Source organism: Girardinichthys multiradiatus, chromosome 8 (assembly GCF_021462225.1).
Source record: "Girardinichthys multiradiatus isolate DD_20200921_A chromosome 8, DD_fGirMul_XY1, whole genome shotgun sequence".
Taxonomy (NCBI): domain Eukaryota; kingdom Metazoa; phylum Chordata; class Actinopteri; order Cyprinodontiformes; family Goodeidae; genus Girardinichthys; species Girardinichthys multiradiatus.
Window position 1 is genome coordinate 26,266,063 of NC_061801.1, and position 72,089 is coordinate 26,338,151.

General features: G+C 39.0%; 1 protein-coding gene and 1 long non-coding RNA gene across 2 annotated transcripts; one reads left to right on the forward strand and one right to left on the reverse strand.

Annotated features, from left to right (window-relative positions):
* The first annotated feature begins 5,170 nt into the window (after positions 1-5,170).
* On the forward strand, positions 5,171-54,007 carry gnaz (guanine nucleotide binding protein (G protein), alpha z polypeptide). The gene is made up of 3 exons (XM_047372842.1): positions 5,171-5,441; positions 35,385-36,681; positions 50,673-54,007. Exons 2-3 carry the CDS (start codon positions 35,959-35,961, stop codon positions 51,015-51,017), a joined length of 1,068 nt encoding a protein of 355 aa, XP_047228798.1. The 5' UTR covers positions 5,171-5,441; positions 35,385-35,958; the 3' UTR covers positions 51,018-54,007.
* Positions 54,008-64,416: 10,409 nt separating this feature from the next.
* On the reverse strand, positions 64,417-66,360 carry LOC124873109. The gene is made up of 2 exons (XR_007039444.1): positions 65,268-66,360; positions 64,417-64,803 (listed from the first exon to the last, which is right to left on the reverse strand). It is a non-coding gene; the product is annotated as an uncharacterized LOC124873109 (long non-coding RNA).
* Positions 66,361-72,089: the final 5,729 nt, after the last annotated feature.

Here is a 72,089-nt window from a genome sequence, read left to right on the forward strand (position 1 = left end):
CCTTGTATTTAATATGGCTCACAGAGAACATTGATTCAACAAAACTTAACTACAGGCTGTAAAAAGCTGCTTAACTAGCCAATGCTTCATGTGAATAATTCTCATTTTACTTTTTATAAGGGAAATCCAAACCAAAGTCAATTTTTTTCACTTTTTTAAATTTTAAACCTAATGTATTAGTGTTACATCATAAAAAACATTGCTACAAATAAATTATATTCTGTAATCAAGTTTTTCTTATACAAATCTAACATACTGTTTAATAAAAAAAAATATACACTGTGTGTTATATCAGTTTGGCCACTAGAGGCCACCATTTGCTATGCGTATTAACTTGCTGCACATAAAAAACTAAGAGGGCTGTGCCTGCAGATAATTGTATTCATTGAAAACTTTCACATTTATTCCCAGACAGACTTCTCATACGACTCCAGAATTCATCATAAGCTTTGCAGTTCCATTTGTGTGCCTTTTCCTATCGTAATAAAGAACAGTAAAAATAATTATTTACAAAAAAAGGATACAGATTTTTTTTCTGGTAGTTTCAGTTAAAGAGTGGAGTATACTGAAACATGTAGCCTACGTTTTAACAATGAGAAGTCACACTACATCCTGTACATGGTAGGGTCCTACAAACCGCTTCTTATGATTGGTTAATTTGAAGTACCTGTTTACACTTCTGAACTGATCAGACAGGAAATGAGACTACACTGTCAGCATTGTTGTGGACTTGCAGAGAGAGCTCCAACCCACAGGCCACAGGGTTTTGATAGGAGTACACTGGAACATTTTCACATTTGCTATGTCACAGCTACTTGTTCTGCACACTGAAATATGATCAAGCTGTGGGGATGTTTTTTTTCTTCAGTAGGGACTGAAAAGATAGTTAGAGTTGATGGGAAATGGATGGGCAATCCGGAAAGAAAACTTTTTAGAGGTTACACAACAGTTCAGACAGGGTTGGAAGTTCACTTTCTGACAGATAAACAATACCCAACAATGGTATGGCTTAGATCAAAGAATGTTTATATGCTTTGAATGACCCTGACCTAAATCAAACTGAAAATCGGTGGCAGAATTTAAAATAAATTATGTGCACTGTTGAACTTCATCCTATTTGACTGAGCTTTGCAAATATGAAGACTTTCAGCTTTAATTGCAATAAAAGGTAGCTTTACCCAAAGTGAATATGAATGCATGCTGTTTGTTTCAATGTTTTATTTCTAAAAAAATTGAAAAAAACTATGTACAATTTTTGTTCTACTTCCTAATAATAAAAAACTTTCTGTTGGTCTACCATAAAGCCTAAATAATACATTGCATTTTCTAGTTTTAACATTGCAAAATGCTGCTATTTCTGCAAACTCTGGAGAGAAGGAATAACTGCGTGTATGTTAAGACAGCAGGTTGGTTCAAGTTAATGAAATTTATTTCTAAAACATGTCCTTATAGATTAAATGCTTTGACTTTGACAAAAATAAGGACCTAGAGCTTGATCTTATGGGAACAAACAAAAGCCACTCTCACATCTCTATTCTCAGCTGCAGGTTGCTGATTTAATTTCCCACTTCTGGCGTCGTTCACCAAGAATGACAGGTGTCCACACTGCAAAATAGTGTTGAGTCATAAAAAGAACTGTTTGCTCAATTGAAAAAAAACAAAAAACAGGCAGACTTTCGCAAGAGCCTGTAGCTGTCAGTTGTGGCAAGATGTTGTGTTCAGCCTCTATTTTCCCCCTCGCTCTCAAGCAGAGTCCGGGGGAGGGGAACAACTGTTTGAAGCTCTTCCCCTGGGCTCCAGGGTTCTATCTGTGGGATCCGGGTGCGCTAACAATATTAGCACGCGTGATCTGAGAGACTGATCAAAGCTGGCTCATTCAGCCTGACCGATTTCTACAGGATTAAGGATTAGGGAGTTGGGAAGCTGTGAGAGACACAGAAGCAACGCTGAAGAGACAAAAAGGCATGGTGAAGGTTAGGGATGAGATAGAAAGGAATGGGGAAATGTTGAGGAGGACACAGGAGTCAAAAGAGACACACAAAGGGCATTTTAAGAAAGAGGCCGAGGCCAAAATAAATGCTACTTAGTTATATCCTTAGGTTATTGAGCAGACAAGGCCGTGTTGCTACTAAAGTCTGACACATAGCTAGAGGAAACCCCCTGCTGTGCTTTAACAATAAAATACATTCAGCAACTCATGGGTACTAATTTGAGGGAGCCTGTGTTTCCTTTGATATAAAATATTTTAGAAGTTTTGTAATTGTTAGTGGTTTTCATACTCTTTTCAGAGACTTAGAAGATGTTCACTGATTGGTGGATAGTGACCTTTAACATAAGGCGGCCAAAATAACAGTCAAAGGCCTATTTACCAAACATTAGAGCAGTTTTGAGAAACTTCAACTGTATTTATTTCCTTGTCTGAAATCAAGAAAAATGTAAAACTGTGTAAAAAAGAAATGATGCACAAGACAACCAAGATTGCAGCTGAACGTTATGAAGTTATGAGGAATTATGATATTTTGTATGGAACGCTAAACTCAGATTTCAGTGTATAACCCATTGGCCATCCAGGATGAAAGTAATGATAGCCAAGGCTTTAACTGCACTTCACTGACATAGCTGTCAAAATGTTACTCCAGGGACACCAACTATTATGTTATGTCAAGATGATGATACACATGTAGTTTGAAGGTAATTCAAATTTCAATCATTTGGCTCGGTAACTAAGGAAAAATTTGACTCACTGCTGCTGCTGATAACCTTGAGTAATATCCAGGGAGAGCAATGGTTATTGGGTTAATTTATTAAGGAGATCTGTGGACATCGGCAAACATTTTGTTTAACTAAAATAAGATACATAAAATGGGAAAATCACAGTTAAACAACCTGATACAAATTTATTAGGAAAAAAAAACAGCCGTTGCCTTGATGGTCTGGCTGCTGACTCTGCTAGTGCTTTCTGTCGTAGCTGTTGCATAAATTGTCTTGTGTTCTTGTCCCCCAGCCTCATGTTGTTTAGCACTTAGCTTAGTTTCCAATTATTTCATAACCCTGGGGCAAAAAGTGTTTCCAACAGAGAGACTGTATGTGCATTCTCATTTATAACTTATACAAAGTCCAGTCATGTTGCCAATAAGTAGCCATATATCCATTACATCCAGTCAGTCATTTTCTATACTGCTTCTTCCATATTGGATCGCGGGGAAGCTGGTGCCTATCTCCAGCAGTCTATGGGCAGTCAATCGCAGGGCAACACATAAACAACCAAGCATACACACATCTAAGGGCAATGCATGTAACATACATGTCTTTTGACTGTAGGAGGAAGTCGGAGTACCGTTTTAAAATCACTTATGTACTTTGAAAAACAACAGAAATGCTGAGTGAGGTTTATTTGTTTCAAGATTAGCTTTTAGTTCTAAAATCTGATGATATCTGCCCTTAAAAACAGAAACGTGGCATGTTGCCTTCACGTGTTCTTATGAAGTAACTCCTTTTTTCTTCATTATTTATCTACTTTTATTTTCTGCCATTTTCTGCTTTTATTTACAGCTCAACAGTTAGGGTTAAATTTAAAAGGTTTGTAACTGAATTCGAACACGTCCACATGACTGGATTGCATAGGCTATATATTTCTAAACATACTTTAAATTGGATCTCTTTGTCTTAAGTGCCTTGAGACAATGTTTGGCACTACATAAATAAACTGAATTGAATTGAAATACACCTAACTACCTAAAATTATATAAAATGGCAGCTCACACCCCACCCATTTGTAGTGATATATACACAAACATTTCAAGGCAACAAAAAATGTTGCCACAAATCACAAATTTTTCAGGAAGGAGAGGCTACATCTTGTTTTCACATGCAAATTCCCACCTAATGATTTCTTCTCTGGTCTTTGAAGCACCTTATCCAAGGTCGGATATTTCAAAGAGAAATGTCAACAACTAAAGATCCTAAGTTTACGAAACTAAGTTATATAGGGTCAAGGCTACTGCAAATGTTATCTAATTTGTGTGTTTGCTCTGTGCTTGATTAAAGTCAATATTTTTGCCACACTCTCAAATGTAATTTAGATGTCTAGGCTTGTTTAAAGTTTTGGGGATGTGTTAGGTTTGCATTTGTGACATAGAGTACTGTAATTTCAGTCATTCACTGTTTTTAGAGATGTTAGTGTTACATTCACATTTAAACTGAAAGGTGATCTGCATTATTAAAGCAGAAGTGAGTGGATTCTAACCAACTGAAAAGAAGAGAAAAGGAATAAACATGTAGCAGAGAGAAAATAATAGGCAAAATTCACCACCTGCTTGCCAAATATTTAAAGAAAGTGTCCAGATTAAAGGTCAGTGTGAGGCAAGTTGCTCACCCCCACCAGATGTGTACTTGCTCTGGCCTTTAGCCAATTAATTATCTCGTAGTTTATGACACCAGGGTTGGTGTTCAGGCAATTGCATTACACCACACTCTCTGAGCAATCTGGGAAATCGTTCCTGCTGGACAGTCTATGTTTGAGCATGTGTGTAAAATACATAAGGGAGGAGACTCTTTTCACACTTGTAGTATGTGAAGGGAAAGAGGAACTGTTTGTTATGTTCCCTCAGTTCTTTTATTTATGTACATTTATTTAATCTGGGATGAACTACAACGGTAAGGCACATTGGAGGGGGAACTACCTCGTGGCATGCTGCCCTATTTGCCCAAGCCTCTATCATTTCCTGGTTATAGCCAATAGCAATAAAGGAAGTGGTCCCACTGTCACAGAAACAGTTGGCACGGAAACAGCACATTACACCATCATCCAATCCCCCTCCCATTCCTTTGTCGTCATGCTTGCCCTCCCTCCCTGTGTTTTCCATCCTCTCCCTGTCCTGCATCTACCGAACCTGCTGCTGGCCCTACCATGAAGAATATTACATCCTCTAGAAACGAATGATTTGTTTTCAACCAAACTGTCAGGTTGCAAAAAATCCCCCACATCCAGAATCAGAATTGAAACAAAGATGCTGGAGCCATCAACGTGTGTTTTCTCCCCTTTCTCAGTCACTCTCATGATTTAATCCTGACCTCTTCTCTCTCCCTCTCTCTTTTTCTCTCTATCGCCACTAACTCCTCCCTCTGTTTCTGCCCTGCACTGCCTCTCTCTGCCTCTCCGTCTCTGACACACTCAAACACACACCCTCCACCCCCATCGCTGCAGTGTCTCAACTGCTTTGGAGCAAGCAAGAGAGGATACAGAACACAGAGGAAGAGGGCCGCTGAAAGACACACACAAACAGAGAGAGTAAGAGGTGTACTTTGTGTGTGCAGTGAATATAAGGACGACATAAAGATGAAGAAGGGGCACTGAAGGTGGATTGCACTGAGCTTTTTCTCTCCCTGCAAGTACTTGTCTGCAGTATCCTTTTGTAAACGGATGCTGGCTTGAGATCACGGTAAGCCACTCTCACTGTGCCTCTTTTCTAATATCTGCATGATGGGATTTCACTGTGGCCATTCTGTTGAAGCAGAATAATAAAATGGGGAAAGAGATGTTCAGAGATGGCACCAAGGCAGGCAGGCAGGCAGGCTGTCCAATCCCCTCCTCCACCCTTTTAGCTCAGTGCCAATGGACGCTGCTATCTTACGCTTGAATTTGACTCATCATCTCCCTGGAGCATCTTTGGTTCTTATAGAACGCTTTTATGTTAATACAGTGCTTAGTTTACATAATATTGTATGTAGGACAAGTAGAGGATGCAGCAAAGATGTGTGCATGTGTGTGTGGATGTGATCAGTCCAGGCCATAAGCTGTAGAAACAGGGGGGGAAAAGGAGGCTAAACCGCCATCAATCAGTCAGGTGCCCAGCATAACCAGGCTTTACCAGAAAGCGAATGTGCACAAATTTGCAGGAGTTTAGGATAAGACAACAAAATTGAGGGCCTGGAATCGCTCCAAGATTTTGCAAGTGGAGCTTGTCGTGTGCTTTTAAAGGAAGTAAAATTACATCAACAAATAATAATCTCCTTCTAAAACTGGAATCTGTTTGGTTTACTTGTGCCCAGCTGTTAATAGAGCTATTGTAAATTTTGATGTTGGGAAGCGGGGTGGGGGGCGTTGGAGAGGGACAGAGCGGTGCATGTTTGTTACCCCAGCTGGAGAGAAAAAAAACGGACGGTTGTGACATTTTGTGTCTCCACAGTCTTTCCGATTTACAAGAGCTTTACTGTATTTTATTTTCAGCGGGGGTTGGGATGCACCAGAAGAACATGTGTGTTTGTGTACACTCTGTGTGTGTGTGTGTGTGTTTGCGTTACACACTTGAGAGAAAGAGAGAGGGGGGGGGGGGGGAAGAGAGAGATTGTGCAAGGGAGCGGTTGAGGGGGTGGAGGGGAAGGGGGTTAACAGTAGGGAGGCAGATGGGGCAGAGGGGCGGAGGTCGATGCAGCAGAGAGCAAGAGGGAGAAAAGAAGGAAAGGGAAGATTTGGCACAGATTGGATGGATGAGCGGGCGGGGTTTAGAGGGTGTGGAGCGGGGATAAAGGTAGAGGGGGTAGGGTTGGTGGTGATAAATTTATGGTGGTGGAAAGACGTTGCTGAGCATGTGACACAAAAAAGAACACAGGATGAATTGGAGAGATCCATCCAACCAAGGCTCTGAGACATGCCTAAATCAAGACAAAGATGGAAGAAAACACAACCTCCTTCAACGAGTCTATCAAATTTTAAGGTTCAAGAATGTAAAGGTTACATAACTTCAAAAATTTTCTGTCATATTTTGTTAGCGATTTAAAGTGCTGTTATTGATGAGATGTAAAAGAAAGTGGCAGAGTGACCAGAGTTTTCTGCAGTTTTATAGGAAATAAATTAATGTAATACTGCCCCTCTCCCAACTATGGCTGCTCAATATATTGAAATGCAATAGTCATTGTAATATGATTGGATGCAATATTGCTACTGCAAAGGACTCTTTGAATACTATACTTGGTAGCATACTACAGTATAAGTGCAATGCATGCAAATTCTGTATGTCAATAATATTTTGAGATTAATTTTCACTGCCCTTGATGTGATATTGTCATAGCAATACTCAGCAACAGTATCAGTATGACACGTTTTCCTAATATGATTTAGCCCAACTAAGATATTATCGCCTACTACAGAAAAGTGAAATTTGGCTTTTTGGAAATATTTTTAGCCACCAAAACACAGAGAGTGGAGAGCTGGAAACTAAAAAAGCTCCACCTATCAATCTTATCAAGGTAACACTGATTTAAAACTACATTTGGTAACCTATGAGCTCGTTGGCAAGTTATATTTGATAAAAGCAATTAGAACAACTATCTAGCGTCTATACCTGCTTATTTCTTGTCAGGGTTGCAGAGGGGCTGGTGATGATATCCAGCAATCAGTGGGCAAGATGCAGGTACACCCTGGACAGGTCGCCAGTCCACATGGCAACACAGAGACACACAGGTCAAACAACCAGGCATGCACACAGTCACACCTAGGGGCAATTTGGAGACACAATTTAACTTAACATGCATGTTTTTAGACTGTGGGAGGAAACTGAGCTACAGGAAAGCATGTAGAAATCACCTGACCGAGATTTGAACCCAGGACTTTCATCCTGCAAGTCAACAGTGCAAACAACATAACCAGTGCAGCCCACAATAAGATCATGGTATACATTTTTGTTTTAATACTTTGTGTTATTACTGTGATACCGTGGTATTTTTACTCAAGGTTATCATACCATGAAAATATCATAGATAGAGGAAATGTGTCCTGACATTGTAAAGCTTTCAAGACCTAATATACTGCTTGATTAAGCTGGCCTTAACTATACAGTAAATATAGTAATGTAAATGCAAATTTCTTCTACAAATTACCCACTGAGGTCAAGTTTCATTAATGTTAGCACCTTCTTGGAATTATTTGTGTAATCAGTTCTGCAGATCCTTCCCAGTGCCATCATTTAAGAGATGTTGTGGGCACATCAGTTACTGGAATAAATGCAAAATCTGTGGGCTGAAACACAGCAGCCAGAATATAAACTGGCAGCACAACATTGACTGTTTAGCATGCAAACAACCTTTTGTGTCCTTGCTGTTCTTATCTGGTGGAGATTGTGCATTCAACTTCAACTACTGACTATCCCAAATGCTGTTTAGGAGATGGGTTTGTAATTATTCAAGGGTAAAAGAAGGCCACATCTTAAAGGGATAGATTGGATAAGTTAAAATGAATCTCTGTGAATTTATTATCTGTAATATTTTTTTTTCCCTGTTGAAAAGTTACATACTTGTGAGAGTTTGTAGAAAAGTAAAAAAACAAAAACAAAATCCTCTTAGGCCTGGTTCACACAACAGGATTTTTATGCTGATTTTTGACCCACTCTCCCCTTCCGACAGGCCCGATCATCGTAATGGGTCTTAAGATAATCTTATGAGATATTTCTGCTGAGTGTGGTGTGTTAAGAGTGTTCTAGTCTGCTCGGAAGAACATCGGGACCGCTCCGACCTCAAATCGGGGATATTCGACATGTTAGATTGTCTTGGCCCGATATCGTGTATTGTATCATGTTTGATCTTGAGAGGGTTTGCAAGAGTCTGACATCTGAATGTTTGTGAGTGAAATATGTTAGTGTGCAGTGTGTTGTGCTTGCCGTGTAGCTTTACATCACACACTGTAGGACCAAACCTGTTATATCTACGATTTTTTATCGTCGTGTGTGGGGTTCTCAGGTTTTTAAAAATCAACTGACAATTTTAAAATCTTGCCGTGTGAACCAGGCCTTAGCAGTCGAAGAGTAACTGTTGTTTAGAAGAATTCTTCTTTTTAGCTGATTTTAACAATTTCAAAAAGGACTCAAAATGAAAACATTTACATTCCTGGAAACTGTTGTGCTATTTTTCTTAGCCGAACAATGTCTGTGTTACTACACACAGTTATTCAGGTTGAGACTGCCACCAGTATCATTTGTCAGTCTGCTTTAATAGTGTGTCTAATTTGTCACACCAGTTGGGGCTCGGATTTGAGAATGACATCACATGGGTTGAATGCATCTTAGTAGCAAGTTGGAAAAACAAGGGGATTTGTTAATTACTTTGGTGCTAATTACGATCAGTGATCCTAGATGATAACACAGTTTGTCTCTCCATGTTATGCATTCAAACATTTGAAGGAACATGTTCACAAAGGGAGGTCTATGTGGGCTATTTGTTTAATGAGATACAAACTGTTAGAGATGCCAATAATGAGTTTATATCTCCAAGTTTGACTGTTTTGCATATGGTCCACAGTCATGTTGGATTCTGAATGTGGAGCTCTAACTTTCCCAGTTGAAATTCTCACTTCAACAGCCATTGCTGTTGTATTTCCGAGTTCTTACCCTACCCTACTTGTAACCTTTTAAATTGTTATATGGTGTCACTTGTACAACAGCATCAAATATGGTTATGTTCCTCTGCATTTACAGTCAGTTCTCATAAATATGTAGCTTTTATTGTTACGCTGGTACTAGACACTTTGTTGCAATTTAAGAAGTTACTGGTGTGGCGAAGTATATGTTTGGTTGTGATATGGTGATATGGTGTCACTTGTGCAACAGCATCGAAAATGGTACTTTTCTGGCATCACTCCGATGCAACATACTGTAATTTTGTGTAAATATTTCAGCAAAGAAAACATCTCTTGTGAAGTTTATGCACACTAATATAGTATTGTTTGTCACAACAATGGACATGTTCACTTCACAAGGGCTCTTAAAAACCTGTCACTACATCCTAATAGTTTCAATCTGAAGTTCTTGCAAGCAAAAGTGTTACACAAATTCAGCCACCCTAACCAGCTAGAAAAGAACACAGTGTAGATAGAGCACATAAATCAACCATTCCTCCAACACCATCAGGGAAATTTTGCTAATAGTGTTAAACTTGTACTAGACAGTTTGTTGCAATTTAAGGAGTGTTTGGTGTGGCAAACCATATGCTTAGTTGACCTCCTTCCATCTCTTTTGTTGCTTGCAACCTCTATTAAACTCTGTGACATAATCGCAAGAGACAGACGTGGGTTTTTAAAGTGGGAGTGGCTTTTTGAGGAAGTAATTCTTGCACCGAGGAGTTTAATGTGACAGACCTCTGCACTTTATACCTTTTTTGTTAACTTCGTAGGTGAGCACACCAACAGCTTGGACAATTAAACTTAGCTCTATTACAGTTAAGTGCCAAGGGGCCCAGGCTTAGTTCCCTCTGCAACCTACTTTATAAAATGATTAATCTGAGATGTCATTTATTTCCTCAAGAGGGAGTGGTAGAATTATCTAAGTCAATTCTGCAAAATTCTGCAAAGTTATGTTAAAGTTGATTTTTAAGATTCTAAAGAGTCAGTCCAACGTCAAACCACAGAGAAATGTGTTATTACTCAGAGTGCCATAACACCCCCTTGCTCGGATTCAGCTGGCTCAGCATCTGTGTTTGTTTTGGGTCTTTAATCCCAGCCAGGTACTGGGGCAAAGTGCCATTCCCACAAAGACATGTTTTGGCAGCCTTTACTTTTAGATAGACCAGGATACAGAGATAGAACTGTAAGTTACTCACAGCGCCTTACAAAAGTATTCATGCTACCTGAAGTTTCACATATCTTGTCAAATTACAAGAACAAACAAATATGAATTTCACTGGCATTTTATGTGATAGACCAGCAAAAAGTTGTATAAAACACTGACATCCTTCAATCAAATTTTCGGCAAGAAATTGGCTTCAGAAGTCACCTAAGTATTAAACAGGGTCAATCTGAGCATAATTTATTTCTTTATAAATACAGCTGTCCTGGGAAGGCCTGAAAGGTTTGTTGGACAACAGTAGTGAACAAACAGGTGTGAAGAAGTGATAATGTTGTGAATCAGTTTAAATCAGGCTTAGGTTATAAAACAATAACCCAAGCTTTAAACATTTTAATGTGAACTGTTCAATTCATCATCTGAAAATGGAAAGAGGATTTCACAACTGTAACCCTGCCAAGACATGGTTGTTCACCTCAACTGACAGGTCAAGGAGAAAACTCTGGAGGAGTGCCAGAGATCCACAGTTCAGGTGGGATAATCTGTTTACACAAATATTACTTGTTGTGTTCTCCATAATCTCACCGTTACAGAAAAGTGACACAAAGAAAGCCATTGCTGAAGGAATGTCATAAGAGGTCCTTTTTAGACTTTGCCACAAGCCATGTAAGGGACACAGAAAACAAGAGTGTGCTTAAGTCAAATATGATCAATACTGTACTTTTTGTCCTAAATGCAAAATGCTGTCTAGGAGAAAACATAATCATCCCGAAAACAACATCCTTATGAGGAAATGTGGAGGCAGCATCATGATGGCAATGGTATTTTTTTGCAGGGACAGGCAAGCTGGTCAAAGTCAATGGGAAGATCAGTTACAGCCTGCAAAATACTTTAGACTAAAACGGATGTTAAACGTCCCACATGACAAGAACCCTAAACATACAATCATAGCTGCAGTAGAACAATTTGGATCATAGGTTATTTATGTGTTGCTAATGGTCTAGACCTTATAATTTTTGGTTTGGGAATTGATGTTCACAGATAGTCTCTATGCAATCTGACTTAGTTTAAGCTATTTTGCAAAATAGAACAATCAATTTTATTTCAGTTTCTAGGTAAAAGCCTGGTAGAGATGCACCTCAAAAGACTAATTACAATGATAGAAGGTCCTACAAAGTGTTGGCTTGTGGAATATAAATGCAAGCCAAACATTTTTGATTTTTATTTGAAAAATGCTGAAACTCGTGTGTGATGAAAACTGAAAAGTTCAAGAGGCATGAAAACTTTTAAAAGGCAGTAAACAGCTAAGCATCCACAAGGAGGGACTGTCTGTTGAATTGAACAAAATCTTAGGAAGGGCGATGGGCGGGGACTGTGTAAACGAGTGAGGATTAGGTTATCTTTTGGTGTTACATAAAAACAACACGGACTCAATTCATCCCTCTTTGCCCTCTTTTCTAATCGTTGCTGGTAGTTGCAGACAGGGGCCTGTCTGTTTTCCTGTGGATGGAGAGTGAGAGGGCCTTATTTCCAGCTCTCAATTCTGAGTGATGAGAGGGCAAAGCAGAAGGGACTAACAGAGAAACTTTGTATTCCATTGCACACACATAACAGCAGTCATATGACAACAAGGAGGTGGGGGACAGGGAAGATGAGGGTGAGCTGCCTTCCACGCTGGCAAGGGTAGATGTGCAAAAAAAAAAAGAAACAATTCCAAGAAAGTATGGGTACATCTTTGTGCATGGATTCACACCTGTGGCTACTCTAGGCAATTTGTAGTACATTTTTAATATTACTTTACAATAAAAAAAAAATAGTGTATACTATAGAAAAATACCTATTTCTAAGAGATATGCAAGTGTGATCTTTTCTATGAAAACACCTGAGAACAGCACAAGGTTGCTTTTGTCCATCGTTGACCTAAGCAGTCTATTGGGATCCTTCCAGTTGAGATTATTCACAAAATTCTTAATAAAAATAACAAAACTTCAGTTTATAACAGAGAAGTCATTTTCAATGCTGCCCATCAGCATGTTTTCATATCTCCTCCTCATCCTTTCAACTTTAACCCTGAAAAGCTAAATTTTTAACAGTTCAGCTGTTCTTGCACAATTATAAGTTATGCATGTTCAGGGCTGTGAAAAGTATTTTCCTCCTATATAGCAACAATAAATTTTTCAGATAATCACACTAGTTTTAATATCAGATGAATATAACAAGACTAAATACAAAAATAATTTTCCAATAAATTCATATATTAAGGGAAAAAAACCAATATGGCCCTATGTGAAAAGTTTACCTCCTACACTTTGCAGCCTAAACCTAACAACTTCCATTAAGTGTTTGTGACAACTTGAAATCAGTCTTTTATATCATTGTAGAATTTTGGCCTGCTCTCTTTGGTAAAATTGTTTTAATTCAGCCTCAAATGAGAGTTTTTTGAGTATGAAGGGCCTCTTTAAGGTCATGTCGCACAATCTCAATCAGATTTAGAACCAGACTTTAAGTAGGCCACTCTAAAACCTTCTGTTATGGGAGCCATTTGAATTGGATTTGCTGAAAATCAGGAACTGATGGCCAAACATTTTCATGTTTGTCTGTATGACAAATAGACAAACATAAAACAATTCCTTAGACAGAAAAACTTTTTAACCACTTTGAATAATAAACTGAATCTTACTGCACTGTTGGGTAGTTAGGATTAATTGAAATGTATGTACCTGACTTTAAATTTGTATGATTCAATTGAATTGACTTTGTGAAGTGCCTTGAGACGACATGTGTTGTGAATTGGCGGTATATAAATAAAACTGAATTGAATTGAATGACTTTCATTTGCTTAAATGCTACCTTTTTATACCAGAAGGAATGCACGTCTTCCAAAAACATCCACTTTCAGTCCACACAACATTATCTTCATCAACATGTTAGTTTTTGGAACATATAAGATGGGTCTTAGTGTTTTTCTTTTGCAGCAGTGATTTTGGCCCTGGAATTATCCCATGGATGTCATTTGCTCCCAGTTTCTGTTTAATAGTTGGATATTGAAAACGTAGCTTAACTGTGACAAATGAAAACTGCAGCGCTTTAGATATTGTTCTGGTGTTCCTTTTGGCTTTCTGGGTAAGTTGTCTATGTACTCTTGGAGTAATTTTGGCAGTCCATTCACTCCTGGGAATGTTCCCTGCTGTTACATGATTTCTGAATTTCTGGGTAATGACTCTCATGGTAGTTCACTAAAGTCTCAAAACTTTCAAAATTGCTATTAACCCTTTCAACACTGACAGATGTCAATGACTTTGTTTCTCCCTTTTTCTTATATTTCTTTAGATCTGGGCATGGTGTGTTACTATTTGAAATATTTTAACCAACATGTTGTCAGACATCCTTTTATTCTGGCAGTAATCAGGCCTGGGGGTTTCCTGTGAAGTTGATGTGCATAAATCTGGTACAAAAAACATTATTTATGATTTAACAAGATGGGACCATGATGGGTCTGCAGAGATGTTAGCTCCCTTTTTCCTGTTCCTAGACCTGTAGAAGTTCTGGATGGAGGAAGTCACCCTTGATAAACCTCTCTGTAGACAGAACTGTTTGTTGTAGATTTGATCTGTCCTGTTGTGTGGGTGAGCCAAACCACACAGTGATGTAGGAACACAGGACAGACTGAATGATGGCAGTGTAGAAGATGATCAGCAACCCCTGTGGAAGGTTGTACTTCTTGAATTGCCACAGGAGTAACAGTCTCTGCAGGGACTTCTTCTGAACAGCGTCTACATGTGAGGACCATCTCCGGTCCTAAGAAAGGGTGGTTCCTAGGAACCGGAAATGATCCACAGTAGACACAGTGTTGTTTGATGATGGTGAGGGGAGGCAGTGTGGGGGGTGTTCTCTGGAAGTCCACCATCATCTTCACAGTCTTAAGTGGGTTAAGCTCAAGGTGGTTCAGACCGCACCAGCGGATTGGCTAATCCACCTTCTGTCTGTATGCAGACTCATCATTGTCCTGGATCAGACCAATAACAGTGGTGTCATCTACGTACATCAGGAGTTTTACAGATGTGTCACTGAGGTTCAGTCATTTGTGTACAGGGACAAGAGGAGTGGGGAGAGAACACAGCCCTTGGGGGGTGCCGTGCTGATGGTTCTTGTGTGGGAGAAGATGCTCACCAGTCTCACCTGATGCTGCCGACCAGTCAGGAAGCTGGTGATCCACTGCCTTCATGGTGTTGAAGGCAGAACATAAGTCTATAAACAGGATCCTGGTGTACGTCCCTGGGTGGTCGAGGTGGTGCAGGATGAAGTGTAATCCCAGGCTGGCTGCATTATATGCTGACTTGTTTGCTCATTAAACAAACTGCAGGGGTTGAGCAAGGGGCCTGTGAAGACCTTCAGATGCTTTAGCTTGTAGTCATTTGACCCTGTAATGACGTGTTTCTTGGAGGCCAGGCTGATGGTTGAACACTTGAAGCAGGAGCTGAACCTGACACAGCTACAGTGACTTGTTGAAGATCTGAGTAAAGATGGGAACCAATTTGTCAGAGCAGGCTCTCATTGTGAGGTCCTGGAGCTTTTTTGGTCTTCTGATGCTGAAAGATCTTATTTACATTTTCCTCAGAGATCTTAAGTCCAGGCAGGGGTCAGAGGTAAGGAGAGAGGTGGAGAGGAAGAACCTTTTGTGTCAGAGTGAGATGTGGACGAGTTGGTGGGAGGTGTGAACGGTTGCTTTAAAAACCTGCAGTGGAGGATGTTAAGAATGTCTGCCAGATGAGGATTTCACTCATGATGGGGGGATGGGCTCCTGGAGTTAGTAATATTTATCAGACCAATCCAAACTGATGTCAGGTCATCTGCTGAGAAGTTGTTTATTAGCTACTCGCTGTAGCTTGTCTTAGCTGCCCTGATCTCCTTGGTCAGTTTGTTCCTGGCCTGTTTATACAGGCCTTGTCCTCACTGTGCCCCTCTTCTTTGGTCCTACGCAGCTTCCTCAGATGTGAAATGAACCATAGTTTATTGTTGTGGTGGGCAACTCTTGGTCAGCACACACACATCCTCACAAAAGCAATAGAAGTGACCGTTTCTGCAAGCTCATTCAAGTCTGTGGCTGAAGCTTCAAAAACACTCCAATCTGTGCAGTCAAAGCAGGCCTGTAGCATCTGCTTTGACTGTCCTGTCCACTTCCTAACAGTCCAAACCATTGGCTTAGAGGTTTTTAGTTTGTGCCTATAGGTTAAAATCCCCAAGTATAATGATGAAAGAGTCTGGGTGTTTTTCCTCTACGTTTGTATTCAGGTCAGCAAGCTGATCATAATAAAATCATCAACTGTTTAGTTTACACTTAGGTTATCTTTGTCAGATCATTAAATGTGTTTAACAATCTAAAACATCTAGCTGTGACAGAAAAGCAAAAACAAAAGTAACCTGTAAAAGAAGATGCTTTTTATTACTTCATGAGGCTTTTTACAGAAATACCTACTGTTATAATTTAAACAGTTTTTTTCATTTTGTCATCAGAGCCCTAATCTAATGGAGGTCCCTGGATCACTGGTCCTTTTTTCTGTTCCATGTATCATAAAATGAAAACAGATAATGTTTGTGGTTCGTAGAAATCTGCAAATGTCTGGGAACCACAGTTTTCCTGCATTTATCTTATCTGTAAAGAACACAAATTAAAAATAGTGGGGTTGACTCAAGATAAGGAACAGGTAACCTAAGCTGTTTTGAACTACATGATGCAGTTTGCAGTAGGAATACAGAGATGTGTATTCACATGTCTACCATGAGCCATCTCATGTCCTCACATCAGACGGGCTGCCCACAGCTCAGCTTGCACACAAGCATGCCGTTGTCATCGCTGGTCGGCCTTGTGACTCAGTATGACCCACTGGATTGTAGAAAAGGGAACACAGCGATTGAGATCAGGAGCGTTAAACGGAGCATTATCACGAAAACCATCTAGCAAACAGAGACCCCCCCAACGCATCCCCACCCTGTAAACAGCCCACTGTTTTTATGGGGGAGTAGAGGGAACAGAACACAGCCTGTCATTGTTTGGCACAGTGAACAAGTGGGTCCTCGCATGTGTACAGTATATGGCAATCTTCCCCTGTCCCCACACAGCAGCATGTAAGAAAACATTCACAAAAATTGTTGCACAAACTATTGATGCAACATTACATGCAGCACTCAAGATGAGACAATACACGATATCGGGTTAACAAGAAAGAGACGAGACAAACTTTTAGTAACATTGTTGGGATAAATTGGAACCTTAAATGTTTTGCTTTCACAAATAAAGTAAAGGTTTAAAAAAAATCTATATTTCAGTTCAATTTCGGCTTGTCTATACACTCACTGGCCATTAGATTAGGTACACCTGCCTGTCTCCACCCCTGGAGGGAAGGGAACCACCTCCTGGCTCCTGGGTCCAGGGGCTGGTTGCCCCTATGGGGTGTTGGCACCTGGACCTGGGAGTATAGAGTATGTATGGGGAGTTGAGTGAGTGTACGACGTCTGTTGTTGTTTGTCTTTACGTTGGGTGCGTGGGTGTGGGTGTTTTTATGTGTACACACGAGGGAGGGTGGAAATGTGTGATTCTTTGCGCCAGTTTTTTGTGTCAGGTCAGGTCTTGGACTGGTCTCTCTTCTGGATCAGTTTAGGCCTCCCATCAAATGCCAGTGACTGGTGTCTCTGCTTACTGGGGTACTTGTGGTTCTCGGTGTCCAGGGCTGGGTGCTTTGGTATGTGCCGGCTCACTTTCAGTGGCTGCTTGCTGAGGCCTGGACCCCTGGGCTGTGTCGGGCCTCTGCTTGGGGAGTGATATGTCCCGGGGGTCCATGGCTGCATCTGCTCTGGTGTAGACGGCTGCCGGCAGGGCCTGTGGGCTCGTCGCTGCAGCTCCCTGGGGCTTCTGCACTTTGGCTGCTGGGTGGTTCCCCTGGGACTCTCCCCTGCTCTTCTCTGGGGGGGTTGCAGTAGTCCTGGCGATGGTTCTCCTGGGGTTCCTGTGCTTTGGGGGGCCTTTGGATGTCTATGGGTCGGATCTCCTCCTTATCTGTCCCAGGTCCAGGGGGGCAGGTCTGTGGCTCCTCACACTCGCTATTGCATATTTTTATGGAGAAACCTTGTGTACACAAGCGCGCTCACACTCAGACCCACAGCTGTCTAGATTCAGATGTTAAGAGATACAAAAATGTTTTATATTGAGCTGCATTTACCACTAATTACATCTTGCATTCATAAATACTGTGCACTTTTCAGTAGAAAAAAAACTGTTATTATGTGTTTCTGCAGGTTCAGAAGCAAGCAGGGTGTTATCTTGTCTTCTCTTCACCCTTCTTTCTCTCCTCCATTCTTTTCATTCCATTCGTGCATCTTATTTTTTTCTTTTCGTTTGCATCTCCGTAACAATTGAAATAATCCCAAAACCTTCCAACAAACTTTCTTTTATAAATATTAAGCTGAGCATTAAAACATTAGCTATAATGCTCCACTTGTGAACGTAAATCTGATATGCTTTTTCTTGGCACTCAGACAACAATTCGGAGCGCTGCTCTGCCAGACAGGAAAAGCAAAAAAAAAAAAAAATAGATTAGGTACAACTTGCTATCACCAGGTCAGACACACATTTGTCCTCAGAACTGCCCCAGTTCTTCATGGCATTGATTCAACAAGGTGTCTGAAACACTACCCAGAGATATTGCTCCTTATTGACATGATAGCATTATGTTGTTGGAGTAGGTTTGTCGAACGCACATCCATGAGGTTAATCTCCTGCTCAATCACATCCCAATGTGTCTTTATTGGATCGAGATCTGGTGACTTTGGAGGCTATTGGAGTACAATAAACTAGTTTGAGAGGATTTGACTTTTGTGACATGGTGAGTTATCCTGCTGGAATCAGCCACTGGAAGATGGGTAAACTGTAGCTATGAAGGGATGAACATGGTCAGCAACAATACTCATGTAGGCTGTGGCATTTAAATGATTCTCAAGTGTTAGTAATGGGCCCAAAGTTTGCCAAGAAAATATTCTCTACACCACCACACATCCATCACCAGCCAGAACTGTTAATTGTATCTAAAAAGTGGCCAGTGAGTGTAAATTGTGTTTTTATGCTTATTTGAAGGTGCATTTTGACCATGTTGTCCAGAACTTAAGTTCCCAGCATATTTTTACCTACCTGGGCTGTTTTCTGTGTGCGTTTACGTAGATTACATGCACTGTCTCTGACCAGCTTATCCTCCTGCTGGAGTGCTGCTGCAATCTGGGGACACAGATCGCCACCCAACACAGAGTTCAATTAAAAACAGTGAAATCAGACCAACACAGCACTAATCTCAGAATGTTTAATGATGGTTATGCTTTCCAATTCCGACTCTCTACTGTGAGAGATAAGAAGGGACAGCCCTGATGGGGACTACAATCAGCTATCTGAAGTCATAATTTATAATAATTTCATGGTGGTTAAGCTCTACAATGTAACTGGTAACTAGTTAAGAGTTACCATTTGTATCTCAAACTTAAAATCAGCAAATGATCAACAATTCTGAACAGTTTTGACCGCTCTAATTTGTGTCTCAGAACATAAAAACTTTAAAATGTTCTAACTTACCATTTACAATCTCCATGGAGGCGCTGAAAGGAGATCTGCGCTTCCGTTAAATTAATATTTCCACTGAGGTTGGTAGATTTTATCAATGTGAAAATAAAACACTGATATTCATCATGAGTAGCTGGGTTTAAATGTTGTGTTTTTAAACATAAATACAGAACTGCTGTCTCTTTACTTAAAGTTAAAAGAAAATATGAGTTGTGTCACAATTTATGAGTACAGATGACTGAAATAAAATGAGGGGAATATTCAAACACTAAAAAATGTTTAACGTCCTCCCACTTCAAAGCTCCACCTTCAGTTTAGGGTCCATCTAAAAAGACCTACCTCCTAGGGTCTTTGGGGTAGTTTTCTACTTACTTTTTTTTCTGATTTGGCCCTGGTTCCTGCATTGGTTCCACAGGGAGGAGAAAGCTTTCTTGGTTCCTGAAAAGATTGCTGCAGCGGAGATGTCCAAAATGGTAAGGTGGTACATTGAGTTTACAAATACAAGAAAACTCAGTTTTTAAAGAATCACTGTTGAGTGTAGAAATATCAGTTTGAGGTTTAATCAATAGAGGTCAGATTTTTAACTATAGGTAATCATTTCAAATTCCAGATTCCTTAATACTGTAGTAAAAAAAAAAAATAATTAAAAAGGAGAAATTATGTTTTATAGTTGCTCAGTCCAACTTCCATTAGTTCAGCGTTGATTGGGAGCACAACACGGATGCTAACTTTAGCATTGTTGTTGCTAAGGGTTAGCCATGGGGGGGTATTTTCACAGTGTTTATGAAGCCTTTGTGTCTTGTCCCTCACTGTTTTATAGTGAAAGTTTCCTACTGGGTACCCAAAGTTTCCACTCAAATAATTAACAGAAGTGGGACTTTTTTATTGATAATGTAAGCTAGTTGTTTTAACTAGCTGGATGAGCAGTCCTTAGTAGCTGGTGTCCTTATCTTACCTAAAGCAAAAAGGAAAAGGTTCAGTTGGTAAAGCCATTAAGGCAGGCTTTCAAATGTATTTTAGACATCCAGAGGTGTGGACAGTTAAGGTTAAATATTACCTTTTTTCTAACCTCTCTGGATTATTTTGCCACATTGATGGATAGATGTTTTAGGATTAAACAGTCTCAAATATCTCTATTAAGTAATTTACATGTAAAGCTAGTGATAATGCTAGCAGATTGACTCTGTAGGTGACACAACCTCAGGCTTATTTTTTAATGCAAAAAAAAAAGTTATTTCAGTTTGACATACAATCAACCAACACTAATCTAGAGTCAGCTTTCATTGGATCATATAAAAAATATAAGCCGCTGAATGGAGCAGAAGATGCCTCTTCCTGCGACCCATATCTCACATAATTCTGACGTAAAGTTGAGCGACCACAAAGCTCTGACTCATCACTGAAATATAGTCCTTCTGGGTTGGACATTTTGCTCTGTTGCACAGCAATGAGTTGGTTTGGGGGATTTTTCAGCAACAATGCGATCAGTTTAAGTTTTCGGGGAGTTCCACATGATGCAGGTCTGTCTGTAAGACCTCTGTTAATTGGCGGTGAGGTGAGATTGATTTATTGGTCTTAGGCTCACAGCATGAAATTGACAGTCTGTCCCACATTCCACTGCGTTACAGACTGAGAAGATCCGGTCTACAAACTTGCCTACCTTATAATTTACAACTTCCTTCTCTTTCATTGCAAAACTCAGTGAACCCATGCCTGCTCATGATTTGAGTTATCTTGACCATGTCGGCCTTGCGTGTACTCTGCTTCACATGACTCTGCTTATCACAGGAAAGGGTCAGCTGTCAATTCCAGACTCTCTGTGTCTACTTGTGGCATTTAGAGGTAAACTGATATTGAAAAGTCAATATGCTAAAACAGATTATTAGGCCGGGTGCATTTATCGTATTAAACCACAAAAGCTGCAGGATGTAACTTTCCCTTTCTTCAGCACTCTTTCTGTTAGCTCTTGCAAAGTGGATTTAAAATTCCCCTTAGCATTGCTCTCGGGCTCTAGACATTAGTGGAATGCAGCTGGAACGAACGCCAGCAAACAAACAGATTGAATAATATACAAAAAGGTAAAATAAGGATAGGTTTACATGACTGCCTGAATCACTCTAGGCAAATTCTATCCTTCTTTTACCTGAAAGACCTTTACTTTTTTCACAAGGCCCGTTTCAGTCATTTTCACTCTGTTCACATTCCAGGCAATTTATTTTACATTTAAGATCATAGTTTTGATCATATGTTGTCAGCCTTCTTAAACAGCTAAAGATGCTGCTTTTATGACTTAAGAAATTGTCATGATGAATAACAAACTTGTTTCTCTCCTTTCTAATAATCTATCTTAAGATTGGCTTTCATTGTTAACATTGACAGTCATAATGTATATAATTAATTCCTGAATCTAACACACATAGCCATAATAAACCACCCAAGAAATTCATTATTTGTGTTTTCACTTTTATTGACTCCTTAAACTTTCTGGTTGCAGATCTTCTTATGTTCACCTCAGATAGATTGTTCAATGTGGTTTTCCAGAAAACTCTTTAAACTTGAATAAAATGCAAAAAGAAGTGAAGGACACTCTTTAAAACTTATCATCCAGTTTTTTACAGTAAATATTGCTGTGTGCTGTCACCAGGTTTTAGTTAAGAAAGAACCTTCCATCCATCGATACTTCCTCCCCTTTACCCCTTTGTGTAATGCTATAGTAGGTTGTACATCTGTACACAGTTTAGATAAAAATTCAAAGTTTTTTATTTTTTAATGACGGTTTAGTTAGTTGTGCAGTCAACATTTTCTAGGGTTGTCTTCCCTAACTCTCCAAAGTTAGTGGTCTGAAATGGTAGCTCCAATGAGTACATATGCATAGTACATAACCTGGTGTGAACATCGCTGTGTCCACACCTCAGGTGCTAATTAAACACCATGACTTCTAAATCTAGCTACACCTAAGATTACACCAAAACAAACATTTTGATGGGCACCAAGATGTGATAAATCTGTCCTTTTTTCTGCAACAAATATATATATTTTCCAATTAGAAAGCAATTACATGATGAAAGTTGAACATTTTAAGTTGTGTCTATATTTGTTAGAAAACAGACAAGCACTTCTTGAAATTCTGTATTTAATTAAATGTGCAAATATAACAAGAAAAAAAAAAACATTTAGATCAGATATTTAGATACACTGTATAAAAAGAAACAGCTTCATATTAAATCAGACATTTTTTTGTTCCTGTTTTAGGTCTGTCAGGGTTACAAAAATTATTTCAATTTACAAAATGACAGAATAATGACATAATCTAACAATTTTGTTTAGAGATTAATTCAAATTTGGAGATTTATATACATTTCTTTAATATTTCATAGAATTGCTTTTAACTGCGAATTAGGTCAAACATTTTGTGGATCCTTCCAAAAGTTTCCAGAAATAGTTTGCTGGAATTTTGAGCTGTTGCTCCAGGCAGAACTGGTGTAACTGAGCCAGGGTTACTGGTTGCTTTGCTCTTCCATACCTTTTCAGATTTGTCCACAGATTCTGTCAGGGACTAAGATCAGGCCAACAAACATTGACTTTGTGGTTTTCAACCCACTTTGAAACTAATATGGGAGCATGCTTATGATCATTGTATATTTGGGAGACCCACTTGGGTCCATGCTGAAGTGAATGTGAATGAATGTGGTAGGGACATGGGATGAGGAATGAAGCACATAGGGAATAGGAATGAAGGAGGTAGAGATGAGAAATAGAGGGTGTAGGGATACAGGATGAAGGAGTTAGGGATGAGTAAAGAAGTTCGTAGGGACAGAAGAAGGGGCCTGGAAGGAGGATTAAAGGACATAAGTTATAAGAAATGAATGAGGCAGGCATAAGGATTTAAATAGGTAGGGATGAAGGATGTAGCAGGTAGAGATGAGGGATGAAGGGATGAAGGTATTGCAGTTGAAGGAGGTAAAGAGACATGATAAAAAGTGCTAAACGGGGGAGCAGAATACAAATAGACTGCTGCGTAATTAGAAATGGGGTTTGAACCGTGGCAGCAGCATAATTTCCCACTAAAAATGAATACATAGGAGGAAAATGCCTTGTTTAAAAAATTGTTTTGAACCAAATCATTTCAGTCACAATTACTGGACTCTGTTCATTTATTGAAAATACATGTAACATTGAAACATTTTGAATCTATACTTAGTGGTTTGTTTAAATGTTTCAGGGTGTCTAGAACATTTAGTTAGTATCCCATGACTTTCTTTTCCCCTGAGGTATGAACATGTCAATACACAAAAGCCCATTTCTCTCAGCCACTCTTCAAAATAGAAAACACAGGAAAACATTCTATTAATCTTCATAAGTCAGGATAGGCCAACAGGAAAACAGCAACTTACCTAAACCTACAGATATCTACAGTCAGAGCAGTATTTTTTATTTAATTTTAGGTTTAAAACAACTGGAACTGTGACAAACCAGGCAGGATGACGACTTAAGTTTATTTTGCCACCACACACACAAGGAAGAGGATGGTAAGAGAAAAAAAAAATACTTAGTGCTCAATGTTAGTGAATTACAGCGAAGAGTGGTATCATGGAGTCATCAAGTCTCCATAACAATCATTTATACATACACATCTTTGGCAGAGTTGCCAAAACTGTTGGGTGGATTTATATGTTTAAACTTAATGAAATACTAACATTAAATTCAAGCCAACCTTCAATTCTTAACCAAACTAAACTTGCTAGACATTGTTGCAGTACTGTAAATATCAAAGAAAACGAAAGCTTGGAATAGTATCTGTATTGATCCCCAAGGACTTTAACTTTCCTTTTTCTCTTTTTTTTACTAATGTATTGTTTATTTACCGCCTCTCTGGCAGCACATAAATTAACAACATTGCTCCAGCAGAGAGTCTTGTCTCGCTTGGAGGCCTTCTGTCTTTTTTTGCAGGGAAAGCTACTGTCTCTAGAGTTTGTAAAGGCTGTCTTCTTCTATTCTGCTGGTTTCTAAACACTATAGGATTTCTCATGACTATGACTGTGAATGTTTCTGAGAGCCACAACCATAAAAATCATAAAATATGATACTGGCAAAAAGCTTGATTACTATCTCAACACATCACAGCGTCAACAAATAGCAGATGTGGGGATTAGCTACTGTTTCACTCCTGGGGTTTTTGATGCTGTTGTACCAGATGTCAGTAAGATGAGACATCAATTTATTTCAGGATCCTGTTTCTAGATGTGCAGTTGATCATAAGACAGGTCAGCTTTTCCTTGTGTATGCGGATATTGTATTCTTAATTTGATAGAGGGACTCTATCCACTCAAATGCTTCTTAGAATAATGCCAACATTTATCAATAAGACAGACCTGAAATAGTGTCTTCCATCATTTATTATGTTTTTGACACTCTGAGGCCGACTGAGGAGGAAAAATAAGTGATGGCCACAAACTGGCTGTAACCCTTGCGGCGTCACTCCTCTGCTTTTATCAAAGAGTCACATTTCCTCAGCACCAAGCTGTTCTGAAGAGATTAAAATGGCTGTACCCGTGCCTTTGAGTGTGATCTTTATGTGAACAATGAACATGATGGTGGCTGTAGTCTGTTTTTTTTTCCAAAACAGGTGCCAGCCTCTGACATTCTGTCTGCTTATCTGTGATGAGCAGGCAATTTTTTCCCTTGGTCGGTTTTGATATAGCGAACATCAGCCAAAACATTATGACCACTTGGTGCTATTGTCATGCAGCGTGTGATTGATCGGAAAAATGTTTAGATGATCGGGAGCTGGCAGAAAGTTCCCCCAGCAGAAAAGCAAGAAAAAGAGTGGAATTATTCATGCTTCCTGTCATAAAGCTATGGATGATCAGTGTAAATGGATACTGGTTAAGTGTTTCATGAGTGGGAAAAGTGATTACATTCTGGTCAATTTCATAAGACAGCAGTTGTTGACAGGCAGATGTTGCAGCCCATTATTGTTTCTCCTGCTCCTCATCTGAATCCTTCTGAAATGCAAACTGATTTTTTAATATGCTGAAATGCACCTGCAGACCTCATTCATAAATCATTAAAGTTGACTAACCTTCACCTTTCTTACAAAATCAAACCAGTTTGCCTTTTATCTGTAAAGACAATATATATTTTGTTCGTCCAATACTCTGAAACTGTTGAACACATTTTTAAATCTCATATACACACTGTAATTAACATTTATTGCAGTAAATTGAGTACATTTACTCATGGGAAAAAAAAATCTGAAATACTTTAAATTCAACTTTACCTCTAGGTTTATCATAGTGTGCAGGATATTTTAATTGGTAATTTATAAATTCATGTTTCCTATAGGGTATAAATAAGTGACACAAAAGGCCATTACTCTTGGCAACTGTTCAAAATGAGAAAAACAATAGAACGGCAGCTGTGTGTAAATAAAAATAGCGTTTGGCCTAAATTCACTAAAATCTACAGTCATAGCAATAATTAACAAGTTAAAAATACTGTAACTGTGACACACAAGGCTGAATGAAGACCAAAATCCTTTTTTATACCTAAAGTGTATCTAAACCTGATGTTAAAGAATAACTCCACCCCCAGACAAATGCCACTAAGCTGGGCAGCGCCAAGAGATACTGAGGGGCACGGCCAAGTGTGTGGATGTCCGGAGGGGGAAAGTGGCAGGTAGCTTAATATTACATTTTGAAACATGGAGGGTGAGAAGAGCGACGCTGGTAGGGTCGTCACGGATAGATCTTTTGAGGATTTTTCACACCCCTCGAAACCAGAGGTTAAGGGAGGCTTCATGGAGCCCAGTGGGCCTGAGCCTTATCAGTTTCAAATTCTCGATACACACTCAATGACTGCTCCAAAGTGGTAATATAATTATTAGCTAAATAATTCAGCTAATTAGCTGTCCCGTAAGTCAGCTACATCAAGCCTTAGGCAGGCTGAATTAAGTGAATTCTCATCAGTACAGACATGGTGACTGTATATTGTGGCATGAGGTTAAGTAATGTTCCGATTGCGCCATTTCCACAACATTTATGGAACGAGGACCCAATAGTCTTGCCACCACACATAGTGGAAAGAATGCTAAAACTGCTGTCACACTATTTCTTGTCTCGGTACATATGTTGGTGTATCTAAAAATGTCTTTAATATGGGCCTAAATGCAAACTATTGAAAGATACTTTTGAATCGTCAAGTCCGGTTACTTCTCCAAAGCTTGTGATTTGTGCCACTTTACAAATATTGCATGTGTATTGGAATGAATGACATACAATTTCATGTGCTACTGAGTAAGGATTGAATAAGTTCCTTTTGCCGTAAAGCCCCTGTCTTGATTTTTCTTTCTGTTTCCATACTTTTTCAATACCTGATCATCTAGGGCTGAACGTTCAATGCTCTATAAACAGTCTATGAGTACCCCCAAGCGGTTAGATAATTATTAGCCAAATTAATTAGAAAAACTCTCCTGTAATCTCAGCTACTAGAAATATTTGACATGGTGAGGTAACTGAACTTTCATCAGTGTAGACGGAACGTCTGCACAGGGTTGCATGACATTAAGAAATGTTAATAGTGGGTCTTCACTAATACATTTGTGTAACACTTGTGTAAATTCTATAGCATTTGTGCACAGATATGGGATCTCGTTGCTGCAAGGGTAAAGCCACAGAGTATACAAGACTTGTTTTAGCTAAAGATCAAATTGTGTCAGCTAAGGCATCAAATGGGTTAAAAGAAAATGCCAGAATTTTACTGGCTGCCATATAAAGATATAAATAAAGATGGGAGTAAGTCAGGTAAAAACACTTCTCCAAAGCTCAGTGTTAGGGAACTGCAGAAAATTTTAGATAATGCTACTTCAAAAAACAAAGAAAGAAAAAATTAATTTTAAGGTTTTTTGTCACATTTTTTACCAGGCTTGAATATAAATAAATGCTGCTGCTTTAGCATTTGAAAATCAGATAATTTAAGTCGCTGCATGGCATTCATAGACAATGTATAATGCATTTTACCTGTTCTTTGTAAAATGTTGTGTTTTAGCCATAACATTTCACCTCTAATGGATTAAAATCACAATTTAATCTAATGTGATTGACCCTGATATTAATAAATCTTCTGTTGACCAAATAACAGCAGCATGAAAGAGGAGGTTACACAACACAAGCAAACTGCTTGTGCTAAGCTCTAACAGAGGGTGTGATTGTAATTATATGCAGCACGATAAATTAATAACAGCGAGTAAGCACCAGAGAGAGAGTGATGGAGAGAAAAGCTGATAGGATGTGTCGAGCAGGAGGTGTGAAGAAGTGACCATCCAGTGCCTCATTTGCTTCTCACATTTCCACTACTCCTATAATGGATTGAGATGTTGGCCTCCTTGCATGATACCCTCCCTTTCTCTGTCTTCACCCATCACTCTACCTTCTTCCTGTCATGCACCATTTTACACAATGACTGTCTTGTCTTTTTAAAGCTAGTCAGCAGCACATATGGGAACAAAAGCAGAGCATGCATATTTTATCTATTCATTAACATGAATACTCCCATCACACTACTGCGTATCTGCATTGTGTTTCTATAGTGTGTGTAAATGGATGCCTGTCAAACGTTAATAGGACATTTTTGGATACACAATTTGAACTACGTTAACCTAGGCTGCCAAGGTTATTTTTCTAAATGTAGAAGGATGCTCACAACTTAGAGAAATGCTAACTATCTCACATAGGCTCTTCAGCCTATGTGTGCATTTACATAAATGCTACACAAATGGCATGTCAATGACCCAAAATTTACAAGACTGAACGGCAGAACATATGGGGTGTACTTAACACCAAAGCTAATTTTTTATGATGGAGTACACATATGCGGTGTCACACAATAAACTGCACAGCAGGAAAAAGTCTTCATATCAAACTGTTAAATGTGACACATTGCTCCGAGCAATTGGTCGCGAGTTTGCGTAGTGTCACCTCCACAATCTGCCCTGCACTCACAGGTGTATTCCCCTTCTTCATCCCTAGTGTGGTTTAATGGCTTTTAATACCAACTTCTTTTCTTTTTGTTTTTCCAACCTACACAGCAAATTAGCTCTGCCTCCTAGTCTGATAATGCCATGGCAGAAAGTGTTAGAAATGTAGGAATTTGTCACCAGAAATGTAGGAAATTGCTATGCTCGTCTATGAAACCTCAAATGCCTGTAGACAGTGCGCACGGACTTCGCACTGATTACAGTATGCCCAACTACATGTTCTGCCCTTTAATGTCATGCTACGCTATAATCACTCACCTCAACATACCAAATGCTTGGCTGCTTTGGCAGGACTGACTGACTTGTGTTCTGAATAATTCAGCTTGGAAATATCAGACCATTTGGGGGCACTCATAGACTGTGCATGGAGTGAACTGAACTTCAACCCAAGGTCAGGTGATCAAAAAGAACAGAAACGAGAAAAAATAACAATGTGATATCATGACATGCAGTACTTTATGCAGTAGCACGTTGAATTTTACAGCTTTCATCCGAACCCATGAGTTGTATACAAACCAGTTATATATCAAAATAATAATGAAGTATTTGCCTGTATGACGCACCAGTCTTTAAATACTCCCACACATTATGTGAATATCAGTTCCATATAAACTTTTTGCTGTTTGGGTTTTTGTGTCATGCAGCACTGGGACTTAGAAGTTTAACAGGGTCCTCCATTGTGGTATTATATAAAAGCAGAAAACATAAATATGTTTTACCAGTACTTTTTTTATTTGGATCTGAAGAATGGGTCAGCTAAGTTTGAATATATTTTACTGAGTTTAGTGACAAATTCCAATTATTCTTGGTAGCTCTGGAGAGACGGTTTTTGCTTGCAAACTTGTGAATAACTGCTTTTGATTCATTTGATTACATTATACTGATTACATCAGTAAAATGTAATTCCTAGTATGTAGATGTGTGTTGAATTGTAAGTACTGGGTTAGATGGCTTGAACCCTTGGCTATTAATTAAATAATTTAACCATGTAGCTATGTTAATTATACTGAATAACTGCTCCCACTGAATTAAAAAGCATTAATGATGTAATGCTGATGTTTCATAACCACGATAATATTTTCTAATTAATCACTGATCGGGCATTTAATGTACTCCATTTCAAAAAGTGTTCTTTGGCCTCACATGTACATGCTAAGCATTAAAGCAGTATTAACGTGACATGACTCTGATTGGAAGACTAATTAAATCTCTGGATAGTGACTTACCACTTAGGAACTACACTATGCAATGTAAAATCGGTATGCAGTGCAATGTATTAGGTTACTGTTTTCCCATTTATATATGTGTCTTGTTTAATTAGCAATGGAGTCAAAACCCATATCTGAGAATAATGCCTCACCCCCATTTATTAAAGTAGTTGCAGATCACTGAACAGTTGTCATGTTATTAAACTAACAGTGGGATACATAACGGAAAGTGGATGACAGCCAACGCTAACATTAAGTTATCCAATAGTGATTTCACACAAGAACCAACGATTAACATCATATTATTGCGGAGATGAAAGTAAAAATGTTAGCTGTAGCCCTTCTATAGAAGATGGAAAGAGTGAATAAAACAACTGAAGCGAAATCTACATCAGTATTTCTGTTTATGTACAAGTTGTGTTAGCTCTGCTGCAGGAATTAAATATAGCTTTTAACTTGCACGAGCCATTACTTCAAAATTTGTAAAATTCTTTTATTTATTTATTTCTGCTTTGTGGCAGAAAATTACTGCAGTTGTGTTCAGTTGGTTTTAGTACCAGTATTGCCGATTAAAAGCTACCATGACAAAATTTTCTCTGGCAATGAATGCGCAACTTGGGATGCAGGAACAGCTCTCTGTTGCTTGTTTTTTATAAAATCATTGTAGCTACTGTTGTCACCTTGTTGTTTGCAGTTTTGCTCATCATGTAATCAATTCAGTTTAATTCAATTCAGTTTATTTATATAGCGCCAATTCACAACACACGTTGTCTCAAGACACTTCACAAAAGTCAGGTACATACATTCCAATTAATCCTAATCATTGAACAGTGCAGTCAGATTCAGTTATTTATTCACATTGGATAAAAAGTTTTTCTATCTAAGGAAACCCAGCAGATTGCATCAAGTCAGAGATTTTTAGCATTCACTCCTCCTGGATGAGCATGTAGAGACAGTGGACAGTCACTGGCATTGACTTTGCAGCAATCCCTCATACTGAGCATGCATCTAGCAACAGTGGAGAGGAAAAACTCCCTTTTAACAGGAAGAAACCTCCAGCAGAACCAGGCTCAGTGTGAGCGGCCATCTGCCAAGACCGACTGGGGGTTTGAGAGAACAGAGCAGAGACACAAAAAGAACAAAGAAGCATTGATCCAGGAGTACTTTCTATGGGAAGGAAAAGTACATGTTAATGAATGTAGCTCCTTTAGTCGTTTCATCTAGAAAGAAATAACAGATAAACTTTGAGCCAGTTTTCAAGGATAGAGTCTGAAAGAGAGCAAATATAATCAGTTACAGTAAAAGCTCAGTCAATTGCAATATCTAGGAGACAGAAAGGGTGAAACACTGAAAGACAGGGCCAGGTGGATCATCTGCAGAAGATGAGCATTAAGTTGTTGTCAGCAGAAGCTTGGACAATGCCCCTCTCCAGAAAGGTGTCACAGGTAGACACAGAGTCAGGCCAGGTGTAGCTTCTAGGAAGAGAAAAGAGAGAACAAAGTTAAAAGCTGAAATAACAGCAAATAATGCAAATTAGGAGAGTAGTGTGAGAATGTAGCGAAGAGGGTGAAAGTGGTAATTATGTCCTCCAGCAGCCTAAGCCGTTGAGTAGTGATGTTTTGTTATGGCTTTGTTCAGCTCGGTTTGTTTCCTCAGTTTTTTAAGAGCTGGGCCCAATCACCTTGTTCTGTAAAATTAAGACATTGAAAAAAGAAAAACATCTAGGTAGCTCAAAAACATTTGTTATTCAGCTAGGAAAATATTAGGGTCATATTAGGGTCGTGTCTTAGAATTCACTGCAACACATTACAAGACAGAATTCATCTTTATTAAAATTTAATTCATGCAAATATTTTTATTCATCTTGGCATTGCAGGGTAGAATTTTAAGGATAACAAACAGATGTCTGGCTCAAGCAGAGTGGGGCTTGAAAGCTGTATGAAAGCATGAAAGATACTTGCCAACCTCAGCTTATTATTTTCCACGGTGATAGCAAGAAAAAATAAAATCATATATTGCATTTTTGCTGTTGAACAAACAGGGAGAGACATTGTCTTGTATAATGTTGCAAGGAAACACATTCCTTTTTCTTCAAACTACATTACTTAACTACCGTATCTTGGTCTCATATGTTTCACCTTGACTGTGTATACATTGAGACTGTGTGTGGTGATGTGGAATGGGTAGGCATGGTTAGCTGATTTCTTCTCTGGTTCAGAGTCTGTAAAAATCTTTATGCAGGACAAAACAAGCATTAATACAGACTTGGTAAACTTGTTTTATTAATAGTCTTCATATAAAATTTTTTGTAGTTTCTGTTTATGTCAGTTTGCGACTGAGCAACCTTTCAGGTTTGTTTTTTATTACTGAGTGTATTTTTCTAAAGGCTGAGTAGATAATCCTTTCTATATTTAGAATAACCTTGGTAATAAGAAACAACATCAAAAGAATCAGTGCACTTGTTGTCTTTGTGTTACGGTCTTAAAGCTTATTCTTACTAGATACATTTGATCGATTACATTATTATTGCTAATTTAAAAAATAAAGAGTAAGATTTGGCATTCAGATTATATGACCCCTTTAACACTTTACTTGTGAAACTGTTTCTAAGTAACCTCCTGCAAGGACTCTGGGTTTGCATGCAATGCCAGCTATCAAACCACTGTTCCTGTAGTGGTGAGTTTACCCCCATTCGTCAACTGCATGCCAACCACACGATCAATTTAAAACATCAAATTGAAACTCACTTATTTCTAAAAAGAGTTGCTTAGCACACTAATCATGAGGACTGTGTCTCAATATGTAGATTAAATTACTGATTACTATTTAAGGTAGAATGTTTTGCAAAGTTGTAGGCTCCCTGCAGCAATACATGATGGACAGAAAAACATAAAATTAAACTTAATATTCAGTGTATAAAAAAAGTATAATTATATAAAAATATGTTATTGTTGAATCAGATTAATAGATATGCAGAACAAAACTATTTGCAGGTCATGGCATGCACATCCACAGAATGTTTGCCCATATAAGATTTACTATGAAAACTGATCAAGACTTTGGTGTTATATGTAATTTCATGTTGACCTTGGCAGTTATTGTCCATGCGCAGTGACTCTCTGTAGATGTTGAGGCCATTAATGTTATTCATCTAATGTGTGAAAAGAGCTTAAGTGTGACATTGCATGTTCTCTATTTAATCAAAACCAGCAATAATGTGTGACATCAATACAGAAAGGTGACTGAGTGAAAGTGGGATTTATAGTTGCATACTGACTTTTTTAATTTAAATAGACAGTTCTATGCAGGAATCAGGGTTAAATCAAATCTACCAGGGGGAGAAATTGACTTCAGAGAAAGGCCTCTAGTATGGAGCTTTTTTGGTTGGGCCTCAAACCAAAAGTGGAGTTTTTATGATAGGTGGGTGCAAAACATTTGTTATTGGTTAAGCATTCCAGCATTTTCTCCCAGTTCTCATTTTAAGCTCCCCAAAAAGTGCAAATTATCTGTTAACTCTAAATTGTGCAACATAGCTTAATGGTATCTTTGTTTACAAGGATAACTTTTAAACCTTGACACTGATTACACAGTGTTTTACAGTTCTTCAAGTCTTCAAAAACATAAAAAATCATCTAACCTTAGTAGAAATATTAACTGAACAAATTAAACAAAGCACAGACCGTGTTTTTTGGGTCTGTGGAGGGAGAGAGAGCAATGACACACTGAAAGACATTTTTAAGATTTTAAACTGGTAATTTTAGAGTGCTTGAAAGCATTATGTTCCAATATACAAGTGAAAATAATCAGAACCCACCAGGTTTATGTATCATTGCCAGATATTTACTTTGAAAGAAATGAGGCGGGTACAAATGCCGTTGATTTACTCCACTTGTAATTGGCAGTAGAGGCAATTGGCATTAGCAGCCTTGTTTTTATCGTGGGTTTTGAAGAATGTTTTCAGATGTGGTCAGTTCATTGGAATCTTTTCATTTGGTCTCCATCTTCTCAGGCTGCATTTGAGTCCGCCAAAACATGGTTGGACAGTACACCAGTGCTGGCTGTGCTTAACTTTGAATGTCGCTTCAAACTTGAAGTTTCTGCAGGCTTCTGTGGCACAGGAGCTGTTCATATGCAGGATGACAAACAAGGTATTAATCATCCCATCTGTTACTTTTCAAAAAGGTTTAACAGACATTAGTCTTCTTACAGAACCATAGAACATGAAGCCTTTGCCTAGTTAGTTGCCTTACAGCATTTTTAAGTTTATATTAGATCAACTGAGAAACCTGTCCAAGTGTTTACATATCCCAAACTGTTAGTGTTTCTTTCCCATAGGCACAATATGTGCCCATCTTTGTTGCTGCAAGATTTTAATTTGCAGATTAATTACAAAAAGCGTTTGGGACTACGTTTTAGCTGTTGCCCTGTCTAGATCTATGGAAATTTCCCTTTGAATTAACCATTTAAATGGTCTTTGTATGGGTGGGATGCCCTTTTTGGCACTAGTGTTTTTCCTTTATATTAGAAAGGTAGCTTTTTGTCATTTGTTTTATTTTATTTTAAAGAAGTTTGATTAATATTCCAAATAGTTTCCCTTTGTATTTTTTATGTTAGTCCCCCTGAAGCTATACACAGCTAATTTTCAGAGCAAATCAGAAAAGAAAAATAACATTTTGGAAATAAAGTGTTAAAACGCTACAACTGTGCTTGTGGCTGCATGAGGTCTGACAAGAATGGATCACCTTTAAGTCTTGGCAGCCTTTAGACAGGCAATAACATATCTTTAAGGCTCTTATTGTGAAGGTTTGTTGCTGTAAAATACACTCTTCTCCAACAATTTCAGACAAAAAAAACAACTTTTTTATTTTTTGGTTCTCCTATCAAATATGAGTAGACCCTCAGATGCAATGCCAGGAGTCTAAAAAATTTGGCAAGCTGGTAACAAGGTAAACAGACAAACCAGACCAAGTGTGCAACCATCTGGCAAAATTTTTACTTACTTAGTGTTTGACGCTATGCAGTCAGAGCCAGTTGGAAGAGAGGAGTGCTTGTTTTTTTCCTTCTGCATACAGTGAGAACAAGACCATCTTAAAGCCTTCCTTGTGCAGGTATAAAGTCCAAAATCCAACTGCCTTTAATGCTTTGTGATCTTTGGGGGCTGAACGATATTTGCTGTACTTTCACAGCCATCTGCTTGTGTCGGATTTGGTGTGTTGGAGAAGAATGTAGAGTTTTTCATAGCACTGTCACTAAAAATGGTTTTAATGGTAATTTAATTTGGAAAATGTCAACCTGATAAAACTAATACAATACTCTTATCCATGGCTATCATCAGTAGTAATTGTTTTATCCTTATTACAGAGAAAGTTTAAATATACTTGACCTTGTTTTCTTTTGTGGGACTATGGTATAAATGGCAATCAATGCAAAATGTTTTTCTTTGCAAATCAGTGACAAGCAGCCATGTCATATAATTGTTAGCTTTTCTAGTATATCTGAGCATCTAAAACACATCTCTTTGATTTGTTTTATTATTATTTTGAACTTTTATTGTACCAAATGAGAATGTGCATCAAGTCCCAAGTCTGTTTGCAAGAGAAGGAAGTGACCTTACTATGAATCCATTCGTTAAGCTAAAGGAAAAGAAGGAAAATGAAAAGGATGTCAGAGCAGGACACTAGAACTGCAATGCATAAGAAGTGCCTTGCACGTGATCCTATGATTTCCCGGCTTTGGCAGATCAACAACCCATTTTACGTTCTGTTATCATTATATCACCTATCTCATGGTGAATCAAGGCATCATAAAGTACTCTAAAAATGGTTTATACCAAGAGTCTAACATTAGAACATTAAACTTGTCTTCTATGCAAAATTCTCTGATTTTCAACTCTGGTATTTTCAACTATTCTTTCTACACCTAATTTACTAATGAGACAAGTGTTTGAAACTGAAAATATAAAATATTTTCTCTTTTTTCTGTGTTGGCAGGCCTCCTGTCCTCGGAGAGAAATCTAACAAGGCAAGAAGAAGATCAAACTAAACAGACTAAATATCAAGCAGAGGTGCATGGTTGCAACACAGCACAAGAGCCATGTGGGAGGAGAGTGATTGGGATTTCATATTTGCAAGCAGCAAGTCCAAGTCCTTTCTCTACTAACATACAGTAACCTTTCGCCAGGCCGTCACCAGTGCTTTTCCTCAGGGGGAGCCCCTGCTATGTACCCCAGCTCTGTTGGCTTCAGCAGGCAGTCTAACCTCAGTGCCAGGCACTGTGTGGGCATCCCACAAGTCTGGGTTCTGCCTACACAGAACTCACAGACTGCCACTGGAGAAAAAGTATGAAATACTCCTGGGTCACTCCTCTTTGTGGTGGCTTTGCTGTCTCGTGTTAAAACTGATCCGTAGAAAATATTTGCCTACATCCATCCCTGAATCCTTGCACTCTACAGATATACTCTCTAGCTCCTCCGCCACCTCCTTTTGATCCACCTCTTCATCATAATTTGTTTTCCCATCCAGCAGCAGCACGAGTTCCTTTGTGCTAACGACGTGGTGGAGGACCATGGGATGCCGTCAGAGCTCGGAGGAGAAGGAAGCGGCTCGGCGCTCGAGGCGGATCGACCGCCACCTGCGTTCAGAGAGTCAGCGGCAACGGCGTGAGATCAAGCTTCTCCTGCTGGGCACCAGCAACTCTGGCAAGAGCACCATTGTTAAGCAGATGAAAATCATTCACAGTGGTGGCTTCAACCTGGAAGCCTGCAAGGAGTACAAGCCTCTCATCCTATACAATGCCATCGACTCTCTCACACGCATCATCCGGGCCCTCACAACCCTTAAGATTGACTTTCACAATCCTGACCGCGCCTATGACGCTGTTCAGCTGTTTGCCCTGACAGGGCCGGCTGAAAGCAAAGGGGAGATCACTCCAGAGCTGCTGGGAGTGATGAAACGTCTGTGGGGAGACGCAGGGGTCCAGGAGTGCTTTCATCGCTCCAATGAATACCACTTAGAGGACAACACTGCCTACTACCTAAATGACCTGGACCGCATCTCTGCACCTGAGTACATCCCCACTGTAGAGGACATCTTACGCTCCCGTGATATGACAACAGGCATCGTGGAGAACAAGTTCACCTTCAAGGAGCTCACCTTTAAGATGGTAGATGTGGGTGGACAGCGATCAGAGAGAAAGAAGTGGATTCACTGTTTTGAGGGCGTGACTGCAATCATATTCTGTGTTGAGCTGAGTGGCTATGACCTAAAGCTCTATGAGGACAACCAGACGGTAAGAAAAATTCATGTTAGGGACCCATTTTTACACTTACTGAAACACAGACAGATGTTTATATACACTCATCATGACAAGTTTGAATATATTGTAGATTTTCTCTAATCCACACGTGGCCAAAATGATACATAAAGGTTTAAACGTATACATGCCCTCCCACTGATATTTAGGTAAATGTTTCTTAGCAAGTTACACAACAACTACATGTTTTTGTAATTATTAAAAAGCTTCTGGGCCTATTCTGGTTAGAATTGTCACCACTGTTCCTAGTAAGATTGGTAAAGTCAATCTAAATGGGTTAGTTTCTGACACAGGCAAGACATTACAGCATAGTCCATATATAGTGTTAGTGTAGAAACTTAATCTTAGCATGAAGGTGTCCATTTTGGAGCAGAATCTTTCTTTCTTGGTTGGCTCTCTCTCAGTCCTTGATAATATGAAAGCTTCATTGTGGACAGGAACACTGGGGTTCCAACATAAAAAAAGTTTCTCCAACAGAACAATGATTCCAAACACACATCAGAACTTGTTTTGGACTGAATAAAAGGAGCCTAACACTCAGCTTCTGCAATGGTCTTCCAGAAGCTGCAATCTTAGTCCTACTGAAAATATATGGTCTATGCTTAATAGCTTGTGTCCAGTACCCAATCTAAATAAACCAAACATTAGTAGGGATGTATTTATATACTTCAGCCTATATTTATAATTTTGACCATTGGGTATTAAAGGAAATTCACCAAAAATAACACTTGGGAACCCAATTCTTGTTTATGAAGTTCAATATGTGTATGTAAACTTTCCACCAGAACTGTATATTTATATGAAACTATATGTTTGTGTCCACTTTCTTTAATGCACTTACTGCTAAATCACTATCTGAACACAGCTAAAGGTTCTCAGTACTAAACAACTGATATCTGGAACAAGTGATTTCATATTTCTCAGAAGGAAGCACGCTGTATTCTGCTGTGCCATTTCCTCTCTGTAGATCCCCTTTTACAATACAAACAACCCTGCTGTGATCACGCTGATACACGGGAACACAAAAAGACTGTTTTCTGCTCGGTGCTCATTTCTGTCTCATGTAGGATTTTTGTAGTAGTTGATATCACATATTTAGAGTTTAATTTGCTTTACTTTTGAAAGTAAAGCAAATTAAACTCTAAATATGTGATAAATATAACTTCCAGATGTATCATTGAATCTTATGTTAGGTGATTGTGTACACAATTTAAATATTATCTTTGCTTTAATTTGCATTGTTAGGTGCAACAACTTGGAATAAAATGAGCATACTAATAAACAATTTGTTTCTAAAAGTTACGCTTAAACCTCTAGAAGTCATGATGACTCACCATGTTACTACAGCAAACATGCATTGTAGCCACAGTAAAGTGGCGTTAGGGGATATTTATTTCATGTTACCACATGAAACATATTAGATATCTAAGTTCCTGAGCTCCAAGATGTTTATTTTCTTTATTATGATAATTAGTCACAAAAAATCAACATTCAGCTCAATAAATAATCCCTGAGTTAGAGCAATAAGAAAAAGCATGACAATCAAGCTCTTTTACATACTGCAATCACATGAATGGAAACACTTGGAGCATTGTGCCTGACTATCAATAGGCCACAACACATTTCCCAGAAGAAATGTGCCTGCCCCGTGAAACAGGCTGGTACTGGAAATCAAGCAAATAATGTTAGCTGTTGCTACAGGACAAGGATGAGATGGTCAGTTTTTATGAGGCATCTGAGAAGTAAGGGTAAACATGCAAGGAAAAGTTTGAGATGTTTAGTTTTAAGGTCACACTTAAGTACATGGGTGGTACAACAGAAATAAAACCCTTCAAACCTAAGCTCGTTTTCTCTTATTTTTAACAGAAAAAAATTACCCGCTCAGAAAAAGAGAGTAAACAAACAATCAAAAAACCTTTAATGAAGCAGGTTTGGTAAAAGAAGGTACAATCTGTCTACTTGTAACTTCACTTTAAAATGAAACATATTTAATATGCTAACAGGTATCTCCATGTTTGGAAAAAAATTGTATATATGGAGTGTTTCACTCTGATTTTATTTGCTTTAACCTAATGTTAAATAGAAAGGATGCACAAATAATTAGCCTGTCCCACAAATTTCACTGTTTACCACTCACCTTAGAGAATACCACTAGGTGGCACTTCATCAATCACCCAGTGACGTTTATTATCTGTGTCGATTATTAATACTTGGAAGTCTGATTTTCTAAATTCCCAGTCAAAAATCCAACAAGAACGTCTCCTGAAGTTGGAGGTGATGTCAATTCTAGATATGGGCACTGTGGGTCCCCACACAGTAACAGGCACTAATAAAAGTCATCAATCGGTTGGTGGACAATTTTCCTATTTCATATTTGCATTTCCATTCAATTGGAAGTTTACATTGCCATGTGTTGCGCCAAGTGTAAATGCTGTAAAAAATATTACTGTACAATGCATTTTGCTAATGATGCAAAAGTGATTGTTTTCTTATAGCGTATTGAACCCAAATATGTAAGAAAAATACATTGCTATTGGCTTATATTTCTAAAATCATTTAGCACAGCAACATATAACCAATACCACTGGTTTTTTGACTTTCAACTATTACACATTCAACTTGGGTGTGATGTACTTCAAAGATAAGTCAAACGCAGCATGTATTCCTGTAGATGTATTTAACTGCAATACTAGACTGTATCAGCAGTTGAAAAATGGGAATTTAGGATGCAATGGCTTGCCATATAGCCACTACTTGATAAATGCAGGTTGGATCCATGCTTTTGTCTTGTTCAATCAAATTCCAGGCAACGTTTTTCCGATTTAAAATTGTCTGATGCAAAACTTGGTTAAGACTGTTGGATATTTGAGCTACTGTTGAATGGCCCATTGCCCATCTGCCCATTCTCCTCAGACAAACTGCCATTCGCTGTGTATTTTCTCTTTTTCTGACCATTTGTGTTAATCCGAGTGAGAAGTTGTGTGTAAAAATGCATATTAGCAATTTCTGAAATTCTTAGACCAGCCTGTTTGGCACCACAAACAAGGCTTCATTCAAAGTAACTTAAATCTCCTTACTGGCCTATTCTAATTGCCCAGTTTGATCAACAAGTCATCTCTGCCAGATCTAGAGCTCTAAATACTGTACCTCCATGTGATTGGTTGATTTATTTGTGTTGATATTCATTCATTTTATAGTCTTAGGTGCTAAAACAGGTTTTGTCATGCAGGCGCTTTACAAAGATTTTTACAAACTTAACAAAGGCAGCGCTCTGCTTGACACCAAGTTTAGATTTCAACCATATTCTTGTTAGCAGTGGCTGCTGCTTTATTCAAGTGTGTTAGTCAAGCAAATGCAAAACATCGTACTCGAGAAAAGGCGATACTCTTAGGAAGCCAGAGTGGTTCTGGTTCTTGATTCTACAATCTACAGTTTTACTTCAAAAGCATACCTGGCCTGCAGAGTGTACAGAACCATGTCATTCTTTTCCTTAAAAATACACTCAGTGGCTCCTATGCAATCCATTCAGGAAGTCCAGTGTAGTTCAATAACAATTTGAATGCCTTTTCCTTATCCAAAGTTTTTTTTTAAATAGGAATGTAGCTGGGGTGTTTTATATGATTATAAAATACATATGAATTATGAAATGCTTTTACTTTAGCCTGTTATCTTAACAATGAATGCTATTTTAAAACAGTTATGGAATCTAAACAATTTCCCATTCATACCATTCCTATTTTTCTTATCATAATGTTTAAGAATAGTTGGACAGATATTGCATCACATAGATAGTGAAGGACTAACATAAAATTTATTTTGACAAGTTACAACTACAAAACGTACTTTTCTTTCCGTTTTCCAATGGCACAATCGCAATTAATTTCTTAAGCAGCTCCTGTATCCAGGATTTACCCTGATGTCATAGAGTTGACTCTGGAAATAGCTGAAACTTTGTCCTCACTGAATACCAATCTGGCCTGACAATTTATGGACTACTTGGATAAAGCAAGGCGTAACCAGGCTGGAACATGAAATCAATTAGTTGTATAGGTTAAAAATAAAGTCTGAGGAGAAAATGCAGTATGGTGTTAATTGGGTTCACAGAACAAAGTGTGAGGTTGTACCTGTGAGAATTAGCAGATTGTACAGGCGCCGTGTAGCAACGGGAGTTAGCTGGTGCAAGAAAAAACTTTTATAATTCACACATAGGTGAATGACAAAAAAGGAGCTTCTAAGTACAAGGAGACTTACATTATATGTTAGCTAAGATGCAAGAGTCTGCTATTTGTTTTGCAGAGATCCTATTGATATTCATGCAGCTATTTATTTTTGATGTGCACAGGTTCTTACATTACTTACTTATAAATGCTTTGTGATTCAGCTGCATTAAGCATTACCTCAGTAATCAGATGCATTTTGGTGAGAGAGCTAAGCTTCATCGAGTAAATGATGCAGGTTAATTAGCTGAAGTCTCTCACCAAGCTCGATTGTTGTTAGGTAAAGGTATTAATTATCAAGCACCACCAAAATTAAATGAAAAACTGATGAAAGAATGGCTCTGCCAGAGAGAAAATACTTAGTTTGATAATGTTTCTAAGATGTTAGCTTTCATGGATACAGTGGGGAGTTAAGAGAGTTAATGTTGACTGGTGTTTTTCTGAGAAACATATTTCTAAGAAAATTAATTATATTTTCAATCCACTCTGGCTGTCAAGAGTGAGGCAGACAGACCGATTCAACACTTGGCAGATTTGTAGATAAAGACCAAAGATGTATTCACATCCTTTTTTGCAAGATAGTTTAAAATAAACCACAACACTAACTGCATAATGCAAACTCAAAGCCTTTTACTACAGTTAAAATGTATATTTAACAGTTCAAACCATAAAGGTAAACATTTCAGAAATGTGAAATACATGTAAATTAAATATAATTGTTAAAACGTTTAAGAATAATGTAACTTCATTCAGTTCTTTATTTATTGATATTTAATCTTTAACTCAATCAAAATGCAGACATTAGCTGATCAACAGTTATCCTTAAGGTATGCAGGAAGGATGATACTATGCATTTTTTCAAATATTACAGGTATAAACATTAAGGGGCAGATGCACATGATTATTAGCGCATTTTTGAGATTTGCAAATCTCAATCTGCACATGGTTCTTATGCTGAACCAAGACGGAAATACAAATCTTGTCTAAAAATCTCTTCGCTCTGTGCTAATGTAGTTTGTCCCCATCTATAAAACATTAGAAATGGATTCAAGGGACATCTACCTGTATTTATGTATATTAATGTAAATTGGAACCAGAGTGAATAACTTTGTGAAACTAGTGCAGAAATAAGACAAAAAAACAGATGCAAACAGCAGAAAAATGAATAGGAATAAAACAGAGCACCTTACACCACTTTGTGAATTCCCCCTTCAATTCATACGTAATTAACTTTCCAGTTTTACTGGAATTGAAACTGAGTAATTTCCCTTTTTCTTTCAAGTTTCAAAATAAGTAAGTGCTTTGAACCTAATATGTACAAACACAACCTGAGATATGATAAATCTAATACAAAATAAATCACGAGGATTGATTTTGAGAATTGAATTGTTCATCTAATAGGAGTAAAGTCCAGTTTTGGTTGAAAATCTGTGTTTTACCCTGTAGAGGAATTTATTTTATTTTATATTCATGGCTAAGAACCATAACCACTCATTATTTGAAACTTCAAAGAACTCACACCAATTCTAACCCTAAAATGGTACTTGTGCTTATCAAACACTGTTTCCTGAGCTGAAGCATCATGTCTTGCGATCTTTCAAAGTCTTTGAAGGGCAGCAATAAAAAAATATTTTTTGTTAGAAGCTGAGATCTGACTGTTCTCAACAGTCAGATGGACTTAAGCTTGACTTTCTTATCTTCCCACTATTTTGGTATATATCAATAAATATGAATAAAGATCAATGCACTGAATTAAGCTGCATTAGCAAGGGCTGAGTTTATCAAAATCTATAAACACCATTTGCATCTTTATTTATAAACAGAAATAGGTCTTTTAATGTCACCAGCTAGTTTTAATACATCCTGTTTGAAAATGGATTTGTAGCTCCCATTTGTAGTCCTGCTGCTCATCTAAAATAATCAGTTATCAGAAATCCCTGTTAGACTTTATTAGAGCGATCACAGACATTGATTGTTACCTGAATCAGTTTTTATAAATCTGACAAGTGATATTAACAATAAATCTGTTTGTTGGGAAAACTTATGGCATCTCTCTGCATTCTGACCTTCTACAGAAATTATGTTCGTATGAAAAAAGACAGGGTTAAACATTTAGTGGAAGAGACAGGGTATAATGGCAATGGTCTGGTTATCTCAAAGATGTCAACTCGAGTCATGTGACTTGGACTTGTGTGCCTTTACTTTGGACTTGACATTCTCACACTACTCTCCAATTTTGCATTATTTGCTGTTATTTCAGCTTTTAACTTTGTTCTCTCTATTTTCTTCCTAGAAGCTACACCTGGCCTGGCTCTGTGTCTACCTGTGACACCTTTCTGGAGAGGGGAATCGTCCGAGCTTCTGCTGGCAACAACTTAATGCTCACCCTCTACCGATGATCGACATAGCCCTGTCTTTTAGTGTTTAACCCTTTCTCTCTCCTAGACATTGCGATTGACTGAGCTTAACTGTGACTAACTGTATGTGCTCTCTTTCAGACTCTAACCTTGAAAACTGGCTCAGAGTTTATCTGTTCTTTCTTTCTAGGTGAAACGACTAAAGGAGCCACATCCATTAACATTTACTTTTCCTTCCCATAGAAAGTACTCCTGGATCAGTGCTTCTGTGTTCTTTTTGTGTCTCTGCTCTGTTCTCTCAAACCCCCAGTTGGTCGTGGCAGATGGCCGCTCACACTGAGTCTGGTTCTGCTGGAGGTTTCTTCCTGTTAAAAGGGAGTTTTTCCTCTCCACTGTCGCTACATGCATGCTCAGTATGAGGGATTGCTGCAAAGTCAACGCCAGTGACTGTCCACTGTCTCTACATGCTCATCCGGGAGGAGTGAATGCTGCAAGTCACTGACTGGATGCAATCTGCTGGGTTTCCTTAGATAGAAAAACTTTTTATCCAATTTAAATAAAAAGCTAACTCCGACTGCACTGTTCAATGGTTAGGATTAATTGGAATGTATGTACCTGACTGTTGTGAAGTGCCTTGAGACAACATGTGTTGTGAATTGGCGCTATATAAATAAACTGAATTGAATTGAATTGAATTGAACTTTAATATTTTTATTTTTGACTTGACTCAAGACTTGGGTGGAAAGACTAAAATTTACTTGTGACTTGCCAAACACTAGCTTTGTCCCACCTCTGGGTTCTCTGACTTTGAAAAACCAAACTGGTTCTGAATTAGTTTTTTTCCCCGAACCATTAAAAACTGGTATTAGAACTGACTCTGGTCTAGCACTAGATCAGCTTCAGTGGAAAAACTCTTGTCATTTAACATCATTGCCTTGTTTTGTCCAGTAATCATTTTAATGACCCCATTCTTCCTAGCTGGAGACATGGAGACACAAACAAAAAGCAACGTCCATCTGTAGGAAAACGACACCAGTTCAAACACACAAAGTCGCACAAGAAAGAAAACAATTCACAATGATTATAGTACATTTACCCATAAGCTCATTCCCTGATGCATTTTCCCTGTCCCATCCCTGTCTTCATAATGAATCGGATGCCATGGTTACTGTTGCTAAGAAACAGGCCAGTCAAATGCTCCTAATCCTAGCGCTGTTGACAGTGAGCTGCGACAAGGAAAGGGAGGATGAGAAAGGGAAAACAAGTGGATAAAGACTGCATGTGCATACATGTATGTGCATGTGTATGCATCTGTGAAAGTCTAATGGGTGTGTTGTGTTGAATGTGGAGAGCAGATTTATATGCAAAGTTGTGTCTCCAAAACTGCAGTGAATGTAGTGTCTGAAATAAAAACGAAAAAGCAAGGATGTGATGTTTGCAGTTATTTGAGCTTCAATTTGGCAAGAATTACCTCTGACCGAAGCTTCAGCATTCTATCGACAAATTTTTGGTTATTTATACATTTCTCAGAAAAGTCTTGTCACACGAGACACTGATGTTAAATAAGACGTTTTTTAGGGCAAATTAATGTGCTTTTTGGTTCAGTCCGCATTGAAGACAAAGGAAACAATCATCACATGTGCTCTAGCGGGTTTTCTGACAAGTAATCAGTAATATTACCCTCTAATACAATCAGGTTCTGCAACAAAATTGAAAAATATTGACAGGCTAATTAATTTCAAAGAGACAGTTCAGTGGATCCAAAGTCTAGGCTTGCATTTTTAATGGCAATACTTCAGAAAGGTTTGTTTTAGTCAAAATCTCAAATGTTAATAAAATGCACCTGGAAGTGTATTTAATTACAGCAGCTACAACAGCTTTACATGTTACATGTCATTAGTTTCTCCTACAAAGCTTGGCTGTCATCCACCATAATCTTTTATTAGTTTACATTTGTACTTCAGAGGATATGTCATAACCTTCTTCTTATGCAATACCAAATCAAGATAAGGCACATGCACAGCTCAGAGGATTATCATCTGTAAGTCTCAATGAAACCATAAACATGCAAATGTTAATCAAAAAACATAGATTTCATAAAAGCACGTTGCCCCCACAAACCTAAAACAATGTAAAATAATCCAGATTTTAGAGCTTATGTTTTCAGATCTTCATCCTGCAGTGTGGCTGTCGTATGTTGAGACATTGGTAAAAAAACCCAAAAAGAAGCAGAACAAAGATGAGAAATCCTAAATAATGCAGCTCTCATGTACAATTAGTTTCCTGTTAAACGCAAAGAGGCCTGGCAGCATTTAGAATGAGCCTCGATGAATCACGCAGGTGTGGCCGCACACTTAAAAGATTTGTTTGTATGGAAACAAAGCATTGACATTGTGATTAACTTCTTCATTAATACGTAGGCTTAATTAAGGCCCGTGCTTCTCTCAAGTATGATGTGGGAGTATATGCGCGCATGATTAAATCTGCAAATCAGTTGGTGTTTGAGTCAAAGAAAGGAAGGGCTGCATGAATTAGCGCTCCTGTGTCCCCCCAGCCAACCTTTTCCTTGCACTCCCCATTAAGAAATCTCACTGCACAAGTGTGAAGTGGCCAGCTGAAGAGACGAGAGCCTCCCTGGGCTCAGCTGGCTGTCTCCTGCTATACTCTCCAAGCAGTTGCAGTCATGTTTTGACACCCTGGAAAGAGGAAGAGCGAGGTCAAACAGCCCAACAGCATTTTGTGTTGTATACATTGTTTAGGACCCAGTCTAGCCCCCTGGGGTTACACACTGATACAGCTTGTCTTCCAGCCTGATAGGATAACCTTTTGTGGGAAAACCATAGAAGAAGGCTTTTTAATGTCATGATGCAGAGTGGATTTTGCACACCCTCTATTTTGCAGAATTTTGCCTCAGATACATCTCAAGAAACAATGTTAGAGCAGCTACTGAAAACTGACCAGGCAAACACAATCAAAACATGACTTAGTAAATTATTGTTTAGTATTGTTATTAATAATTAATTGTAGGCTTACGAAGAATGCTTTTACACCTGGACGTCTGGGGGACTCATTACAATCGGGTGGGGAATGCTAAAAAGTTTCATACCTTCATTTGGTTAGGTTCACAATCGCATCGCAGTTTTGAGAACAAACCAGTGTGCTTCGGCAATGCTATGTGGTCACGCTTTAATAAGAAGCAGTCAAGTGCAACAAGGAGGCATGGCAATCTGTTTTAACATTTAATCAAAAAACGCACCTACCTCTAATTCCAATTTGAATTATGATATCTGAAATGTCAATCTCTCCGAGTAAAAATTTAAGCTATTCAAAATTTCCATTCTACATTTGTAAATAGGTGCAGCAACAAACCTACAACACAAAGATGAAAAATATGATGTTTCTGCCCTAAGAAGGATAACATTTGAAGTATCTGAAATGTGCATTGTGGATGTCCTTATGGATATCTGAAATATTAACTGAAAAATGAATTTGGTTTGAAGATCATTCGAGTGTATTAAATGTTAAATGTCTTTCCACAAAGGAGGCAGCAATCTATCCATCTGTTGCTCTGTACTCAGGGATCACATGCAACGTTAGAAACAAAATGATGGAGATGGATCGCACATACGGCAAGCGAAGATTTTTCAGATCACATATATGTCTATTAATCATATGCATTATTCATATGCATTATTCATATGCATTGCTTTCTGTCTTTAGTTCAGTGGATAGTCTAATTGTGTTTTGCTTCACTTCCAAGCAAACTGAGACTCTGGTTGTTGTATGGAGGAGTTCTGATGACCTTTCACACCTGCCCAAATGAAACAAACTGAGGAAAGAAACTCTGGTCCATTTAATGCAGACCAAACAGCACTTTAAGAAATATGACTTTTTGTTTAGGGTATGTTTTTTTGGACTAAAGAGATGGCTCAGATCTTTTTAAGCGAGGTTCTGTTAAAAGGTTGTACGTAAATGTCTTACTGCAGACACCTTTCTTGATTTCTTCATTTAAAAAAAGTCTAGATTAGTCCTGCAGCTAGTCAGGGATTGGCTAAGACCATCTTGAAAACCACTCTAGTGTCAAAAATGTCACAGTGGTTCATGAAACATAATTTTATGAACCTCTGAAGTAATTCATGATTATGTACACAGGAAATAGAGGCTGGAAGCAGTGTGCCACTGATAATCGTCCTGTAAGAAACACATATTGTAAATGGTGGAGTTCTTCCAGTCAGAGGATCTACCTAATAGAACAGTAAGGCAGTGTAATAATCTATAAAATAGTGTTCACCTAAACCATTATAATACTTTTGCTTTTACAACTCTTTACGTTCATTAGAAACTGTTATTGTGACCAGAACTTCTAGACTTATACTAAACTAAGATGCCAAGAGAGTTATCAACTGTAGGTAAGATATTAACTGCTCATAGCTTTTTAACAGAACCTCTCCTAAAAAATGAGAAACATTCCAAATAACAAAAAGCCCTGCTTCTTTGCAAACTTCCAAGAATTCATTTTAAATCTGTATTTCCATTTAATTTCACTTTCACAGTTTTCTTAGATGTGTCTGTTTCATTCACCTCTGCTTTTTTCATAGCAGCAACGTTTTCCATCTGTCCAAAAATAATGCGCTTACATCATTGAGTAATAAGCATCTCTCTTTTTTTCATTTGTTTTTTAGTAGTGCACATCTTCTGATTTGCTTAGAGCATGTTGTTTCCGTAACCTTTTAAACAGCAGTCCTCCATCTGACATCTTCCCAGTCACAAGCTGCTGGCTAGTTGCCACATGCCAGCAGCTGCCCTGAACAGTTCAACTTTCTCTTCTTCTGTTTTCTCTTACATACATTCAACATCACATGAGCACAGGGTGCATGGAGGCTCACAAGGGCATGCATTAATTCACATTCTCACGCAACCAAAGGGATGCTCACAGGGTGATAATACTCCAGGTGAGATGTGGAAATCTAACTCAAAACCATGTCTGCATAACATTTGTAATATTTTGAATATAGCGAAATCAAATGAGAGACACGTGACTGTGTCAAAGTTGTTCATAGCTAATAATGTAGCCTCCATTCGTCCGTCTGACCATCCATGACATCCCAACAGGGTCACTGATGCCCATCTTCATCTGTCTTTGAGAAAGTGTAGGGATACACTCTGGGAAAATTGTCGGTCCATTATAGGGCCAGCAGAGTAACAGATAACCATGCACAGACACTTAAGTACAATTTAGAAGAACTTAACATGCATGTTTTTGCACTGTGGGAGCAAACCAGAGTCCCTAACAAAGGTGTTGTGCAGGTTCACTCTTTGCAAGAAAAGCTTGAAGTTCAGTTCGCAGAAGTTAAGAGTGAGTAAATCATGTTTAGTTCCATACGTGTCACTTCACTGTTAAACTGATTGATTTTACAGTCATGTAAAATGTGTTTTTAACATATTTGAACATGTGAGTTTTTGTGAAATGTAGAAAATACCTTTTACTTTCTGAAAATGTCAAGAAAAATGCAATTTCAGATGAGTTATAAATTGGGACACCTCCACATTTATTCCTACTTAACCTAAAAAAGTCTTTACCTGCAGCAGCCTCCTGCTACTGTTGATATGAACGTGTATCACTCTACAATCAAAAAGAGACTGCGCAAGTTTAACAAAGATTGGAGGTATGCAAGGAGAAACCCTTTGCTCTATAAGGAAACAATAAGGCCAGACTAAGGTTTGCCAGAGAGAAAGTAGATGTAAATCAGGACTTGTAAAATAACGTTCTTTAGACAAATGAGTCTAGAATTGAAATATTTGGACAACAGAACAGAGGAAGAACCAAGTACCAATAAATTCTACCATGTCTTTCTTTCCTTCCTTCCTTCCTTCCTTCCTTCCATCCATCCATCCTCTCCCTGCATTGTGATCCTCCACAAGAATTCAGAATACCACAGAGGGAGGATCAAATATTTACTGGATGAGATGCTTGTAATGAAGCAATAATGTGACACTTAGCTGGCTCTCTGGCTGTAAAAAAACAAAAACTAATACTTTTATAAAACCAATTCATAATTGGATCAATATTATCTCTGGTAAAGCCCTGGAACTGCTTTGGTGGAGAAACATAATTAGAAACAGGCCATTTAAGTAAAATAAAGTTAGAACCTGTTGTGTTATATCAACAATACTTATGATGGTCCCACTGAAAATTGAGAAACAACAAAAAGTCTCAAGGATTTTCTTTCTTTTCCTTTTTTATACCATGTCTGCATACTCTATCTCTGAATTTCTACAGGGGGAATGCACACCAGGAATAAAACTTTGATGTGTAAGATGTTGATTTTTAAAATTACATTTAAGCAAAGGTGAAAAGCATGCAATAATGGGTAACAGGTCTCCAAAAATACTGGAGAAGATCATACAATTTGATTTGTTCATAACAGTCTGACTGCTTGGCACAAACCAGACCCTTCTTCTTTTAGGGAAAATATTGTGACGTTTTTTGCAACCTTCCAAATACTGGATGTCTATGAAGATTTTTTATAACTGTTTGAGGTCAGCCCGTCCTGATCGTTTTTGAGCCTCAGCAAGTTCACAGAAAATGTGACTTGTTATCCTTTATGCAAATTTAGCGTAAAAAATCACTGATACCTTTTAAAACCACTGATAAAAGTGATAATGTAGACATTAATTCAGCTTCCACTTTTCAGCCCAACCTTATTTTCTTGCTGTTCAGACAAAAAATTATGTTTAAATTACTTTTCAATGTCCTTTTTAGTTTGTCCTAAAAAAACAAATTGTTAAATGTTGCAACAATGAGCTGCTGTCAGTTTGTGTTCCTCAGGTAAAAAACAGCCTTGTTAAGTTTAAAGTTCACATATTATATTTGCAGTTCTCATGAACATGTGCATTTGAACTTGTTTGTGCAACAAACTGCACGCAGGCAGTGAAAATGAGCGTTACCCTCTTTATCTTCTGTTCAAACAGTCCATTCAGGTTATCTGCCTCACAGCATCAGTTGTGAAAATAGTAAATAACACGTCCTCTTTAGCTGATCATTTTACAATAGCGGACATGCAGAAAATGGTTAAAGATGTAGTAAACACTTTCACAGGAGAGAGAGAGAGAGTTCAAACTGAGGTCTTGGTCTATCTGAGTCTTAAATCTGTGTTGACACAACAGACGATTTGTGCATTTGATTGGTCAAGCAAATTTCTGTGACGTGTGAGGCTGTTTTCTTTTTGTTTTTGATCCTGACACCTGGTGGAAACCTTAAGTGTCTGATTGGCTTACCTGAATGTCAAACTCCATTGAACATGATAAACTGTGTTGATCGGAGCAGAACCTTGCATTTCCTTTGAAACTGCTTTTCCCTGTTCTTATGTCTTCTGTTTCCGTGCCCACACAGAGCCGCATGGCAGAGAGCTTGCGTCTGTTTGACTCTATCTGCAACAACAACTGGTTCACCAATACATCGCTCATCCTCTTCCTCAACAAGAAGGACTTGCTGGCTGAGAAGATAAAACGCATTCCCTTGACAGTGTGTTTCCCAGACTACAAAGGCCAGAACACCTATGAGGAGGCAGCCGTCTATGTCCAGCGGCAGTTCGAGGACCTCAACCGCAACAAGGAGACCAAGGAGATCTATTCGCACTTCACCTGTGCTACCGACACCAGCAACATCCAGTTTGTGTTCGATGCTGTCACGGACGTGATCATCCAGAACAATCTGAAGTATATTGGGCTATGCTAGGACCTGACACTGGGTGGGAGGTGCGTTCAGGTGGATTTTGGCAGCGGGTGAAATGCGGGCAGCTCAAAGGCATTTGGCCCCTACCAGCGGGCACCATGTTAGTCTGTCTGCTTTCAACGAGGTGCAGCAGAGAACTGAAGACAAAAATCTGTATTAAGAAGGTCAGGTTGGATTATACTGTAGATTCAAAAGAGCTGCCGGGTTGTGGTTGAGATGGGAATTTTTACCCTATGTGTTTGCACTGAATTTAAGTATGCAGAGACCCCACACATAAACACACACATGCACACATACATCTTTATGGTTTGTTCCCACACAAGGTATTTGGGTCAACTCTCATTTGACAGAGCGACACTGGATATCCCAAGATGACTTCCCTTGTGAAATCTGAGATTGAGATCCAGGTGTGTACTGGCAGTTTTGTTCCCCTGTCTATTATTTGCCTGAGTCAATTAATGCTGCTTTACGATAAATAATCTTGACAAATCAATGCTGTTTTGTGGTGGGGGAAGCTTCACCCATGTAGTAGGAAACAGAGTGCACCCGATGAGGTGTAAAGCGAGTCTCTGTTTCTGAGGGGGAACAAAGTCAGATGTGATGTCACAGAGTTGCTGCTGAAAAAAGCAAACTGTCACAACCTAAAAAAAATGGGCGAAACTTATTTTCAGCACACAGCAGTGCCTTGCAAAAGTTTGGCTGCCTCTTGAACTTTTTTTTCACATTACAACAACAAACTTCAATGTATGTCATTGGGTTTTTATGTGATAGATCAGCACAAAGTAGCACATAATTGAAAAGTGAAAGAAAAATGATACATGGTTTTCAAACGCATTATAAATAAGAGTATAGTGCCTTTGTTTTCAGCCCCTTTTCCCTAAATAAAATCAAGTATAACTAAAACCCTTCCGGAGTCACTCAAGTAGTGAAAAGAATAGGGTTGTATAATTAAATACCACTAAAAGACATATGTCTAGCATAGGAGCCAGAGGTTTGTTATACTACTGATCAGTTTGGCTAATAACTATCTGACCACCATTCCAGATGGCCAGTGGGTCCTTAAATATTAAACATTTTATATGAAATATAATGGTATGTACACCCACCGAACACTGACTTATACATCCTTGATCCTATAATATGTGCGCTTTTCAGAACAGGACTGCAATAAAAGCAACACATACTTTGAGGATATCACATGATTTCATGTTCCACTAAAACCCAGTAATTTCTTAATTTTTAGACCCAGCATGCAAAAACAGCACCAATAAGACCAATAACCTTAATAGAATGGTCAGGGATAAAGCTGTGGGGACGTTTATCCCAAGCTTTCTAACATCTTATGGGGTTCAGTCTATCTTCAAAGACAAATAGTATAGTACAACTGCAAACCTGTCAAGACACTTGGTGTCACATGGTGGTCACAACATAATGCTATTTAGAGTTGATGGAGAAAATGAATAGAATTGACTACAGACCAATACTGACCGAACACCTGTTATTAATTTAGACTCTGGATGTGAAAAGCTGGTGGTGGCTAAAGATTCAAAATACTTGTGGCTGAAATTTGTTCTTGGGGGGTTGCGCACTATAGCGGTAGAGTGGGTGCCCCATATACAGACGCTATGGTCCTCGATGCAGCCATCCTGGATTCTAATCCCGAACACTGAGAACTTTGCTGCATGTCTTCTCTCTGCCCATTTCCTGTTTGGTAACTGTCAATAAAGGCCATGAGTACCACATAATCTCAAAAGAAAAAAAAAAGAAATTAGTTCTAAAAGTAATGGCCCAGGAGGCTTTAATGACTTTTGAAGGCAATTAGTTGTGCCTCAGTTTAATTAGTGGTGTCTGAGTAAAGGGGTTAAATATAAATTCACAAAACACCTTTCATATTTTTGTTTGTAAAATTTTTTGAGAACCACCAAAATGTTACTTTGAAATCATACACTACATTGTATTGGTCTATCAAATAAAATCCCAATATACATATGATTGCGGCCATTAATAAAAAAAAAAGTGAAATTCAGGAGGTAAAAACACATTTGCAAGACACTGTATTTCTGGTCTTTTCTCCGGTTGAACTTCTAATGTTGTTATTTTTTTCTCCCTCATCTTTTATTTAATCTTTTTGTGCTTTCAAAAGAAAAAAAAGTCACATAAACCTGCTCTTTAAAGCAGACCACTGACTTAAAATACCAGACGTATGTTACACTCAGATAAGTAAAAAAAAGTATTTATAACCATTCCAAAAGTCCAACAAGAGACAAAAAAATTGTGCCAAGATCAGTTTGTAAATAAAACCAGATCCCATACATTTCTTTTCTGTTTTGTTTTTATGGAAAATAAATTAAAACATGCATGATTTTGTTACTTTGGGATACTAATATATATTTTCTTTGGGATTATGTTTTTTTTTTTCCTTCGGGTTTAAATAATATGTTCCCAAAAACTATATATAAAGTCAAACACTGTGTACGATTGTACAGTTCTCAGAGAGAAATCTATTGTAATAGAGATTTATGAATATAAAAACGCTGAGAAAATGTTTTGATGTTGACGAAGATTACAGTGATGTAATGACGACAAAACACTCTTTTAAGGTCATTGTTTGAGGACAAAGTGGATCAAAGAAGAAGAATCTAAAACATCATAAAACATATCTTGAAAGTTCAATCTTCCTTACATGATCTAAGTGCAAATTGTCAGTCGCTATGATGTAAATATACTGTAAGGTACACTCTTTGTTCTAACAAATGAAAATAAAGGATGGGTTGGGATACTGTCTGTGACATAAAGAGATAGCAAGAGACAGACGAGGAAGATCCCTCGCATCTCTTCCCTCTATCTTTTCGGCTCAGAGAACAACTCGGCCAAGGGCTTCGAGCTTGGCTTTACAGGATGTCCACTTCAACAAAAATATGAAAAAAACAAAAAAATGAGATATGAAATTTAAAAGGACGATAACTATGAATAAAACAACTTATGCAAATTTTTATGGTGTAGTGAATGTGTTTTGTGGGTGGTTTTTGTCTCACTTCAGCTGTTCTTGTTTCACTATAATTATTCATAAAAATAATTTGCAACCTCCTAAGTCATCGTATAAAAGAAGGGGGTGTTGTGGGGGGTTTGTCCTCTGTGTACAATGTAGCCATTGGACCTAGAAAGCTTTGGGCATGAAGTATGCAATTAAATTACTCCTGAATGAACTTGGCCTCTGTGTGGTGGGATGACAGGATTCTGCTCTAATTAGTGTATAAACTCTTGCTGACCCAATAGGTCACCCAGTAGGTCTGCCAGTTCACAAACGACTTTTTCTAAGACCTAAACCTTGCAAGACATAAATAAGAGCATAAATAGAAGAAAGACTAAATATCAGTGCTCAACACTTTCAGTAAATTCATCCATCATTGTAGTGACTTAATCTTACACTGAAAAACTTTAAAGATGTCAGGTTGTGCTTCTTGGAGTAGGATCTAAATGCAGACAGGAGCAGAACGGTGAATAGAAAAAATGTAATAAGTAAAAGGCGAAACCTTATAGGCAGGCATTAGGTGGGCAAAACATGGAGCAGAGGCAACAAACAAGCATGAACAGGAGCTGATATGGCATGAAAGAGCAGTCATGGAAAGGCGTGGCATGGTAAACAGTAAACTCCAGTAACGAGTAAACAGAACAGGCTATGTTCATGTGGGCCGAAAAAAGCTGATGGAGTCAGTTGTTGAGAATAGAAACAAACCATGACAGGAGGTGAAATGAACCCATTACAATAAAAACCAAAAAATAAATCTAAAAGTAAGAGAACTAAAATGCACCATAAGCAAAACAAGTAAGAAACAAAAGGAATGAACTAACTCACCACCTGGTGAACATAAACAATCATGATCAGAGGCAAGACCCAAAACAAAACTCAAACACCTTCAAATCATGACAAAAAAATACTTTTTTTAAAATATGTAACTACATTCATTCATTGGATAAAAAAATACTTAGAAATATTTTGTTTTTTACTGAATCACAAGTTATTCATAATACTAATTTCAAAGCAATGCATAACCTTTTCCTTTTTTTCACATTAATTCACATTACAACCAGAAAATCTGGTGCATTTTAATAGACAAACCATCCCAAAGAAGATCATTACTCTGGATTTGAAGGAAAATGGCATGACAGAAATCAGCTAACGAGTAAATAGAGTCCTCCTGTGTGTAATTTCATCTCGTTATAGCAACATCTGGGCCCGTATTCACAAAGATTCCTAAGACTAAAAGTAGCTCCTAGTGACGTCATTCTAAGAAAAATCGTAGAATATCTTGAATTCTACGATTTTTCTTAGAATTTTCCCTCTGTAAGATAAAAGTGATTCACGCTCCTAACATGAGGAAATGTTAGGAGTAGTGAGGAGGACTTTTAGTGAGCCTAAGAGTGTCCTAAACAGGGAAGATGGTGGAAACACAGAGAAAAAGGAGAGATATTCTCCGCACAATGAATAACGATTAATTAATAAAGAGCTACCAGCTCGACCACGCAGGGATCCACCTACTTATTAGTCGAATAAATGAGCACATAAACTTATAACAATGGTACAATTTTAATATAGAGGTAAGATAAACTTTCTCAACCTCCTAGGGGGAAACCAAATTGTTTCAGCGGCAGGACAGATTAAAGATGCACCTCTAGGTAATATTAGGAAGGATAAATAACTAATTGAAACAATAATAAATAACCACGAATACAAAGTGAACAATATATTACAGAATTATTTAAATATTTACAGACTGTAAATGCTTTCAAAAAATAAATATGGAAAAAATTGAAAAAACTATATATACAGTAGGAAGATGTAAATGAGGTGAATAAGTATTTGCTGTATTGTACATGATGATGTCAGCAGCCTGAGCCTAAATGGTCATCTACAACGCTCCCCATCTGTGGACAAGTTCTCTGGTGTGCTGATATCTCCTCTCTAGCTTCTGATCAGGGCAGGAACCAGAGCTGCTCACATTCCAGGCTGTTGCTGAAGCAGAGGGAACGACGCTCTGTTCTGCCTGTTTGTTCACATTGTGATCCCAAGACCAAATCTACCTTTCAACACTCCTCTCTTCAGGCTCCGCTCCTCTGTTCAGTTCGGGTTTCTCCACCTTTTTTTCTCTGTTTTGTTTAGGTCATTTTGCCAAACTAAACCTCATTATACAAGAAGGCAATGACAGTAGAATTCAGAATTTTGATATTATTATGAAATAGATGCAGTATGAAAACAAACAGAATGGTGAGTAAATATAAGAAGCAAATCAAAATAATAACGAACATGTAAAAAATAAGCTACGTCCAAACATCTGTGTAACACTTTACTTTACACTTAACCTCAGCGTATGGTTTCTCTCTGTAATATACAGGGGTTGGACAATGAAAATGAAACACCTGGTTTTAGACCACAATAATTTATTAGTATGGTGTAGGGCCTCCTTTTGCGGCCAATACAGCGTCAATTCGTCTTGGGAATGACATATACAAGTCCTGCACAGTGGTCAGAGGGATTTTAAGTCATTCTTCTTGCAGGATAGTGGCCAGGTCACTACGTAATACTGGTGGAGGAAAACGTTTCCTGACTCGCTCCTCCAAAACACCCCAAAGTGGCTCAATAATATTTAGATCTGGTGACTGTGCAGGACATGGGAGATGTTCAACTTCACTTTCATGTTCATCAAACCAATCTTTCACCAGTCTTGCTGTGTTTATTGGTGCATTGTCATCCTGATACACGGCACCGCCTTCAGGATACAATGTTTGAACCATTGGATGCACACGGTCCTCAAGAATGGTTCGGTAGTCCTTGGCAGTGACGCGCCCATCTAGCACAAGTATTGGGCCAAGGGAATGGCATGATATGGCAGCCCAAACCATCACTGATCCACCCCCATGCTTCACTCTGGGCATGCAACAGTCTGGGTGGTACACTTCTTTGGGGCTTCTCCACACCGTAACTCTCCCAGATGTGGGGAAAACAGTAAAGGTGGACTCATCAGAGAACAATACATGTTTCACATTGTCCACAGCCCAAGATTTGCGCTCCTTGCACCATTGAAACCGACGTTTGGCATTGGCATGAGTGACCAAAGGTTTTGCTATAGCAGCCCAGCCGTGTATATTGACCCTGTGGAGCTCCCGACGGACAGTTCTGGTGGAAACAGGAGAGTTGAGGTGCATATTTAATTCTGCCGTGATTTGAGCAGCCATGGTTTTATGTTTTTTGGATACAATCCGGGTTAGCACCCGAACATCCCTTTCAGACAGCTTCCTCTTGTGTCCACAGTTAATCCTGTTGGATGTGGTTGGTCCTTCTTGGTGGTATGCTGACATTACCCTGGATACCGTGGCTCTTGATACATCACAAAGACTTGCTGTCTTGGTCACAGATGCATCAGCAAGACCTGCACCAACAATTTGTCCTCTTTTGAACTCTGATATGTCACCCATAATGTTGTGTGCATTTCAATATTTTGAGCAAAACTGTGCTCTTACCCTGCTAATTGAATCTTCACACTCTGCTCTTACTGGTGCAATGTGCAATCAATGAAGACTGGCTACCAGGCTGGTCCAATTTAGCCATGAAACCTCCCACACTAAAATGACAGGTGTTTCAGTTTCATTGTCCAACCCCTGTATAAACAGTCTAATTTAATCTTGCTAAGTTTCATCATCATGATTTACGCATTTCTGAATCCAGTCTCAATTCTATCATCGGTTCATTTCTCTCCATTGCTTACAAGGAGTGCATTTGTTTTTTTGGTTTTTTTTTTTGTTGTTTCTTTAAACAACCAATCACAGCTCTTAGAAGACAGCATCACACCTAGCAATGGGGTCAACCACATCTCCTCACTAAGATAGGAATCTGTCGTCTACTTGCTCTGAGTCACTCTCAGCAGAGAGCAGAATCAGTCTTAAGCTACGAGTCCTTGCCCAGAATTTTTAGGCTAAGATAGGAACTCTCTGAGAGACTTTCTGAATAGGGGCCCAGTTCTTTGAAGGCCTCAGGTTTGTTAGTGCCCAAGGAACACAGCAGACAGGTCAGGGAGAAGGTTGTGAAGAGGTTTAAAGCAGGGTTAGACTATAAAATAATATTCAAAGCTCTGAACATCTCATGGAGCTCTGTTCTTCTGAAATTTGATGGAGTGTAGCACAACTGCTAAGATCTGCAGAGATATACAACTGAGCTTGGAGGGTCTGCAGTTACAGTGGAATGTTGTTGTTGAAGCTTTATCAATGAGTTAAAAAGTCCCAGTCAAGTCCAGGCCTACCTAGAATCTGTGTCATTCCTTGAAAAGTGCTGTTCACAGACGCTCTCCATACAATCTGATTGAGCTTGAGGTATTTTGCAAAGACAAATGGGGAAACATTTCAGTCTCTATATGTGCAATGCTGATAGAGATGTGCTTTAAAAGACCTCAAAAGATGCAGTGAATAGCTGTTCTAAAAGGTTTTGACTCACAGCGACTGCATGCAAATACCGTCAGATTATTTCACATTCGATTTGCAAAATGACTTTCCTTCCACTTCACAATTATGCACTATGTTGTCTTGGTTTATCAAAATAAATCCCATTAAATTTCATAGGAATTTAGTGCTTTAAAATCACAAAACGTGAAAAAGGGGTATGAATATTGTCTTGATAAACTTTTAATTCATAATTAATGAATAAATTTTTCGCTGGAATCTAAACATTGTGTGAAACAGAGGCCCATTTCTCTTAGCCACTCTTCACCATGGGAAAAACAAGAGAAAACGTCATTCAAGCAGGACTGGTGTGTGTAAATCTTCATAAGCCAGGACATGGATTCAAGAAACACTTTCTTTAGCAGTGACTTGGCGAGAGGCCAGGTGTCTTTGATGGAGAGGTTTCCAGTACAAACAACCGTGCATGTGCACCCACACACACACACACCTAAGAGCAATTGAGAGATGTCAATTAACCTAACAGTCTTGTTTTTGGACTGTGGGAGGAAGCCAAAGTACCGGGAGAAAAACCCCCTTCATGCAAGAAAACCAAGAATTGAACCCAGGACCTTCTTGCTGCATGATAACAGTGCTACCAACTGCCACTCGATACAGCCCCAGAACAAGAATTTGAAAGTTTAAAAGAACTGGAGCTGATACAAGCTGTGCTGCATGAGAACCCACGTTTATTTTATGGAGGATAGTGAGGAGTGATAGAAGACTTTGTTATTTTCATACTTTTTGCTTGTGCTTGCCCTTGGTGCTAATCATTGTAGAGGGTGCTGTAAATAGGCTACCTTGATCAAATCATTTAACAGTGACTGTCCTGATGCTCTTTATTAAGGCCCATGAGACATTTTTCATGCTTAAACATAGTTTATGACAGACAACAGCACAGATGACAAAAACATTCACAAATCTCTCTCCTTTGATTTGCATCTTATCTGTTGATAATCGATCAACTTTTATATATCAAGAGCATCTTTAGGTCACAAATCTTCTTTCTGGGATTAATTCAAGAGACAGTGGGAATTTCTCTGAAGGCTAACATAAATATAACTCGCTGATGACAAACTAAAAGTATGAGAATGCTTTTTTTGTTCTTGCAGAAATTGTGCCTTGTGACCATCATGTGGTCAGGGTTGAGGGTGGCTATAAAAGCCAGAGTTACAAAATAGATGTAAAAAATAAGTCAAAGGAAGGATAGATGTTTTTAATGTATTAATTCAAAGGAATTAGGGGTAAATTCCACAAAGCAGTGGAGTTTACTCAACAGTTTTCTTCTCACAAGATGATGCTGTAAGAGGTATTCATAAAATACACAAACATGGTTAATGGAAGCCTTCTTACTATAACAAAATAATCAACTGTGTGACCTAATTAAAAAAAAGCACTTAAAATATCCGTTTTATGTTGAAATGTATCTGCAAATAAGTAAATGAATAAAGTGTCACAAAAACACATTTTATTCTTTGAACACTAATAAAGCTGGAAGTTCATCTAATAACAGGTTTGTTGCTCTTGATGGTGGCTGGTCATTTTTCTTACAATGCTATAAACCAGAAGAAGAGTTGGATTGTGTCTTATTCAGGCAGCTAGGGCCCTCTGCAGTCACTAGAGAAGAATTTAATTATGTAACCCTTTGATAGTCCTTTATCACTCTACTTTTATGCTTTTCTCAACCCACTGGAGCAGTGAGCAGTTTTTAAGGTGGAATAATCTCATAATATAGTTTTCATAAATATATTAGAGTTGCACATCAAAAAACTTAATTTGAGTAATCATGTTATATCTTTCATCTTCTAATAGTCACAGCTGTCGAGTTGTGGCACATTCGGCACATTGTGCTGAAAGAATAAAAGTTATCATACAGAGATGTGAAAAAAGAAATTGCCCCCTGAAGTGCGTTATGTTTCTTTTTTTTAGATCATTTCTTTTTAACATCATCCCAAACAAAACAGTTTCATTCATTTGTTTATTAAAGAAAAAAAGACTTCAAAAAAGTAAACCTAAACCTAATAACTGATACCGCCACATTTGTCGGCATAAACTGTCATCAAGCCATTGCAATACCTGGTGATAAGTCTTTTGTTTCGCTGCATAGGAGTTTTGTCCATCTCTTCTTTCCAAAATAATTTGGAATTCAATAACTCAACCACAATGGAGGGTATTTAGGCATTGGCTACCTTTTTGACATCAAGCCATAGCAATTTTTTTAAGTCCAGACTTTGACTAGGCCACTCCAAAACCTTAGTTCTGTTTTTAAAGCCATTTAGAGGAGGACCTGATGGCGTGTTTTGGATCACTGTCGTGGTCCATACCATAAGTGCCCTTGAGCTTAAGGTCAAGATGGTTGGACATTCTCCTTCAATATTTTCAAGGATGTAGCAGAATTTGTGGTTCCATCAATTGCGGGTTGTCCAGGTCCTGAAACAGCAACGTTATAGATTGTTGTTCCACCACCACCAGGTATCATATATTACAAGACGCACCTCCTCCAGAAAGTTCCACTTTTGTCTCGTCAGTCCACAGAATATTGTCCTAAAAATCAATCTGATCATCAAGATGTTTTTGCTAAATGCGAGAAAGGCATTTGTGTTCATTTTGGTCAGCAGTGGTTTTGACCTTGGAGCTCTCCCATGAATGCCATTTTTGCCCAGTTTTTGTTAATGTTGAAGCATAAACACTGAACTTAACTGAGACAAATGAGAACCAAAGCGCTCTAGATAAATATCTGGGTTCTTCTGTGGCATCCTAGATGAGTACTTGATGTTTTCTTGGAGAAATGTGGCTAGGTTGTCTACTAATGGTAGGGGTAAGCACTGTTCCACGTGTTCTACATTTCTGAAAAATGGCTCTCACTGGTTGTATTTAATTGATTTATTGATTGCACAGGTCATTAATTAGGCCAATTGCATTTTTAAATTCAGCCAGGTTGTTTTGGGCAACTTTCTTTCTTTAATAAAGGAAGTAATGATTTGAAAAACACTGTATATCTACAAATATTAGCAAAAATGAGAAATGAGATTGAAAATGCCTGATGGTCTAGCTTCACCTGCTTTTTTCCATATTCCTAAGCAGCTTTTTTCCTAAATGTTTTCAGCATTTCCACAGTTTCATGTTTCCCATGCTCCTGTCCTCAGCTGAACTCTCTACCCTCCTCCTGTTCATTCACATCCTTTCCTGTGCTCTTTATCCCCCCTCCTGCAGATTTTCTCCCCTATATGTCCCCACCTGCTCTCTGGGTTTAAAACTTTCATGTGAATTGAACAGACAGCCCTTCAGGCAGCTGCATAAAAATTCCACATCTGGCTTTATTGTAAGCAGTTTAATAGCTCATCTTCTTCTATCACTATTCCTATCTGTCGGCAAATCTCCCATGAATCCAGTCTTCTGCTCCTGACCCACAGAGGCTGATCATACACCTCTGCCCTCCTCTGTTTGCATCACAGAAAGAGTAATGACTGCCAAGGCTCATCCTCCAGGCTTTTCATTCCGAGCTTGGGTTGCTTTTTCCTCCACTGACCCCTGCATTGTGAGCTTAATATCTGTTCCTGAACTATTTCTGAATGAAGTCTTTGAAAATGAAATGAGAAGATTTAACATCTGCCCTCTTGAACCAACTCTCTGCCGCGGACCGATGCTGCCGATTTGTTTTATTTCCAGATCAGTGTCATTGACCCCTCCCTGGTGATAAACCATCTGTCTTTAAATCAGAGAGAGTCGCTGTTTTCAAAACGATCTTTTGACCAGTGCAAAAGCCTTTCCTAAGCTGTACCATACACAGTAAGGGCTGGTAACTTGTAGAGAGGAAAGAAAATCTGCAAATACAGTATTTAATTATTTTCATATTATAATATATAATATATTATAATATATAAAAATTTAATAAGCTTCATTGTGGCTAAAGAGCAATAAGATGTCCCTGCATTCTATTTTAAATAATGAAAAAGTCTAAAAATACAGCCAGTGCATAACAAAACTCATAAATACACACAGTACAGTTTTTGTGACTTTTTTGGCCCAACAAAATACTTAAGATGTTACATTTTGAAATTAATTTTAAACCTAGTCAATTACTCACTGTCTCCTAGTGCAGTGTTGGCATGAAAATGGTTGTTGCTTAAGCAGGGGAGGAATTATGGTTTGGATTAAAAGAAAAGATAATAAACATGTAAAAATATCTTTTAGCCAAAATTAACACGTGCTGAGTCTTGTGCCTATGACATAAAAATAAAACACTCAATCACACTGTTGTGGATCTTCACAAGTCTGGTTCATCCTTGGGTTCAATTTCCTGAAGGTTACCCGTTCATCTGCTTTTATATGCAAGTATTAAGGCAATGGGAAAACCCAGCCATCATAATGTATAGGAAGGAGACAGGATCTTTGTCCCAGAGATGAACATTAGCTGGTAAAAAATTTGCAGATCAACCCCAGAACAAGAACAAAAGATCTTGTGGAGATGCTGGGTGAAGATGAAGAGAGTCTCTCATTATCCACAGCGAAACAAGACCAGTATCAATTTTTAGACAGGAAATGTTGATATTAGAGAGAAAGAAGCCACTGGTCCAAACACTAGATTACAGATTGCAAATGCCCACAGAGACGAAGACCACATTTTCTGGAGACATGGTCTAAAATTAAAAAAACTCAAACTGAAGTGGTTGTGCACACTGACCATCATTATATTCGGTGGAAAAAATAAGGAAACCTTTAAGCCTGAGAGCACTATCACAACTATGAAGTACAGGAGTTGTAGCATCATGTTTTCTGGATGTTTTGCTGTAGGAGGGATTGGTGCACTTTAAATCCAGGATTGCATAGATCAAGAGGAAAGAACTGAAGCCACATATCCAGACATTGACCAGGAAGAAAAAGCTTGGGTACAAATGGATCTTACCAAATGAACAGAGATCCTAATCATACCATCAAATTGGTTAAAAAGTGGTTTAAGGACAATGAAGTCAATGTTTTGGAGACGCCCTGATCTCAGCCCCAAAAACATTTTTCTGTGTGCAGAGCTGAAAAGGTTTGTGAGCAAGGCAGCCAAAAATCCAGTCAGTCAGTTTCAGCATTTCTGTTAGGAGGAATGGGCCAAATTTCAAGCCAGCTAATAAAAGGAGACTGTGAAAGGATACCTAAAAAGTCTGACTAGTAATACACTTTAAAAGCAGTGTTACCAAATGTTAAGAAATGCAAACATAATAAAATAGTATTTTTGGTTATTCTAGTATGTAGCAAATAGGTAAAGTATAACTCTGGTAATTGTAAATGAGTAAAGCAAACAGGAAAAGTTTGGTCTGATTTGATGTCAGTGAGAAAAATAAATATAAATATTTTTGTACAGTTTGTGACACCTATGTGAGCCCTTGGAACAAATACAGCCTGCATTCCTCCTCATCATTAACAAAGACCTTTGCAACCTCTGTGTTAGTCTTGTAAATTGTATTTTAAACCAATATTTAGTGTATTTCCACACTTTGATATTGTGACTAGACTTAAAACCCATTTGCAGCCCAAAAGCTGCTCAAGCACTCTTTTGTGGGAATAAAATGGGAAATAAAGCAACAAGTACGCTTTCAGTTAGCACTCAACCTCTCTTGAACAAGCTTGATCACCAGAAGGTGCAAAGACCCTTCTGGTGTTCAGAAATTTTTGAAGTAGTACTTGATCCACAATGAAGTGTTGTTAATATTTTATCTGTGTGATGACATTCTAAGCCACTGAAATTAAAGCGACCTTGCAGAGTCTGGACAGTTTTTGCTCCTGGGCTGCGAGAGCGTGATGGGATATGAAACCAGATAAACAAATCTTCATCTTAGCCCGACTGGTGGAGATCATTTTCCTGTCAAGCATAAGACACCAACAAAGACGTCAGCCAAAGGTTACAAAAGGTCAAGCAACTATGTGAGATAGTCTCCTGAGAGAGGATGAGAATATTTAATTAAAAATACTACATGCAATACTGCATCAACCACAAACATTGGTATCCGTTACATTTCCAATGGAATGAATTTAAAAGAAGCAGTTTTAAAATTTTGTTTCTTATTCTCACATTTTAAAAGAATGTCTAGGAGCCTCTAATAGGTATCAATGACTTCCTGTTTTCCAGCAGGCACAAGTATGATGTGACTCAGAAGCACAGGCTGCAATTCTGTGTGGCATCCTCAAACAGAAAGTGGAGGAGCACAGGGTCTCTAACATCCACCAGCTCTGTGATATCGTGATGGAGGAGTGGAAGAGAATTCCAGTGGCAACCTCTAAAGCTCTTGCGAACGCCAGGCCCAAGAGAGTGCTGGAAAATAATGGCAGTCAGTCAAAACTTTGACATTTTACAGAAGTGTCACACTTTACAAAAATGTTAGCAGTGTACTCACTTATGTGAGATATTGCTATTATCAATTTGACACAATCTCTGTTTATTTGGTAATGGCATAGTGGTATCTGTGGTGTTTTTGTGTAGTTCAGTTTAGATTTATATCACTTTAGGACCAAGTGAAGACCATTTGTTCACTGAAACCCAACCAACTGACAGGATGTACTTCCTTTTTCAATGCCTGCACAAAGACTAAGAAACTATGTGGAACTTTATTCAGAAACACCTGTCAAAATATATTTGCAAAGTTTTCATTCAGCTTTAATTCAAACCACAGGAATATTAATGAAAATGTCATGTTTTGTGAGGTTCAAGCAGAACCAAATTACCAACAGGAGTTCGGAAACAGGCATGGTAATAATAAGAAAAAACAAAAAACTTACAGTAAAGCACAAGAGGAACAGGATGCAGAACCAGGCAGGAAGAAATCAGCAGGGAACAATGAAAATCGAGGAGCTTAAATACTGAGCAAAGAGTGGAAAATGACCATCTATTGAGACCAGGTGAGCATAATCAGGAGAGAATACTGAACAGATGTGGAAGAGGACAAACAAAGAGACTGATGGAAGGAGACCAGTTAACACAGATGGTGCAAAACATGACACAAAAGGCTCTACAAATCAAAAAGGAAAAGCCTAATACTAACAACAATGCACTCAACACTCAACGCAATGAACGAACTGATATGGAAACACAACAATGAACAACAGGGAACAAACTGAATGTGACACGAGCTTACTAACAATAACAAACCCAGAAATGATCAGAATACAAACACAAAAGAAAACCAAAACACACTCGTGCATCATGGCAGAAAATGCTGCATCTGGGATGCATTTTACCTTGAACTCTTCTTTAGACCATCAAAGAGTTCAACTTTTGTAAAGTCTGGTAAAAGTTTATGAGAATGTCTATCCGACTCAAATGCTAAAACCATAATTGAGCAACAGAGTTTTATTAGCTTACATTATTTTCCTGGTGAGGAGTCTACAGCCAAATAAGACCAAACAAAGAACAAACTTGATGGTTTCACTTTCCCAATTTGTCTCTGTGGGGTATGACCTGTGACATGTCCAGTCAATTTAGCTTTATTTGTTTCATATGTTGATGTGCCTTTAAAAAAAAAAAAAAAAAAGTAAAATCAAGTATGGGCCAATGTATAACAAAAATATGCGGATTATAGAAACATGAATTAAAGAATAAAAACACAAGTAGGATCCCAATTAAATCTAAAAATTACAATACAAAATGAAAAATGTTCAAATATAAAACGTGAGCCCAGCTAATCCATTCTGAGTTTAGATTCAAACCAGCTCACTGCACTGATATGAGAAGAGGACTTATGATGCTAGAAAATTACTGCAGAACAAACAGAGACATGTTTAATCTCTTTCTAGGTTTTCACAGTTTTATGTCTGAGCTAAAATAACTATTGAGGAGCAAACACAACTTGCCCGACTCCTTGTTTAAGGTTTTTTAAAGAACATTTAATAACTCTACAGAAACCACTACGTCTGTTACACTAAATTAATCATCACAGGCTGTTTCTCTGTATCTAAGGCAGCAATCACAAAAAAATTATCATGACCTTTGCTTCTGAAAACATTGCTGATCTCGCCATGTCAGTGCTTGTGTTTGCATTTGAGCAAAGGCATGCATTTTTACCTGAAATGTTTGTGCTATGAATTTATGGCAAACTGTCGCAACATGCCTATTAATTATGAAACAGATTTCCTGTTATGTTGTGTGCTGGTGCAGCAATGGAAGGCAGGAGGCAGTCAGAAATGTCAGTAAAGTCAAGATTCAATTAAATAAAGAGTCCAAGGGTGGTGCGAAGTGTTATGATTCTGGCCCGTCTGCCGGCTCTGCTCTCACTCATGCAATCAACTCATCTGCTTCACCTGTCTGCTGCTGCGCTGCTGCGCAATCACCGTCATGCCACACACCTGTGGAGCTGCAGTTATATACAGCCATCTGACAGGCAGACGGTGCCAGATTTTCAAAAACATTTGTGAGTAGTTATCCAGCGTTCGTTCCTGACTGATCTTGTTCTCTGACCTTGCCTTGCCTCACAGATTTTGCCTTCTTGCCTGCCCCTTGTCTGACGGATTCGATTTCGACTCTGTTTTCTGCCTCTATCTAACTCCTTGCAAATCCTGAGGTTTATTCAGCCACTAACTAGTCTGTCTGTTCTCAGTGGTTCCTGGAAGCTGACTGCTGTTCTCCTGCTCTCTGATCCTGAATTTCTGAATAAACCTTTTAACTTATCACACCAGTGCCGTGCACGTTTTCTTACTCAGTGTGAGATTCATTTTGAGCTTCAGCCATCTACGTTCCCTTCTGAGCGTTTTAAGGTGGCGTTTGTTATTTCACTGCTTTCTGGAAAGGCTAAGCAATGGGGCACTGCTGAGTGGCAGAATGGTTCGGTCACGTGTGCATCTGCATTCTCCAAGGAGCTCATCAGGGTTTTTGATCCAGTTCTTCCTAGTCATGAAGCTGCCAGAGGATTACTCTCCATTAAACAGGGAGAGAGAAGCGTCACATCTTATATAACTTTCATTTATTGGCAGCAGACAGTTTTGGGAACAAGCATGCTAAAATGGATGCTTTCATGCAAGGTCTTAATGAGAACATCAAGGATGAACTGACTACCTGGGATTACCCTGCCTCCCTTCACCAACTTGAGGACCTGGCAACCCGCATCAATTTGCAGCTCACAGAAAGGAGGGAGAGGCTTCATATGGGGGTTAAACCTTCTTCAGCTCATAGTCCTGTTCCCCACCTAGAACCCAAGGGTCTTCCACCCCCTTCTGATCACCGTTATGACCCGGAGCCCATGCAGTTGGGTCGTTCAAAGATTTCTGCGGGGGAGCGTGATCGACGAAGGAAGAATAACTTGTGTTTTTATTGTGGTGGACAGGGTCATGTTGCCTTCAAGTGTCTGTTAAAAGCCCAGGCTCAGTAGAGGTGAGGAGAACTCTACTGAGCCGAAGTCAACTGTCTCCTCATGCTCATTTCCTCCAACCATTCAAGTGTCTTCCACTTCTCATCAGTTGTCAGTGTTCTTTGACTCAGGGGCGGACATAGAGTTTATGGATGAGTCGTTTGCCAGGGACCATGACATCAAGCACCCGTAATATTCTGGCATTGGATGGTCATAGTATCAACAGTTCACACTACAAAACAGAGGTAATAAGACTCACACTGTGGGGCAATCATCAGGACGAAGTCACATTCAGGATCATCAACTCGCCTAAACTACCCATTGTTTTAGGGGCCTCCTGGTTACAAAATCACAACCCCCACATTGACTGGCAAGCCAAAGAGATATTGGGCTGGGCTAAGTCCTGCTCGGCCACTTGTCTGTCTTCTGCCACTTGTCTGTCTTCTGCCTCTACAGATATTATTCCGGAGAATGACATTGAGGAGACATACCCCGATCTGTCTAAGGTGCTGCCTGAATATCATGCATTTAAGGAGGTTTTCAACAAGTCCAGGGCCACGGCACTTCCACCTCATAGACCTATGACTGCGCCATTGAGCTCCTACCAGGCACTTCTACCCCTAGGGGTCGGTTGTATTCATTGTCAGGCCCAGAGAACCAAGCCATGAGGAAGTATGTTGATGAGTCACTAAAAGCTGGTATTATCAGACCTTCTTCTTCTCCAGCAGGGGCAGGCTTCTTCTTTGTGGGAAAGAAGGATGGTTCCTTGAGACCATGTACCGACCACAGGGGTTTAAACGACATCACCATCAAGAACCGATACCCTCTACCACTTATGAACACTGCTTTCGACAAGATTCAAGGTGCAAAGTCTTCTCGTCGCCCTCCTGATGGACTCTTGCATCCCCTATCCATTCCTCCTCGTCCCTGGTCACACATAGCCATGGACTTCATCACAGGTTTGCCAGTTTCTAATGGCTTCACAGTTCTGTTAACTGTCATCAACAGATTTTCAAAGATGGTTCACCTAGTTCCTCTCAAGAAGCTGCCTTCAGCCAAGGAAATGGGGGACATTCTGGCACGTGAGGTTTTTCGCCTTCATGGCATACCCACAGACATTGTCTTAGACAGAGGGCCCCAGTTTGTGTCACGTTTCTGGAAAGAGTTTTGTTCCTTGCTGGGGATTACTGTTAGTTTGTCTTCAGGATTTCACCCACAGTTGGATGGACAGACTGAGAGGGCCAACCAGGAGGTGGAGACCAAACTTCATGCACTATGTGAGTCAGATGCAACTAAATGGTCTCAAAATTTACCCTGGGTTGAATATGCTGTCAACACCCTCCCGGCTAGTGCCATGGGGTTATCCCCTTTCCAAGTTGTGTTTGGTTTTCAGCCACCCTTGTTCACAGTCCAGGAGAAAGAAGCTGAGGTTCCTTCTGCTCAGGCCGCGGCCCTAAGATATCAGCGCATCTGGAGGAAGGCAAGAAAGTCTATGATCAGAATGTCGGAGGTGCAGGCACGCACAACAAATCGACAGAGAATCCCTGCTCCAAGCTGGGACACAGCGTTTGGCTGTCCACCAGGGACCTCCCGCTTCTGGTTGACTCCTGTAAGCTGGCACCTCATTTTGTGGGACCCTTTCCAATATCCAAGATCATCAATCCTGTGGCTGTTCATTTACGTCTGCCTCGTGCCATGAAAGTTCACCCTACCTTCCACGTGTCCCGGATCAAACACTATGTGGTGTCCCATCTCGGTTATATACAACCATCTGACAGGCAGACGGTGCCAGATTTTCGAAAACATTTGTGAGTAGTTATCCAGCGTACCTTCCTGACTGATCTTGTTCTCTGACCTTGCCTTGCCTCATGGACTTTGCCTTCTTGCCTGCCCCTTGTCTGACGGATTGGATTTTGACTCTGTTTTCTGCCTCTGCCTGCCCCTTGTCTGATGCCTCTAGCCCTGGAATTCCACCCTGTTTCTGTCCCTGGATTTACGCCTCAGCCTAACCACTGGTTTATTCAGCCTGAGCCCGCCTGGCTCTCTAGTCTGCCTGGAATTATTGTCAAGAGGACAATCACAGCTCTCTGTGTTCCTGTCACAGCTTCTGCTGATTCCCCGGAGTATTTGGATCAGTTGGCAATCTGACTTCAGTCTATTGGACACTTCCTCATTAACTGTCTGGATGACTTCCTCTGGATTCTGTGCCTCGTCCCCAGACTGAGAAGGTTAGTGGCTTTATCTAACTCCTTGCAAATCCTGAGGTTTATTCAGCCACTAACTAGTCTCTCTGTTCTCAGTGGTTCCCGGAAGGTGACTGCTGTTCGCCTGCTCTCTGATCCTGAGTTTCTGAATAAACCTTTTAACTTATCACTGTGTGTTTGGCTGAATTTGGGTTCTCTGTCTCTGGTTGTGATAGCGAAGTGTAGTTTTAGAGGATGCACCCCATATACTGTGATTTCTATGGGTTTTACTCCCGAAATTAGGACCTGCATGTAGCATGTCTTCCCCCCTTCTCTCTCTACCTGTTTCCTGTCTGAAAACAGGCCACAACATCCTAAAATATAACATAAAAAAAGAGTTTATAACTTGCTTTGAACATCTTCAGTACTATAGCCTCCCTCCAGTGGGCTGCATGTGGCAAGACAAGTTTATTTGTATGACACATTTTAGCAACAATGGTGCAGGGCACTGGTGGTGTAGGTGTTCAGCGCCCAACACGGCCGTCTCAGGTTCGAGTCCCGGCCCCAACGATATTTGCCGCATGTCTTCTCCCTCTCTCTCTCTCTGCCCCCATTTCCTGTCTGCCTAGTTTGTAGATTAATGATGTTATTCAGGTAGGATGAGCTTGGCACTGTACCATTCATAAAGTGCAGGGCAGCTCTGTATTGACTGGATACACCTGCCCACACTGTAACAACACCACCACCAAATGTTTGTCTGTTGACAACAGTGGCTGATGCATAGGGTATTGTTTACAATCAAGCGGTTTTCAGTGATGGATGTGGCCACGGAGCTGTGTGCAGGTTTGTCTTGCTTTGTGAGCATTTCTCCTTTCCTCCACCAGGGTGTGACAGGTAGGTGCAGCTGCACCGCATCAAGAGCAATCGCTGAGGAGTTTCTTGAGGAGCTGAGCCCTTGGAGGAGGCGTAGGATCGTTTACTCTGCCAAGTGATAATCAGACCAACAAACCCTGCTCTGTTTGCTTTTGTGCTAACCTGCCTTTGCTAATCCCAGCTCTGTTTCTCCCTGAAGGCTGCTGACAACAAGACCCTGCTTTGGATAAATCCTCCGTGGTTCTGGCTTTACCTTGCTGGTGGTCAGCAAACCTGCTTCCTGGAGAACCCGCTGTGGTTCAGCCTCCTGCCGAATGGTAAATACTTCAGTGAATTTACCTCAGTCCAAGGACCACTCTAGATCCACATGATCAGACTGCTTGATTGCTCCTCGCTTCACCTGCCCTGCCTGTCCACCCTCCAATGCTATTCACCATCCCTAGTGAGCTGATCCCTGAAGCCCGCTGGCTATGGAATCCTGACACTGCCCAAAACACAATTTCAGTAAACTTGTTTAAATCTTAAATCCTGTCTCTCTGGTGCGCTGCTTTAGGGTCTCCTGGTTTAGAAACCATCATGATAAAAGGACGTCCACTTCTATGCTTTCCTACGACTCTTCCAGTCTATCTGTATCTCTTATGCTACCTGGTGATGACACTCTAAGCTCAGTGGCCACGTCTGAGAACATCCTGTTTGAAGCCTCTCAATGGGGAGGTGCAGTTAATCAGTTGTATGCAGAGTAGACTTGAACCAGAGGATCTGAGCGGTCTAGAAGGTTGATGCAACACCAAATTTTTATTGTATTTTGGCACCAAGTCATTCAGGGATTTATGAACTAAAATCAGTATTTTGAAGCATGAGATGCGTGCAGTACAGATGATCCACGCAAATGCTAGCACCAATCCAAATATGCAGATATCAAAATGTCAGGAAGAAGCTCAAATAAAAGCCTCCACCATAGGTTTCCACCCACACTAATGAAAATTCAAAACCAAAGCAATTATATGGGCTTGTAGTAGAACTTTTAAACAGCTCATGTCCACTTTCCTCCTTCTGCTAATGTCACCACTTTAAACAAACCCTGCAGGCAAGATATCATTTGAAAGCAGAGTCTACCCTTCATGAAGAAGTTCCTAGCTCTAAAAAACTCTAATACATACAACTAAGACTGTACATAATGACAAACAGTGTTTTAGAGTGAAGGG

Excerpts from the sequence above, each read along its gene's own strand:
- gnaz (XM_047372842.1), top strand. The coding sequence starts at position 35,959 with ATGGGATGCCGTCAGAGCTCGGAGGAGAAGGAAGCGGCTCGGCGCTCG. Across the intron at positions 36,682-50,672 it reads TCTATGAGGACAACCAGACG|AGCCGCATGGCAGAGAGCTT; the intron begins GTAAGAAAAATT and ends GTGCCCACACAG.